This window comes from Neovison vison, chromosome 12 (genome assembly GCF_020171115.1).
Source record: "Neovison vison isolate M4711 chromosome 12, ASM_NN_V1, whole genome shotgun sequence".
Lineage (NCBI taxonomy): Eukaryota > Metazoa > Chordata > Mammalia > Carnivora > Mustelidae > Neogale > Neogale vison.
The window spans coordinates 135,431,882-135,503,970 of record NC_058102.1 but is presented as its reverse complement, the minus strand read 5'-3'; the positions used below and the strand labels follow the sequence as shown (position 1 = coordinate 135,503,970).

Below are 72,089 nucleotides of genomic sequence, written 5' to 3'. Positions count from 1 at the left end.
ATTTAAAGTGCTGTATTCTAAATTCCATAAAACCATGTATTCACCATTCTCTCTCTGATATTTCCAGTATTTGACTAGTATACCGTTTTTTCCCTTAAGCTACGCTGAGTTTGCATTTTCTCTACTTGCCAATCAAGGGGTCCTAACTGACCCATTCAAGAAACCTCTAAAAGTCCCCCAGATACAGCTCTTTTCTGAAGATGCCTAAAATCCCAACTATCAGCATCAATCTTGGTTAAGGCATTGCTTTTGGAAGGCTCTCTTAAACTAAAGGCTCTCATAAACTAAAGGTATTTTCCAAGAAGAACCAAAAATGAACTCATGACATTTTGCATAGAACATGGAACTGTTCCTACTTTGGTAGCTATTTCTTTTTTAAAGAAAAAGCTTTTTAAAAAGCTTTTTAAAAAGACAGCTATGTACTTCATGGGACTATGAAGGAGGACAGCAGGCCTGAAATGGGTCATAACTGGGGGAAATTCTGAATTCAGATTTAGCCTAAGAGTACCAGGCACCGGAGAGGGCTTAGCAGCTTTGTCTTACAGGGGAAAATGGGGAAGATCAATGTTGTCTGTGAAAGGCCACAAGGGTCTAATTAGCCAGACCTGGTTTCAATGCTTCATTCAGTCACTTACTGTGTGTTGATCAGAGGTAAGTCATTCAAGTTTTTAAGCCCTGATTTCTTCATTTGTAAAATGACATGAGTTATACCTGCCTTCAAGGGTTAATCATGTAACATGATGAATATACAGTGACCGGTGAACAGCAGATCCTCAATCATGACAACGACGACGATGATGATCATTAATCCAGCCGCTCTCATCAGTTAGGACCGCCATTAGAGTTGGCAGCTCCCCAGGGGTTTTACTGTGGAAGGATGAGTTGAAGACTATTTGCTTGGAGCCCAGTTTCGAAACTGGCGCTTTAAGTTTATTAAGGGGTACACTTTGTTTTCCAGCAAAGACATCTCTTAGAATTCTGGAATTTGGACCAAACTCTTCAGGGTAACCTCCATCCTCCTACCCTTCAAATATTAGGTTTGAAGGAACAAAAAGAGAAAGCTCGTTCTGCCCACAAGCCCCGTCCCCGTGCTTTAATAAAAGCACTTTTTCACAGCCCTCCTTCCCTACCCACCCCACAAAAAGAAGGAATATGAAGAACTACTGAAAAGGGGGAATAAATTTAAAAAAAATTTTTTTTAGGTCAGTATGAAGAGAAGGGAGCAAAAAGAAAAGGTGGAATTTCCAATTACTTGAAACTCCGGGATAAGGGTATAATAAGAGTCAGAGACGTTTGGGGCTAATTTCATATCTGAGTGTGCCCCTCCCCACAACAAGACTCGGTGACAAGTCACCTCTGGGATGTCTTCTCCAATAACTGAGCATCCTTTAATTATTGCAGCATTCAGGTGGTGGAGGCCAGGTGTGGTTCCAAGGAAGATCTTCTGGACATAATACTTCCTAAGGGAGGAGAAAAAGTCAGAAAAAGCAGGCACATGAGGACATGAAAGGACACAGGGACTGATTTATTTCCTGTAAGAGAAATCCTCTACAGCCCGGGCAACACCTACCCCTTTCCTCCCCACCAGACTTTCACCAAACTGAATTCCTGGAATACTTGCTCCTTCCCGCCAGCTTGGACCCCCTCACATCACCAGTGCGACTCACAAAAGCCATCAGAAGGTAGCTGGTGAGTGACTGGTGAGTAGTGACAGTAAAACTGCCCTCGGAGACTCAGGAGTCACTTATTCACGTGCTCTGTGAAGGGAGATCTTGTGTCCCCAACTGAAAGTGACAGACGAAGGCACCTCCCGCGCTGGGGTAGACTCCGCGTCCACTGGCAAGGGCTTCTAGAGGTCAAATCTTTATCACAGGGATCCCAGCGGATCTGGACAATGGAAGGAAACTGGGAGGTAGTGGAAGTGTTTTGCAAGTTTCCAATAACTTAAGTCCGTTGGTTGAAAAAAAAAGAAAAAAGAAAGAAAAAATGCCCTACCCTATGTTTGAAAGGGAATCAAGTCTGGGGTAAATCTTCAATCACTTTGAGAATGTAATTAGAGTTGGTGATAGACCTAAAAGTGAAATAGAGGCATGCTGCAAGGAGAAGTTGAAAAGTTCAGCCCTTCAGAAACATCTGGAAGATGAGAAGTGTTAGGGATGGACCTTACCCTTCAAGAGATTCTGATCTAATTGGTGCATGTGAGTTGGGGTGGGGGGTTGTAGTTTTAGCTGGTTGGTGGGAGCTTTTTGGTTAGTTTTGGGTTTGGTTTGAATTCTTCAATATCAATGTGCTGCCAGGGATGAGATCCACTGGGGGCAGCGAATTCTATGACTTCAGGTCTCCTATGTACTGACACATTACAGTAGCAAGTGGCAGTGTTGGTGATTCTAAGAGTAATATTTTCACCTGCAGTAGTGTGAACTCTGCTGGGAGAGCTGTAATCACTTATCAGAATAGGTAATATCTGTAGAACCCAAAGAAGATTGGGTTTTCTTGGGTGTCTAGGAGAGAACTCCATCTAGGAAAGGAAAGGCCCTGAAAAAGCCCAGGAATGGGATATGAGGGGTTTCTCCCCCTTCTTGAACCCCTGAACCACGATATTAACACCATCACTACATTCTCAATGACTTGTGTACCAATAACACAGGCAATCGTGGCTCATGTGGTGACTTCTGATTGTATGCCAACACAGTAATAAAACTCAGTTACTTACTGCAATGCTCTTGGTTACAGAGCACATGCTACCAGGCACAGACTTTGTTATTAGAAAATCCTACACTGGTTCGTAGAGGGAACAAAGAGGCTTCTGGAATGCTTGTTATGTTCTGCGTCTTGTGCTAGACGCTGGTTACACAGGTGTGGTCAGATTATAAAAATTAATAGAGATGTACACTTAGGAATTGTGTACTTTTCAATAGAAAGCATTTTAAAAGATAAACAGACTACTGCTTCCTTCCAAGATATGAATGGGGGTGGCTAGACAATTCTTTTTTTTTTTTTTTTTAAAGATTTTATTTATTTATTTGACAGAGAGAGATTACAAGTAGGCAGAGAGGCAGGCAGACAGAGAGAGGAGGAAGCAGGCTCCCTGCTGAGCAGAGAGCCTGATGTGGGACTTGATCCCAGGACCCTGAGATCATGACCTGAGCCGAAGGCAGCGGCTTAACCCACTGAGCCACCCAGGCGCCCTAGACAATTCTTATCAATGGGAAAATAAATGTTATATTGACCTCTTTTGTTCACAGAGCTAGGAGGAGGAGAATGGGGGTGGGGTGGAGACTAAGGAATGGCAGAAACTGTAAAGCCTGCCAGTCCTTAAGTGCTGCACAAGCATGAGCATTTGAGGAGATGGCCTTTTGTTCAGCAGAGGAATGAATGCATCTTCTCATAGGTGGGGGAGGACCCCAACCTGAGGAGGGGGTGGGGAGCTAATCGCTCTGCCCTATAAAGGAAGGGAATCTAATTTAGGGGAGAGCTAAAGGTGAAGGTATCTAGAAGGAAAAGACTGATGAAGCTGTGTGTGATGGCAGATTGGAGCCAGGGCAAAAGCTGGAAAGAATGGGGTGCATTCTGGAAATGTAGTGACTGATGGACTTTTAAGAAAAGGGGTATCTACTAGGAATAAACCTAACAAAGGAGGCAAAGAATCTGTACTCAGAAAACTACAAAGGACTCATGAACGAAATTGAGGAAGATACAAAGAAATGGAAAAATGTTCCATTGCTCATGGATTGGAACAAATATTGTGAAAATGTCTATGCTACCTACAGCAATCTACACATTTAATGCAATCCCTATCAAAATACCACCAATTTTTTTTTCAAAGAAATGGAACAAATAATCCTAAAACTTACATGGAACCAGAAAAGACCCTGAATAGCCAGAGGAATGCTGAAAAAGAAAGCCAAAGTTGGTGGCATCACTATTCCAGACTTCAAGCTCTATTACAAAGCTATCATCATCAAGACTATGGTACTGGCACAAATACAGACACACAGATCAATGGAACAGAACAGAGAACCCAGAAATGGACCCTCAACTTTATGGTCAACTAATCTGTGACAAAGCGGGAAAGAATGTCCAGTGGAAAAAAAAAACAGTCTCTTCAACAAATGATTTTGGGAAAACTGGACAGCCACATGCAGAAGAATGAAATTGGACCATTTTCTTATACCACACACAAAAATAGACTCAAAATGGATGAAAGACCTCAATGTGAGGCAAGAACCCATCAAAATCCTTGAGGAGAACAGAGGCAGCAACCTCTTCGACCTCAGCCACAGCAAGTTCTTCCTAGAAACATCCCCAAAGGCAAGGGGAGCAAGGGCAAAAATGAACTACTGGGACTTTATCAAGACCAAAAGCTTTTGCAGAGCAAAGGAAACAGTCAACAAAACCAAAAGACAACTGACAGAATGGGAAAAGATATTTGCAAATGACATATCAGATAAAGGGGTAGTATCCAAAATCTATAAAGAACTTATCAAGATCAACACCCAAAGAACAAATAATCCAATCAAGAAATGGGCAGAAGACATGAACAGATATTTCTGCAAAGAAGACCTTCAGATGTCCAACAGACACATGAAAAACTGCTCCACATCACTCGACATCAGGGAAATACAAATCAAAACCACAATGAGATACCATCTCATACCAGTCAGAATGGCTAAAATTAACCAATCAGAAAACAACAGATGTTGCTGAGGATGCGAAGAAAAGGGAACCCTTCTACACTGTTGGTGGGAATGCAAGCTGGTCAGCCACTCTGGAAAACAGCATGGAGGTTCCTCAAAAAGCTGAAAATAGAGCTACCCTACGACCCAGCAACCACACTGCTGGGTATTTACCCTAAAGATACAAATGTAGTGATCCGAAGGGGCATATGCACCTGAGTGTTTATAGCAGCAATGTCCACAATAGCCAAACTATGGAAAGAACCTAGATGTCCACCAACAGATAAATGGATAAAGAAGATGTGATACACACACACACACAAACACACACACACACACACACACACACACACACTGGACTACTATGCAGCCATCAAAAGAAATGGAATCTTGCCATTTGCAATGATGTGGCTGGAACTAGAGGGTATTACACTGAGCTAAATAAGTCAATCAGAGAAATACCATTATGATATGATCTCTCTGATATGAGGAATTTGAGAGGCAGGGCAGAGGGTTGTGGAGGGTAGGGAAGGAAAAAAATGAAACAAGATGGGACAAACCATAAGAGACTCTTAATCTCAGGAAACAAACTGAGGGTTGCTGGGGAGTCAGGGGGTAGGGATAGGGTGGCTGGGTTATGGACATTGGGGGTGGGTATATGCTATGGTGAGTGCTGGGAAGTGTGTAAGCCTGATGATTCACAGACCTGTACCCTTGGGGCAAATAATATATTATATGTGAAAGAAAGAAAGAAAGAAAAGAGAGAGAGAGAAAGAAAGAAAGAAAGAAAGAATCTAATACTTAACTCCAAATTGTTTATCAGCTGCAGGGAAATCACCCTCCTTTGCCCCAATCCTCAGTAACGTCTGTTACCCTACTTATCCTGCTACCCACATGCCCTGTAATAAAACCAAACCAGCCAGATGGAGAGCTAGTGTAACTGACTGACCCAGAGAGAGCGTGAGTGATTTGGTTATTTTAAGTAGCCCAGTGCAAAACATGGAACTGAATTTTCTTTGAATGGTGATACTTGGCAGATTTGGGGCTAAACTCCAAACAGAAAAGTGTGACACTCCTATAAGGAAGGACTTGGGCCCCTTATGAGATAGCTAATTCTGACACATAGATCATAATTGCTATTTCACCTTGGGATGTAAAAGATCAGTGCCTCCTCAGCAGCTGTGATGTGGGCTAAAGAGTAGTAAAACTTGAAGTCAGAAGACTGACTACATTTCTTGGGAAAGCCACTTACCACCTCTAAGCTTGTTGATCATCTATAATATGGAGGAAATGACTCTCATGTAGAAACACTCCATGATCTAAATGGAAGAACATATTTGAAGTAAGTCCTTCACTGGATCACATATGGTAAATAATAAATAATGATTCCTTCTTTTAATTCCATAACATTGTATATAGAAATATTTTGTAAATTATAAAGTCATAAAAATTATTTGTGAGAACTAAAATTTGTTGACTATCGAAAAGTATGTTCCTTCATAAGAGCAGATTTCCAGAAGCAAAATAATGTTTTTGTGCAATGAATTTAATTAGCGGTTTTAAGTGCGGTGATTTTCAGCTGGAGTGATTTTGCCCCCACTCTCATTTGGCAATGCCGGAGAGTGCTATCAATACCTAGTGAGCAGAGGCCAAGGATCCTGCAAAATATCCTTCAATGCCCAAGACAGCTTCCTGCAACAACTATCCAGCTCAAAATGTCAAAAGCACCATTGTTGAGAAACCCCATTTTGGTGGTAAGGCAAGTTATTCTGGTTAGTCCTGGTTTCAACTTTATTGATGCCTACGCACGTATTAACATTCTTTAACCTTAAAGTATTCCTTCCTTAGCTTGTGAACCCTCATAAAGAATGAGAAAATTTCCCTCTAAAGTGACCCCTATGATTATATGTTCAGGCATATAACCCATGCACTTGTAATATCAATGCAAAGCTTGTGATCTGCCCCCAGAAAAGCCTAGAAAAACACTGTCACGACACACTCTCCCCCACACCCGATTAAAACATCCATTACATTCTGTCAAGTGCTACCATTTTGAAATTGATATAGTCCTTCCTGTCTCAAGCACTGCTTAGTAAACCAAATTCCACAATATTCAACTCATTTCATGATTCCATAATGTGGATGGAGCTCTTTCTGGCACAGCTGGTGATTGCCCCAGGTAAGAGACCTTCCTCCATACCAACCCTAAATCTTAATTTTAGAGATCAGAGTGAAAGAACTTGGAGCTAGAAGAAACAATTGTTCAGACACATTTCTGACATTGCACAATCCTTTTCAGACAGTGTGCCCCCCCACCCCAGGTCTATAACAAAAAGCGTAGCTAATAACCTGGAGCAACTGAGTGGCTGGGACTACTCTGTTCAAGTTCCTCCTCTCCCTTTGTCTGCACCTCTCCTGCTGCCATCCTATCACTGGCTCCATGATAGGCTCTGCAGGTTCAACAGAAAGGTCAGAGCCAAGCCAAGGACAAAGGATGCTGGCACAGAGTGGGGCAATAAGCAGCACAGAATTGTTCTAGAGTGCAGTAAAGATGATTCTACAGGGATGCTTGGGTGGCTCAGTGGGTTAAAGCCTCTGCCTTCAGCTCAGGTCATGATCCCAGGGTCCAAGGATCAAGTCCCATGTCAGTCTCCCGGCTCGGTGGGGAGTCTGCTTCTCCCTCTGCCTGCCGCTTGTGTTCTCTCTCTCCCTAGCAAATAAAGAAATAAAATCTTAAAAAAAAAAATTATTCTAGACATCACTTGTAATTTTTCAAAACATTATTTATTTGATCCTTTTAACAACCCAGTGATGTAAGCAAGATAAGTAATTTCATCCTAGGCTATAGATGAAAAAAAAAAACAAAACAAATAACCAAAACAAAGCAAAGCAAAGCAAAACAAAACAAAACAAAAACCCAAGAAACAAACAAACAAATAAAAAAAATCCCCAGACCAATAAAGTTTGAGTGCCTTGCTCTAAATTATTCAACTATTAAATGTCTGTGATCCAGATCATCTAGCTCTTAATCCAGAGTTCTGTACCCTGTAAGGACACAAAAATATCAACCCTACCTTAAGGTCCTTTACTTCCAGTTACCTGTATTTGTCTTAGTTGTAGGAGCGCAAAGGAAAACTGGGGGATACAACCTGGTTGTAGCCAGGCCTGCAGTCTGCAGAAAAGGGGCCGAAATCTTTCTGCAGAACAACATTTGAACTGGCTGGTATTCTCCATACTAAAAAGGACCAGCCCTACACAAATATTTGGGGAAAGCATTTGTTTCCTAAAAAGTCATTTCCATACCATAATCAATCATCCTGGGAGGATTTTTCAAAATTAGTCTTTAAATAAAATAATAAACAATTTTTTTCTTGCCTAATTTTACCCCGGCACTCTAATTTAAACCATATTACTGCGATGTAATGTGCTTTTCTTCCAGATGATTATTTTAAAAACATATGAAAACAGCTTGTTCTAAAGGAGCAATGTCATGACCCGAATACATATACTAATTCCCTGCATTGATTCTCCGAACTATTCATTCTCTCCTGAAAGGATCTTTGAGTTCCCTTAACTTCCTGTTACTTGAATACTCACGTAATTGTTTGCATACAGAATGTACAGATCTTTTTTTTTTCTTTCTGAGAATGTGGAGCCCTATTTGTTCCACTTAGAGGAAGTCATTTCGATGAATGTTTTGTGTGTTTTTGTGTACAGAGGTCATTCTGGTTTCATTTTGTTTGTTTTCAGGGAAGCTATAAGTTTTGCAACTAACTCTTGGTACTATTTAAAGGTAGAATTTTTTTTTATATATTTATAGCTACACAATTATAGATTGTCTTTCTAACTGTGAAGGACAAAACCAAGAATGCAGTGTTCCCCTAGCAGTATATAGGCTCTGAATTAAGAAGATACACATTTTAACTTCTACAAGCACAATTCAGTTATACTGCTACTGCTTTTTACGACTATGAAAAGTCGTAACTTCAAAGACAGAGTAAAACTCTGAATGAGTGGATGTGATCCATTCAATTCCTCCAACCCAGAGGGGCTGCAGCTGGATAGAAGTATCCATTTACTTCTGGTATCATTTCCTTCTAGGAGAAAATGGGGAGACATTTCAGGAGTCCCTATGAACTCACAAAACTTGAGCACAGATCAAGAGAGGCAAGAATGTCATTGGATGAAACCAATTTGTTTTAGCTCACCAACTCTGTAACATTTCAGTCCTATCTTTGAACTAAACAATAATGACTTCTCATAACTACATGGTTATTTTTACATCCTCAATCCATTTCTTTTAAGAGAGCAAAAATTTTATCGTGGTTAGCAAATGCCTGCTTCAGCGAACAGGCAGTTTATTGGGACCACATTAAATCAAACCAAGAATCCATCAACCCTCCCTCCCTCCATCTCCCCTCTCTCTCCCTCTCCCTCACTCTTTCCCTCCCTCCCTCTCTCTTGCACACACACTTTATTGTGAAATATTACCACATGTAAAAGGTATGTGCATAGTTGAACAAATAGCTAAAAAACCGTATGCCAGCACAGCCATCCTACAGGTCACAAAATAGAAATTTCCGAACTCAGCAGCCACCCACCCAGCAGTCCTTCCTACTCCCTAAACCCTGCTTCCCCCAGAGAGAGCTCTGGGCATCTCCACTGTTATGCGAATCACCTCCCACTTGACTTTTATGCGAACCATTTCCTATTCTCCTTTATATTTTTACCCTGTAAGCCTCCATCCATAAATAAGTGTTTAGTGTTGCCTGTTTTTAAATTTCTTAGGTGGAAAGATCTGTTTAGTCCTGTTTTTTTTCTTAATTTGTTTGTAACCTGCATCTATATTGTACGTAGCTATAATTCATCCAATTTCATTGCTAGCTAAGATTCTACTTTGTAAAAATACCACACTTTATGAATCCTTTCTGCCAATGATGACTCTTCGGGCTGTTTCCAGTTTGGGGCAATTTTTTAAAAAAATGTTATTTATTTATTTGACACAGAGAGAGAGAGAAAGCCAGCGCGGGAGCACAAGCAGGGGGTGGGGGGTGGAGAGTGGGGGAGCAGCAGGCAGAGGGAAAAGCAGGCTCCCCATTGAGCAAGGAGCCAGATGATGGACTAGATCCCAGGACACTGGGATCAGGACCTGACCTGAAGGCAGCAGCTTAACTGAGTGAGCCACCCACAAGCTCCCAGTTTGGGGTAATTTTATGAACACTGCTGTGAACATTCTTGTACTTATATCTCGGGTATAACTAGGAGTGGAATCTCTGAGTCATAGGGTGGACATATTGTGAACATTATCCTACAGTGTCAAACCATCTGCCAATGCAGTTCTACCAATTTAGACACTCATTTATGCTACATATGAGTTCTCGTAGTTCCACATCTTTGCCAACTCTTGGTTGTGAGACCATAACATTTTTTCAATCATGTAGCAACATACTTGTTGCAACTAAATAGTTCAAGGGAAAAAAATGTTTTGGGGATACCATTCTTCCAAGTTTTCTGGCAATTCAGAATTGTTTATCCAAAAGTCCTCATCTAGACATCTGGGTGGCCCAGTCGGTTAAGGGTCCAACTGTTGGTTTGGCTCAGGTCCTGATCTCAGGGTGGTAGGATTCGAGCCCCAAGTGGCTCTGTGCTCAGCAGGAGTCTGCTTGAGATTCTCATTCTCTCTCTCTCTCCCTCTGCCCCTCCCTCCCCAAAATAAATAAATCTTTTTTAAAAAGTCCTCATCACTTCATCCCAGCTAACATTTCCAACAAGTGGAGTTCCACATCCTCGTCTAGATGTTTAAAAGGTACAAGTCAAGCTAATAAACAATGAAACAGAAAAGCACCAGTTCAATAACACTGAAGTAGTATTTCATGACATTAATTTACACACCCCCCCATCACTAATGAGATTGAGCACCTATTCACATCTATGGGCATTTGGATCTCCCCTTTGGTGAAGTGCCTATTTGAGGTCTTTTGCCTATTTTTAGGGTTCTTGATCGTTTTCACATTGTGTAAGTTCTCAAAATGCTCTGAATACTAGTCCTCTGTCAGTGACCATTGAAATACATGATGGCTTGTGCTTTCACTTATTTTATGTTTTTAAATGAAATTCTTCATTTCGAGTAATGCAATTTGTGTTTTCTTTTATGGGTTTTGGGGGGGGTCATGTTTAAGAAATTCTTCCCTTTCCTGCGGCAGTGAAGAGATCCTCCCATATTGTCTTCTAAAACTTATAATTCTGCCATTCTATTTTGGTCTTAATCTGATTGGTTTTGACTTTTGTATCTGATACGAGGTTAGAGGTTCAGTTTCATTCTGTTCCATATGGACACCCCATTACCTGAACACTTTTATTGTAAGAACTTTCCTACTAGTCTGTCTACCACTTTTTCTGTATAGCAAGGTCCATGTACATGGACACACGTACACGTAAATATATTTCATATATTTAAATCTGTGAATATCTCTTAAGTTTGCTATTTTTGCTATACATATACCCTTTCTATAGCTTTAGTCAGATCTATTCCTAGAAAATTGACTTTGTCTGATGTTATTGGAAATCGTATATTTTTAAGAATTTCCTGGTTTGGGGTACCTGGGTGGCTCCATTGGTTAAGCATCCTCCTTTGGCTCAGGTCATGATCCCAGAGTCCTGGGATTGAGTCCTATATTGGGCTCCCAGTTCCTTGTCCCCTCTCATGCTCTCTCTTACTCACTCTCTTTCTAAAATAAATAAATACAAATCTTTTTAAAAAAAGGACACTAGGAGCAACAAAAAAGAATTTCCTGGTTTATGGAAACACAACTGAAACTTGTGTACTGATTTTATATAGCTCTATCTCATTCAACTTCCTTGTTAACTTTAATATTTCGTCTGTATATTATATTGTTTTATGAAAAACACAACTCTAATATTTCATCTGTATATTATATTGTTTTACCAAAAATTCATATGTGTCACATATGAATTATACCAGTTTCATTTCTTCCTTTCCAATCATCAAAACTTGATGTCTCTCAGTTGGTTTATTGCTCTGCCTAAGAGCACTATTAAAATGTTAAATTGAAGATGTGGCATGAACATTCTTGTCTCTTCTTTAACTCCAAGGGAAACTTCAATGACTCACCATTATATACAAAGTTTATGGAAGGATTTCTGGTAATCTACAAATAATTTTGCTTTTATTCCACAATAGCTGGAGGGTTCAATCATAAATGATCATGAATTTTATCAAGTACTTTCTCTGAATCTATTGAGATTATTATAGGACGTATTACCTTTGTCAATCAATTTTCCCGTTTTTTTTTTAAATTGAGGTACAAATAACATGTAACATAATATACAGTTTCAGGTGCAAAAAATAATGATCCAATATTTGCATACCTTGTGAAATGATCACCACAATAAGTCCAATTAACATCTGTCACCCTATATAGTTACAAAATTATTGGTTTTCTAATATTAACTTCACATCTTTCATATAAACCCTACTTGGTAATTATGGTTATCTTTTTTACAGATTACTCAATTTAGTTTGTCTGTCATTGTCCTTTCCTGTTTTATCCTTGTTGGGCTTTAATGTCAAAGTTATGCTAGTCTCACAAAATAAGTCTTCCCCCTCCTTATTGCTATTATCTGAAAGATTTATGCAAGAAAGTGTTATTCCTTCCTTTAATGCTTGATAGACCTTATCAATCTATGGGCCTGAAGTTTTGGTTTTTATAGCTATTTGATTACTGATAAAATTTCTTTAATTTTGTTTGTTTATTGTTTATGTCTTTAATAAGTATTAAAGCCTTCTTTTTTTTTTAGTTCATTTTAAGGTTTTGCTTGTTTTTCTTAAGAATTCATCCCCATTATGCTTGTCTTTTTTTTTTTTTTTTTTGGTGTAAAGTATTTTGTTTTGTTTTGATTATAAACTATTTTATTTCTGTAACATCTGAGGTGTATCTCATTTCCATTCTTGATTATTGAGGCTTTCCTTTTTTTCTTCACTTGGTGTTCCCAGAAATTTATTAAGTTTATACTTCTTTCTAAAGACTCATTTTGGTCTTTTTCAATCCTCTCTACAATCTGTTCCTTATACATTTCATTAATTTCTTTATTTTCTTATTTCTCCTTGTTTAGGTTCATTTTTATGTTCTTCTATCTTTTTTAAATGGAGGCTTATCATTATTATCAGCATTTCTTCTCCATTATATTCATTAAGGTTCTGTATTTCCTGATAAGACAACTTTGACTGCGTCTCATAATCTTTTTTTAAAGATTTTATTAATTTATTTGAGATAGAGGGTGACAGAGAGAGAGCATGAGCTGGAGGACAGAGGGAGAGGGAAAAGCAGGCTCCCCACTGAGCAGGGAGCCTGATGTGGGACTCCATCCCACTACCCTGGGATCATGACCTGAGCTGAAGGCAGACGCTTAACTGACTGAGCCACCCAGGTTCCTCAGTGTCCATCAGTTATGCACCCTCCTGTCAACTCTATGCCATGGGCTTTCACTGAATACATAGAGGCATCCATGCCAAAGCCTGGGAGTGGGTAAGGAGGACTGCGAGAAACTTCTCTGAACGTTTCACTCAGTATGAGGCATTGGCTGGCAGCTTCCTAAAGCTGGGGGAGAGCAGAGTCCTGAGACAAAGACCCCAGGCTCTACGGGCCTTCAATGAGCCTGCTGCATGGGCCATCAGGATAAAGCATAGAGAGATCTCCTGAGGCCCTCTGAGCAGGGATCATAATTGAAAAGCAAAGAGAATTTCCCATTGACCCCAAAACTTGGTAGCTAGCCTGTAAAGCAGAAAGGATCTTCCATGGTTTACAAAGTTGCTGACGTGGTTATAATGCATAAAGACATGAACCCTCATGTTTATAGCAGCAACGTCCACAATAGCCAAAACATGGAAAGAGCCTAGATGTACAATGACAGACGAATGGATAAAGGAGATGTGGTAAATACATATAATGGAATATTACTCAACCATCAGAAAGAATAAGGTCTTGCTATTTGCAAGACATGGATGGAACTAGAGATAGGTGTGATGCTAAGCAAAATAAGTCAAAGAAAGACAAATACCATGATTTCACTCACATGTGGAATTTAGGAAACAAAACAGATAAACGTAGGGGAAGAGAAAGAAAAATGAAATGAGATTAAAAAAACAAAGAGAGAGGCAACCCATAAGAGATTCTTAGCTCTAGGAAACAGAGGGTTACCAAAGGGGAGGTGGGTGGGGGGAGATGGGGTAAAAGGGTGGTGGGCATTAAGGAGGGCACAGGATATGATGAGCACTGGGTGTTATATGCAACTGATGAAACACTAAAGTCTAACCTTGAAACTAAAAAAACAAAAAACAAAAAGCACCCCCAAAAAACCCACAAAACAACCCAATAACAACAACAACAAAACATTTATAGGGACCTATGCCCTGCTAAAGGGAAAGTGCTGGTCCTGCCCTCAAGATACCTGCAGCCAGGGGCACCTGCGTGACACAGTTGGTTTAGCATCTGACTCTTGGTTTGGGCTCAGGTCATGATCTTGGGGTTGGGGGATCGAGCCCCACATCAGGCTCTCACTCAGTGAGGAGGCTGCCTGAGATTCTCTCTCCTCTCCCCTCCCCACTTTCTCTCTTTCTCTCTAAACAAGTCTTTAAAAAATTAAAAAACTGAAGCTGGTGTTGACACGAGTCTACCAAAACAGCAACAAAGTCCCTACTCAGTTCAATTAAAGATTAGATTAACTCAGGCCCCTACATTTACTTTCTGGGAGTAAATACTATTTTCTTATCCCTTGTTTTTTCACACATAATTGCCTGATCTAATATTTAAAATTATGGCACATTCAAAGAAGGAAGAAAATGTGGGCTGTGTTTGAGAAAGGAAACAATGAATAAAAGTGAACCCAGAGATGGCCCAGACAGTGGCCTTATCAGAATGGAACATTAAAATAACTATAATAAATATGTAAAAGAACCTAGTAGGTAAAAAATGGACAATGCATAAATAGATGGGCAATATCCAGAGAGAGCAAGAAATTATAAAAAAGGAACAAGTAGAAATGTTAGAAATAAAAACACAACAGGGGTGCCTGGGTTGCTCAGTCGGTTAAGCAACTGCCTTCAGCTCAGGTAACGATTCTGGGGTTCTGGGATTGAGGCCAGCGTCCCCCTCCATCAGGCTCAGTGGGAGTCTGCTTCTCCCTCTCCCTCTGCCCCCTCGCACCACTCATGCTCTCTCTCTCTCAAATAAATAGATAAAATCACTAATAAAATAAAATGAAAAATAAATATAATTAAAAATTAAAAACAAATAAAAACATAATAGATATGAGAATCATTAATTGACTCAGCAGACTAGACACAGCAGAGGAAAAGAAATCAGAGAGCTTGTAGACAAGTCAACTGAAATTATTCAACTTAAATTAAACAAAGGTGGAGCGGGGCGGAATGAGGTTAAAAAAAGAGAATCTGAGTTCTGTGGGACAGTAATAATAATGACCTAACATCGTGCATGAAATGGAGTTCCCAAGGGAAAGGGAGAGTGGAACACGGGGAAAATCAGAAGAAAGAATGGTTGCGAAATTTCTTGGATTAATGACATTAACTCAGATTCAAGAATCTCAGGGGCCTCCCAGCAGGATAAACACGAAGAAAACAGCTCCTGGACACAAGAGAGCCAAACTGTTAAGAACCAAAGAGGGGCAGCAAATCTTACAGGCATTCACAGAGGGGGGAAAAAATTGCTTTAAGAGAAATAATAATGCGAGGGGCGCCCCGGGGGGCTCAGTAGGTTGAGGCTCTGCCTTCCACTGGGGTCCTAGGTTCGAGTCCCGCATCAGGCTCTCAGCTAGGGGGAGCGGGGAGCCTGCTTCCCCCTCTCTCTCTGTCTACCTCTCTGCCTACTTGTGATCTCTCTCTCTGTCAAATGAATAAATAAAAACTTAAAAAAAGAGAGAGAGAGAGAGAGAGAGAGAGAGAAATAATGATGCAAATGATGGCTGAATTCTCCCAGAAACAACAAAAACCAGGAAACACCAGGCCGGCATCTCTAAAGTCCTGCAAAGGGAGGGGTGGGGGAGGGGAACTGACAAACTAAAATTCTATATCCAGCAAAATCTTTCCTCCAGAACTGAAGGCAAGGTAAAGACATTTTCTGTCGCTGCGAGAAACGCCCGCAGGAAGTTTTCAGGCTTAAGGGACATGCCACCCACCAGAAGCAAGACTGCAGACACATGGAGAACACTGGGAGCAAGAAACACGTGGGCTTAGACCGACTCAGCCTGAAAGCGTGGCTTTCATCCCCAAGCCGTGGTCACCAACACTTTGCCCTAATGGATGTGTTACGGGAGGTGGGGACCTGTCCCCTGTAGAGTCAAGGGTCGCCGCCGTCCCTAGCTCTGCTGTGACATTGGTGAGCCCTTCCCCTACAGGGTTCTTCCTTTCTTTCCCCATGACGAAGGTTCTTCCGTACAGACCGTTTTATTTATTTATTTATTTTCAAAAATTTTATTTATTTATTTGACGGAGAGATCACAAGTAGGCCGACAGGCGGGCAGAGAGAGAGGGGTTAGCAGGCTCCCTGTTGAGCAGAGAGCCCGATGCGGGGCTCGATCCCCGGACCCTGAGATCATGACCTGAGCCAAAGGCAGAGGCTTAACCCACTGAGCCACCCTGGCGCCCCTGGTACAGACTGCTTTAGACGGAAACCTGGGACGCTGCCGGCCTGCGATGTGGCAGGACCTGACGAATCTGAGCGACCCCAGCAGGGCAGGAGCCTTGGGGTGGGGCCGGCGGCGGGAGTGGCCGGAACTCAGACCCGCTCCGGCGCCGCTCGCAGGGAGCTGGGGTGCAGCCGCGGGCCTGCCCAGTGCCTCTGCGGATCCCGTCCGCAGAGCTCCTTGTTCTGGGCAGGCCGTCGAGGCAAATCAAAACCTTCTTCTCAACTCTATGGCCAATTAATCTTCGACAAAACAGGAAAAAATATACAGTGGAAAAAAGACAGTCTCTTGAATAAATGGTGCTGGGAAAACTGGACAGCTATATGTAGAAGAACGAAACTCGACCATTCTCTTGCACCGTACACAAAGATCAACTCAAAATGGATAAAAGACCTCAACGTGAGACAGGAATCTATCAGAATCTTAGAGGAGAACATAGGCAGTAATCTCTTTGATATCAGCCACAGCAACTTCTTTCAGGGGCGCCTGGGTGGCTCAGTGGGTTAAGCCGCTGCCTTAGGCTCAGGTCATGATCTCAGGTCATGATCTCAGGGTCCTCGGATCGAGTCCCACGTCGGGCTCTCTGCTCAGCAGGGGGCCTGCTTCCCTTCCTCTCTATCTGCCTGCTTCTCTGCCTACTTGTGATCTCTGTCTGTCAAATAAATAAATAAAATCTTTAAAAAAAAAAAAAGATATGTCTCCAAAGGCAAAGGAAACAAAAGCGAAAATAAACTTTTGGGACTTCATCAAAATCAAAAGCTTCTTCACAGCAAAGGAAACAGTCAAAAAAACAAAGAGGCAACCCACAGAATGGGAGAAGATATTTGCAAATGACAGTACAGACAAAAGGTTGATATCCAGGATCTATAATGAACTCCTCAAACTTAACCCACACGAAACAGACAAACACATCAAAAAATGGGCAGAAGGGGGCGCCTGGGTGGCTCAGTGGGTTAAGCCGCTGCCTTCGGCTCAGGTCATGATCTCAGGGTCCTGGGATCGAGTCCCGCATCGGGCTCTCTGCTCAGCAGGGAGCCTGCTTCCCTCTCTCTCTCTGCCTGCCTCTCTGCCTGCTTGTGATTTCTCTCTGTCAAATAAATAAATAAAATCTTTAAAAAAAAATGGGCAGAAGATATGAACAGACACTTCTCCAATCAAGACATACAAATGGCTATCAGACACATGAAAAAATGCTCATCATCATTAGCCCTCAGGGAGATTCAAATTAAAACCACATTGAGATTTCACCTTACACCAGTTAGAATGGCCAAAATTAACAAAACAGGAAACAACATGTGTTGGAGAGGATGTGGAGAAAGGGGAACCCTCTTCCACTGTTGGTGGGAATGCAAGTTGGTGCAGCCTCTTTGGAGAACAGTGTGGAGATTCCTCAAGAAATTAAAAATAGAGCTTCCCTATGACCCTGCAATTGCACTCCTGGGTATTTACCCCAAAGACACAGATGTCGTGAAAAGAAGGGCCATCTGTACCCCAATGTTTATAGCAGCAATGGCCACGGTTGCCAAACTATGGAAAGAACCAAGGTGCCCTTCAACGGATGAATGGATAAGGAAGATGTGGTCCATATACACTATGGAGTATTATGCCTCCATCAGAAAGGATGAATACCCAACTTTTGTAGCAACATGGACGGGACTGGAAGAGATTATGCTGAGTGAAATCAGTCAAGCAGAGAGAGTCAATTATCATATGGTTTCACTTATTTGTGGAAGACAAGGGGCATTAGAGAGGAGAAGGGAATTTGGGTAAATTGGAAGGGGAGGTGAACCATGAGAGACTATGGACTCTGAAAAACAGTCTGAGGGGTTTGAAGTGGCGGGGGGTAGGAGGGTAGGAGGTTGGGGTACCAGGTGGTGGGTATTATAGAGGGCACGGCTTGCATGGAGCACTGGGTGTGGTGAAAAAATAATGAATAATGTTTTTCTGAAAATAAATAAATTGGAAAAAAAAAAAAACCTTCTTCTTATGGACTCTGAAAAACAATCTGAGGGGTTTGAAGTGGGGGGGGTGGGAGGTTGGGGTACCAGGTGGGGGGTATTATAGAGGGCATGGCTTGCATGGAGCACTGGGTGTGGTGAAAAAATAATGAATACTGTTTTTCTGAAAATAAATAAATTGGAAAAAAAAAGTAAAAACAAAACAAAACAAAACAAAACAAAAAAAACCCTTCTTCTTTCTTTATTGCTGGGATCCCTGCTGCTTTAGTTTAGAATTCACAGCACACAGAGCCCAGAATGTGTCCCTTACTCAGTGCACCCTCAGAGATAGAATAGGGCAATTGTCTTTCAACTTTGCAGTTTTTTTTTGTTTTTGGGTATTTTTGTTTGTTTGTTTGTTTTTTTACCACCACCTTCCCATACTTTCCCATTCTGTTTCCAGTTTTCATCCCTTTGCGTATCTTCTTGGGTATTTTAATAGGAAAGTTACAGAGGTCCCAGCAGGTAAGTACAATTTTTTTTTCACTTGTATTATGTAAACTTTCATAGATACAGGAAAGCAGAAATAATTTTACAGGGGATAGTCGACCTAAAGTATTGCTTAGGATTGATAAATTTTAATTTTTAGACACATATGACAATAGATTTTAGTTTAAGCCGGTTGTTGTTATGCACGTTTTCAGGACCTAACGAGCGTTAGCGATGCTTTAAGATATTAATAATAAAAAATAATTCACCACGGAAATACAAACTGGAGTATAAATAATTGGGCTATAACTGATATGTCTGTGTAACATTGATACATGGGGAACCAAAGCGATCGCCTCAACTACGCACGTTTTAAAACTTTTTTGTGAGAGTTACTTGCACAATTTTTCACAACTATCCACGGCCTTCCAGATAAAAATCAGCCAAATGAGGGCAAAAGAGAAATCAGTGACCTCGATGTCAATCTGGACCTATGTTGTGCCAAGTGCAAGTTTACCTAAAATGTAAATCAATCTTAGAATTCAAAAGATCTCCTTTTATAGATGCTTTTTATTTTTTTTTATTTTTTAAAGATTTTATTTATTTATCTGACAGAGATTGCAAGTAGGCAGAGAGGCAGGCAGAGAGAGGAGGAAGCAGGCTCCCCCCTGAGAAGAGAGCCCCAGGCAGGGGCCGATCCCAGGACTCGGAGACCACGACCTGAGCCGAAGGCAGAGGCTTCAACCCACTGAGCCACGCAGGCGCCCCTGTAGATGCTTTTTAAAGGATATTGTCTAGTTATATAGTCTCATGCCCTGTGAGGGCAAGAATGAGAGGCTTCTTTTGGTTTTTGTGACCCATCACCTTCTCATACTTTCAAGATTTGCGAGAAAACCCCAGCAGCAGTAAATGGGGTGACTTCTTGAAAAGTCACAGGATGGCCTCAACGTCCTTTAAGAGGGGCACTTACACTCCAAGTTTTTTAAAAAAGGTATCTTTTATACCAAAGCCTTGGTTGCAATATTCTTCCATGTTATGTTTTTTTTCCCCCCTGTAATACAGCATTTTAAAACATCCCAGCCAAGGGACCATAAAGCACTCTTAACTCTTATATAATAATTCCCTGCATATTATTATTATTATTATTATTATTATTATTTAAAATTACATTCCCCTGGCACACGTTACAAAGAAGTTTTCCTACAGATCAAAACCAAGAGCTTAGACGGAGCCAACGTTCATTTCAGCTTGAATCACCACCCACCTGGGCCTGACTCAGGCTGGCAGTCCAAAGGGAAAATCCTGCCTAAGGGCATTACGGTCTCTGGATCGGTCCCCTGCTCAGGTGCACAGAACCAGATTAATCGGGAGAGGCGACAAGGCAAATTTGCCTGGAGATGAATTCTGGGAGGCAGCAGGGCTGAGGATAACCCAGCTGCTTGGCAAGGACTGAAGCAGAAATGACTTTTGAGTGGAACAGTTTGGGAAAGAACAAGGTTGCTCGTGATTCCACACCGTTGCCAAGAACTGGCTGAAGCTTTCAGCTAGAAATGCTTTCAAGACAAGGCTTTTCCTTCTGGAGAAGCTTAAGACCTGAACACTGGCCATCTTTTATTATTATGAAACTTCACAAGACATAAAACTTTAAAACAAAGATTTGTGTTCAAGGATTGAATTCAAATACAAAGAAGCTAGAATTGATCTGTTCTGTTCGTTGCCTTTAGGGATCCCTTTCAACTCGAGTTTTTTACATACCCAAAGTAGGATCCCTTTTCAAATTAACTTTCAGGAAAAGGAAGGGGAGTTTTATTGGATAATTATTGCTCTTTCCTTTTTCCCGTGGGCCAGATTTTGCCAGGTGGGTAAAGAGTGTCCATTGGCTGAATCTACCTTTCAATATCTTTAGTTCTCTTAAGTCTCCAGGATATTGCTTATTTAGGACAGGCATTAATCACCCTCTACCAAAGGGCCTAGCGATGTGGTGGGTCTCCTGAAAAGCTGGTGGGGAGGAGATGCTGAATGCCTTAGGTTGGGTTAGTCAAAAGCCCAAAAGCCTGGGAGACCATGTTGGTTGCTCTTGGAAGTTTAATCCCTGTAACTGTTTGGAGAACCCTGATAGCATTTCCAGCTGCTCCATCCATGGTGGCTGCATAGATGGAGACAAGGTCCTTAATCTCTAAGGCCCATTTCCTCATCTGTAAAATGAGACCAATAGGAATGCCTACATCATAGCGCTGTTTTCAGGATTTGTGATGCATGGAGAGCACAAAGTAAATGTTAAGAATATATCAGCATTGCTGTCACGTCTGTGTGTGTGTGTGTGTGACTCACCGAAGTGCTACAAAGTCTGATTTTTAATTTGTGCCAGGAGGATTTCATTGTCAGCTTTTGTCAGATAGGTCATGTTATTAAAAATTTTTTCATGACCATGAAAAGATCACCAAAAAAAACCCCACTGACAATGAGGGGCGCCTGGATGGCTTAGTCTCTGCCTTCGGCTCAGGTCATGGTCTCAGGGTCATGGGATCAAACCCCGCATCGGGCTCTCTGCTCAGGAGGGAGCTTCTTCCCCCTCTCTCTCTGCCTGTTGCTCTGCCTACTTGTGAACTCTCTTTCTTTGTCAAATAAATAAATAAAATCTTTTTAAAAAAAAAAAAAGACTGAGAGCTGAGGCAGAGGGAGACTAGGGATCCCCCAGAATGGCTGCTCCCAGGGCCCCTTCAGTTCCAGCACCATTGAAAGCTACCTTTTGGGAGTAAGAGAGAGCACTCTTGGGAGCCTCTGTGAAGCAGGCTTCGTGTATCTGTATGATTATTCCTCAACAAATATATGAAGCTTTGCTTTGGGGACACATGTCTTAGATCCACAAAAAGAAATCCGCAGAAACATTATGGACCTACAAAACTCTGTAGGGACCTCAGTAATGCTCAGTTACTTTTGCTGCTTGTATTTATGAAGAAACCCTTCAAATTACCGAAAAAGGTGACCCATCAGGGACAACATAAACATGCTTTTAATGTCACTAGTGTCCAGATGGCTACAGTTTAGTTGCAAATAAATTCACAACAAATGAACTTACAAAATGCAGCTTCTGTCCCCATGGGATGATTTTATGGCTTTTGTGTCCGTTTTGCCAGGTACATTCTCAACGTGGAGGCCAACCTAGTGATCGAAGTCACTGATACTAGGGAATGAGCTACACTGAAAGACATTCAGGTTCTTGGGAATTTTGTTTTTTTCTTTCCTATTTTACTTTTTCCAAAAGAAAAATGTAATTCGTTTTTTGCTTGTTTTGACAGAGAAACATGGAAGGACTCTTCATTTTATTTGCATTTGAAAAGAGGTAATAATATCACACTTTGGATTCTGACTCCTATTCAGACATTCTGAGCCACAGGGGAACACGGCTCACAAACACTCAAATTCACAATGTGGCTGCTGACATCATAGGGAATTATTTTATTGTTCCATTGGCCAAATACTAGGGGGAAAGTGAGACATTGAATACAACTCAACTAAATATTAACATCTCTTAGGATTTATAACACATTGTACTCTGGTATCATCCGTGGTGCTGGAAGAAAAGATATTTTTTTCTAGGTTACATAAATTCTTGATTTTCATCTTCTGAGATGAAATGGCTACAGAGGGCTCATAAAATCATATGTGTCTTGATTTTACACACAGAGAGTGGCGTGAAACTGAAAGGCTTTCATTCACCCACTCTTGTGAATATATTCCTATAGAAATCCCCCAGACTAACATCAGACTGATGCTTTAATTTTGCCAGAAATGTATAAAATTCAGGAAAATGATAAAACCGGGGACATTTGATTTTGACAGTCTAATTGGTCCTAGGTTGTTTTCTTAAAACTGCAAATCCTCCGATTTCTTTTATACATATTTTCCAGGAGGTATTTATAAACACTAACACAATTCCTGGTGGTGTGAAGACACTGCCTTAACATATTTACGGAACAGTGTAACTTCTGAAATTAAGGGACCAGTGTTACCAACTGTTTGTCCACTGAGGATATTAACAACAAGCAAAACCGACCATTTATTATCCCAGCATCCTTTCAGCTCAAATGTAGTATGTCCAAAACCAAAACTGCTCATCCTTTCCTGTCAACACAAACCAGTTTCTCTGGAGTGATCCAGCTTAGCCAGTGGCACCCCCAATCCAGCCAAAAATGTCTGCTTGAGCCAAAGGCTTAGCAGTTATTCCTGACTTCTTAATTTCTGTCACACCTGGCATCCAATGTAGTAGCAAATTCCTTTGGCTCCATCCTTCCCAATTATCCCTAATCCAATCATTTCCCAGCTCCCTGACCTCCCAGCACTCTGGTCTAAACCATCATTCTTTCTGGGCTGATCTACAGCAGGAGGTTCTTTTTTTTTTTTAAGATTTTATTTATTTATTTGACAGAGAGAAATCACAAGTAGATGGAGAGGCAGGCAGAGAGAGAGAGGGAAGCAGGCTCCCTGCTGAGCAGAGAGCCCGATGCGGGACTCGATCCCAGGACCCTGAGATCATGACCTGAGCCGAAGGCAGCGGCTTAACCCACTGAGCCATCCAGGCGCCCCTACAGCAGGACGTTCTTAACTGGTCCCTTACGTCCCCTCTTGCACTTGGTCCTTAGCCCGTTCTCCCCAGAGCTACGAGGGTAATCCTTTTAGAAGACGGATTAAATTATTTCACTCCGCTGTGGCTTCTCCAGCCCATTAGAATAAAGCCAACTTCCTTCCATGGCCGACAGGGCTCTAAATGACCTGCCCCTTGCTTACTCCAGAACATAACTCTGTCTCACTCTCCCGCTGGCTCACTCGGTTGCACCCAAGCATGCAACCTTCCCAACCCGAGAGCGCGCAGAGCGTGTACCCACCCCAGGACTTGGCCCGTGCCGTCCGTCTCCTTGGACTGCACTTCAGATAGGCTCTTGGCTCATAGTCTGTCCTCTTTTGGGTCTCTTTCCGTGTGACGGAGTCAGAGAGGCAGTCTCGGACCACCCAGCTAGAGGAGCATTTATGTCCCTCTCTAACCCAGTGGTTCTCAGTTCTGGTTGTACATTAGACCTTCCAAAGGAGCTAAAAAAATCCAGTTGCCCAAGCTGTACTCCAGAGCAACTAAAATAGAATCTATCCAGGTGGGATGAAGGCTTCAGCATTTCTTAAAGCTCCCAGGTGCTGGGAGGCCTGGGTGGCTCAGTCTGTTAAGCATCTGCTTTTGGCTCAGGTCATGATCTCAGGGTCCTGGGACGGAGTCCCACATGGGGCTCCTCACTCAGCATGGAGCCTGCTTCCCCCTCGGCCTGCTTCTCCCCCTGCTTGTGCATGCTCTCCCTTTCTGTCTTCACAAATTAATAAAATCTTTGAAAGAGAAAAGATTCCAGGTGTTTCCAGTGTTGAGCCAAGCTGGATCCCCACTGCTTAGACTCCTGACCTTGCTTCATTTTTCATCACAGCACTTATTGCATAATTACTTAATACATAGCATTATGCATTAGTTTGTTTTCTGGAATTTGCTCTGGTGTTAAAAGGTTTCCTGTGTTTTATTCACTGCTAACACGTGAGGATCTAGGACAATTTCTTGCAAATTACAGGAATTCTTAATTAATTTCATAAAAGGGCATTGCCCCCACCGCCAAAACAGAAAGAAGATAGCATCAGAAATAAGAACATAGTCTTTTCCAAGAGACAAAGTTTGACTTTATGCTAATTTTTTTAACTTTGAGTACAAAAATATTGCGATGTGATGTTGTGTGTCACTTGATTATTTTCCTTTAGATATGTTTCTAACATGGGAGTCCATATTTAACACTGCAAGAGAAGTAAAACTAAAAAGCCAGCTTGTTCAGTTCCTTCATTTTTAATGCCATTTCAAAAATGGCAGCAACATTCACTACTATTTTTTTGCTAAACCTGAGACAGTCTCCCAAGATACCAAGCGGAGCTCAGAAGACCAGACCCCACTCCTCACATATCCAAAGCAGAGGGCTTGGAGCCAGGTACGAGTGACGGCTGGGCGATGGAGGGCTCTGCCACATCTTTCCAGGCTTGAGTAGCCAAACATCTGGCAGTATTCTTTCTCTTGGTCCTGGGGAAGTGGGGGTAGGACTTTTGGGAAGGGGGAGGAGGCAAGAGAAATGGATATAATCCTTCTGAGTACACAGTTATCTAGCACATTCCTCACCATCTTGAAGGGGAAGAGGCAGGTATCACAGGTGAATGAAGCCTAGTCCTGGTTTCCCTTAATCTGTTAAATAAAAAAGAAACTTCCTCTCCCACTCCCACCAGCAGAGAGTTGAATGGATAAAGCTGTCTGCATGGAGTTTCATCCTCTAGCATGCATTATCTCTCATGTCAAGAGAAAGCCCAGTCAGAAGACATGAACAGACATTTCTCCAAAGAAAACGTACAGAAGGCCAACAGACCCATCAAAAGATGCTTAGCATCACTCGCCATCAGGGAAATGTAAATCAAGACCACAAGAAAATGTCACTTCACACCTCTGAGAATGACTAAAACAAACAAACAAAAAAACAAACACAAGAAACAAGTGTTGGTGAGGATGTGGAGGAAAAGGAGTCCTCGTGCACTGTTGGTGGGAATGGAAGCTGGTGCAGCCACTGTGGAAAACAGAGGGAGGGTCTTCAAAAAATTAAAGATAGACCTACCTACCACATGATTATATATGTAAAGAGTACAAAAACACTAGTTCAAAGAGACACATACACCCCTATATATATTGCAGCATTATTTACAAGAGCCAAAATATGGAAGCCAAAACTCAGTAACAATCTTCCCACTCCATTATGACGCCAGAACACACGCAGCCTCTTTGTCTCAGACTCTCTGCACCTGAGGGAGCTCTGGCCTCATTGTTGCAAACCACAGGGACCAGGAAAACAGCCACATAAGCTGTAGAAGGTCCACTGCCTTCTATTAGAGAAATTCCTACAGCCACCGCTATGTGACCATCATTGCTTCGTCACAGCCAACTCTTTGAGTCTCCTGATTTGTTTAATTGTCCTTTGTTAACGAATATTCATATTATATTGTTTCCAGCCTCCAGCTTTTTACCATGACAAAAAAATGCTACATTTCTCCTGTAATTGTCAAATTCTGCAAGATGGGAATATTTTCTTTTTAAATCTTATTTTACAGATGAAGAAAAGAGAGAGACACGGGGAAATGAAAGAACGTGCTAAGCTCACGCATGTAGTAAGTGGAAAAGGCAGAATTCTAATCCAGAGCCTGTATTCTTTTCTACCTTCTTTTCTTTTCTTTTCTACCTTCTGTTGTCTTCCTGCCAAAAAAGGGGAAATACACTAACCTTTATTTAATAGATTGAGTAAAATGTTGGAGGAGTGCTGCAGTGTGCCCACCAGCGGCTTCACTACCATTTGTAAACTTTATTTTCTAAGCTCAGCTCATGTTTATTTTTGTGCTTCTTAATTTACATGGCTGTTACATATGATCTTTCCTATGTATTATCTACAGCACAATTAAAACGATAAAAAATCTTGGTACCAGTATAAAGATGTGTGGGTAAGATCTAAAGAAATGTTCTTAAATGTTTAAAAATTTTATAAACTTTTTAAAGTTTTATAATCTTATAAAATTTTATAAATTATAAATTAAATTATAAATTTAAAAATTATAATTTTTTTGAGAGGGAGAGAAAGAGAAAGAGAGGTTGGGGGAGGGCACAGGGAAAGGGAAAGAGTTTTTTGTTTTTTTTTTTAAGATTTTATTTAGTTATTTGACAGAGTGAGAGAGCGAGCAAGAGAAGGAACACAGCAGGGGGAGTGGGATAAGGAGAAACAGCTTCCTGCTGAGCAGGGAGTCCCATGCAGGGCTCAATCCCAGGACCCTGGGATCATGACCTGAGCCAAAGGCAGATGCTTAACCAACTGAGCCACCCAGGTGCCCCAAAAAGGGAGAGAATCTTAAGGAGGCTCCACACCCAGTGCAGAGCAAGACTTAATCTCAAAAACCTAAGATCATAAATGGAGGCAAAATCAAGAGTTGGATGTTTAGGGACGCCTGGGTGGCTCTGTCATTAACGTTTGCCTTCAGCTGGGGTCAGGATATCAGGGTCCTGGGATCGGGCTCCTGCTCAGCGGGAAGCCTGCTTCTCCCTCTCTCAATCCCCCTGCTTGTGTTTTCTCTCTCACTTTGTCTCTCTCTGTCAAATAAATAAATGAAATCTTAAAAAAAAAAAAAAAGAGTTGGATGTTTAACCCACTGAGCCACCACCCAGGAACCCCTGTCCTCATTAGTTCTAAAATTCTTTAGCTCTCATGTTAAAGATGTCAGTAGTAATTCATAAATTTTTGAAAGTCCTAAAAATAGGATTTTCCTATTGAACATAACTGTCAAAAATGGAGGTCTTAGCTGACCTCCATTAGTGAATAGTTCCAATAGTGAAATCAGACCAACTGCTTCAGAATATTCCTTATGGGTTAGTTAACAAATTTGTGTTAATGACAAATTGTTATTACCTCTCAGATGTGATTTGTGAAATCTACGTTATAGTCTATACTTTTTAGATGCTAAAAATACATAGAAATGTTGCATGCAGATCCAAGAAGGCAAAATCCAATCTCTATCATTTTATTTCTGTATGGCTTTTAATTTAAAATTGCTGCTCAGCTCAAGATCCAATTCATATTTATTTTCATTTTAAAGTCTGGCTTATTTTTCTTTTCACACCAGTGGTTCACTTTATTATGAATATTTTTTTCACTGTGAGTTAGTACTATATATCATATATATATATATACATATATATATGTATATATATATATAATTAGAGTAATGATTACCAAACATTTTGACAAGTATGGAAAATAGTAGTTAATGTTTTCCATCTGCTACATGGTATGTCCCCCAAAGAACCACTGATCCTACAGAATAAGGAAACACCTACACAAGTACATGACAGAAATATAAATGTCTAATGAATTTATTTTGATCATTTACTTACACATTTTTATAAATGTTACCATATGTTGTTGAAATTACCCATTATCACAATTAGTGCCTGAATGCTGTCACTTCCAGAGCTTCACTCTGGAAAGCATTTTAAAATTGTAATTATTTTATTCCTGTAAAATAGATCATCCTTTATTTCTGAATATCTAATTGCTAAAATTCAACATAAGAGCTCTGAAATCTATTCCTCACAACAGCTTTCGCAGTGTTTTTGAAAAATCTTTTGTTTGTTTGGCAGACTTGAGTTCTTTCAAGAGTCAAAACCTGTATCTAATGACTTCAAAATCGGACTGCAAATGGCAGAAAGGAAAGGCAGAATGCTTTGTACCTTCCGTCTGCAGGCCTGGAAAGAAAGCGCTGCAGATTACCCCTGTTCCAGGAGCTCGCCACAGAGTGAGAGGACCCATCTGTCCCCACACTACCCAGCCTTCCCAGGGACTGTGCTCAGTCACGGCAACACAGGAAAGCCTAAGAAACTCTTTCTAGATTGAGTCCATATCACCGAATGGCACAAGAAGAGAGCTCAGAAAGGCATATCCAAACAATCGCTTCAGGTATTATAAATACCTGACACAGTTCTTTTGTTGTGCATTGGGCATTTATTGAGTTTGTACAAAGTGTTGGCACTATCTTACACTCCTTAGAAGCAGGTGCTCTAGTTGGCCCCCATTTACTTTGCCCCCAGGTTACGCACCCAGGAAGTTGCCCAGCGGGGAGGTGAACACAGATGTCTCACTGTCGAGCTCATACCACTGACTGGTGCACGATTCGACCTCTGAATAAATGAATGTGAGGGCTAGATTTTTTGGTAAAAATGACACAAACATGACTTCCTGTCTTCTTGCTCTAGGTTATATTATGAGGAGTTTAACTAAGCAGCTTTCTAGCCTGACCTTTTTTAGTCTTTTTTTCCCTCTTTTTCTTCTTCTTAAGTTTATTTGAGAAAGAGAGAGAGAGCATGAGCTGGGGGAAGGGCAGAGGGAGAAACAGGCTCCCCACCGAGCAGGGAGCCCGATGTGGGACTCAATCCCAGGACCCTGGGATCATGACCTGAGCTGAAGGCAGATGCTCAACCGACTGAGCCACTCAGGCGCCCCTATTTTTTTCATCTTATATTAATGTTTACAGACTCTGGTGTATCACAATTAGTACTGCATGTGCAAAGTCCAGACAATAAAATTTTTTTAAAAATAGGAATTGAATCAAATAGCTCTCCCATTTGCGGTACTGGCAAAATGAGTGTCAAAGAATGGGTTCTGGAAAAAAAAAAAAAAAAAGAATCTGCTCTGCTCTCAAACTACTAAGTCAGAAATGAACCCCACAAGGGGCGCCTGGGTGGCTCAGTGGGTTAAGCCTCTGCATTCGGCTCAGGTCATGATCTCGGGGTCCTGGGATCGGGCCCCATGTTGGGCTCTCTGCTCGGCAGGGAGCCTGCTTCTCTCTCTCTCCCTGCCTACTTGTGATCTCTCTCTCTGTCAAATAAATAAAATCTTAAAAGAAAGGAAAGAAAGAAAGGAAGGAAGGAAGGAAGGAAGGAACCCCATGGAGTCAGGAGCTCCCAAAGACAGACAAAACTGTGAACATAGGTGCATGTACACATTTTCCCTGAGAAGAGGTCACATGGCATTTATCAGATATCCTAAAATATGAAGACCTAGTGCACTAAAATCTCTTAAAATGTGAAACTGACTTCCCACATTACTTTCTCACCTAGGAAATATGTTAATCCATAAAAGAAAACCTTGCCTGTGATGTATTTTTCATGGTAATGTAATAACTTGGTACTGTGATCTACTCAAAAGCAAAATCAGAGAAAAACTGAAAATGTTTGCCATCAGGTTTACGATGAACTACTATGTTAAAAGAGGAAGCAACATTGAGTTGATACAGTACTGACTGTTTCATCAATACGTGGGCCGGGTCTCTGAGTAATCTTTCCTTCACTTACTCCCAAAGGGACAAGAACACATGGTTCTGTTCTGTTGACAATATCTCCTTACAAGGGTCACAGCACTGAATTCCCACCTCAGAGATTTACCTTCTTTAGCTTCTACATTTGAGTTCAAGTGCATAGTTACAACAGGAATTAAAAACTTCAACTGTGGGACGCCTGGGTGGCTCAGTTGGTTGGACGACTGCCTCTGGCTCAGGGCGTGATCCTGGAGTCCCGGGATCGAGTCCCGCATCAGGCTCCCAGCTCCATGGGGAGTCTGCTTCGCTCTCGGACCTTCTCCTCGTTCATTCTCTCTCTCACTGTCTCTCTCTCTCAAATAAATAAATAAAATCTTTAAAAAAAAAAAGATTAAAAAAAAAAAACAAAAAAAAAACTTCAACTGTATGCTGATGATATAATGCAATCCCTTGACATCTTTGATTAAAAAGCACCTAGGGTGTATTTATTGCTGAAAAATAGCATGTTTTTAGAAATTCCTGAATCCTCCATCCCATTTTGTAGAATGGAGCAGGGAATGTGAGAAGGAAGGGAGCTGATGTAGAACGTAACCAATTAGAGAAAACTAAAGCTTACCCACAGCACATATTCCCCTTACTATACAAACACGCTACAGCAAAGAGATAAAATGATCTTACCCAATCCTGGTATCTCTTCTCTTTATGCAGCAAGTATCAACAAGAGGAGTGCACGTCATCTACAGTGTAATAAGGAAACCGCTTTTGAATCGTACAACATGTGATTTTACTGATTTTTACATTGTAGAGAGTTGGGAATTTAATATTTTTTCTCTCTTTTTCTTTTCTTTTCTTTCTTTCTTTCTTTTTTTTTTTGTGAGAGAGATAGAGTCTGCACATGCAGGCATGGGTGTACAAGCAAGGGGAAGGATCAGGGCTGGGTTAGAGGGAGAGAATTTCAAGCAGACTCAGCACTGAGCTCTGAGCCCTAGGTAGGATTCAATCTCATGACCCTGAACCATGACCTAAGCCAAAATCTAGAGTCCGACTCCTAACTGACGGAGATATCTGAGCACCCCAAGGAATTTAATCTGTTTTAGGAGTTAACAAATATAAGGGTTCCATCCTTTGAGTTGCAGGAAACAAAACCAGAATTCATAGTCTTGTTATATTATGACTATACGATTGAAGTGTTTGAGTCTGGACCTGTCCATGCACTCCAGTAAGATCAATGACATTCATGTGGTATCCAGTAAATGTTGTGCTTGCTCTTGTTTTGTTTTGCTTTAGATTTACTTATTTATCTGGGAAAGAGAGAGAGAGAATGCTCACATGAGTCAGGGGCGGGAGCTGAGGGAGAAGGAGACAGAATCTCAAGCGGATGCCAGTTGAGCACAAAACCCGACTAGGGGCTCCATCTCATGACCCTGAGATCATGACCTGAGCCAAAATCAAGAGTCAACAATCAATCAGCTGAGCCACAGAGATGCCCCAAGTGTGCTTTAATCTTGATAATGGACGGAAGGAGTTTCCTCCTTCTTTTGCAAAAGAAAGGAACTCTATGGCAGTCTATGAACGTTTTTTCCAAACTGGACTACAATATTTGGTCCCAAATATACATTTAATATTTTTTGATCATCAGCATAAAAAGAGATAGAATTATATATAGAAATATTTACAATCTATCCCTGAAAATTGTTGATGATATTGCTTTGGACACTTATTCCAGATGTCCAGAAACATTCCTAGGGCATTAAAATGCCATTAATGAACAATCCAAGACTTATGTTTCTTTCCTATACTGTTAACCCAACACCAAGCTCAAGCTTCAGGTCCAGCGAAGTCAAAGGCCTAGCAAATCAAGTCAGTCACTAGCACAGTGATCGTGTACAGTAGAAATGTCAGTCTTAATCCAAAAGCAAAGACAATGGAGGGTCGGGAGGGGAGTCTAATCCACAAACAAAAGTGGCTGATAGGAAAAACAGGCAGAGCATCAACAGGAACCCAGAGCCAATTAAATCTTGGGCCAAGAGTCCATTGAGGCTCATGATAAAATAGACAAAGAATTACCTCTATCCTTATTGTAGAAACAGACATTTGAATTAGGGCTCTCCTGACCAAGAAAATACAATCATGCAACTTCTTTTAAGAATTTAAGCCCAGTGCGCATCCACAATCTTTGAATACGGCCCCTATTATCAATGGAAATCACAGCAGAAATCTACCAGCTATTTTCATAATTCCCAGATTTCACTAAATTTCACACTGATAAATGTTTTGAAATTTTATACTCCATCTTCTCTCATGGTCATTTTGCATTCTTAATCACCTCTCCAGAAACTGTGTTTCTTTAAACTAGGCATCCTAATAAAAGTGTATAAAAACATATACATGAACACACATCTTGTTCTTCCTTGGCTTTTCTCTCAGCCTCTGAACCTGCAATTTTTTAATTTCTTCTTATCACATTGTCCATAACAGCAAGACACCTGATATTCTTTCGTTTGTAACTTTCCACAAATTCAATGGCATGATGTGTGAGCTTGATTCACGGAAAGGGAATAGGATATATTTTTAAAGACTTTATTTATTTATTTGTCAGAGAGAGAGAGAGAGCACAAGCAGGGGGAGAAGCAGGCTTTCTGCTCAACAGGATGCTCAACTCCAGGCTCAAAACCAGGACCCTGGGATCATGAATTGAGCCAAAGTCAGACACTTAACTGACTGAGCCACCCAGACATTCCAGGGGAATAGGGTATTATAAAGTTTATTTTATTTTTTTTTAATTTCTAGATTAGTAATCAAGTCATTTATTTTAATTCTCAAGTTATCATTACTATTATTATTTCAGGCAAAGGTATGGGTTTTTTCCAAAGTTGTTGGCAAATTAACTTGAATCCTCCCAAATATTTCATGGCAATATGGGGCAGAGATAAAAGCTCTTTATCTCTGCACCAGAAGAGATAAACACTCTTCCACCTTCCCTCTGACCCCAAATCCCTATAAATGAAAGGGGGGAAATAATTAAAATCTAGAACAGTGCCAGAAAGCAAGAAAGTAGAAAAAGTTCCGAGGCATTTCTGAGAGACAGATAGGTAGGGCTGGCTGAGGGGGAAACCATGGCAAAAACACACCGGAAAGAACTGCTGTGAAATGGAATGCTCTGCAATTTCCAAACTCAGAGAAGATGCTTGCGATGTGGATGCTGGATGCACAGACCCTCCCTCCTGCTGCAGAGACCCTCTTCCCCATTGTCAAGGAGCAAGTTGTGGAGGCATCTGCTCCAGCCTGGAGAAATGAGCGCAGATAGCTAAGTTGCTCCTTGCAACTGATGTAACTCAGGCCGAGCAAAGTGGTCTCCTCCAAGAGTATGCATGCCTAGCATGTTTCATCCAGCAGCCCATCCTGTTCCTTCTCCCCACCATGGGAGAAAGACCTCGACAAGTACAGTACCCAAACCCAAAACTGCCAAACACAAGAGGGAAATCAGTATTATATCAGTATCATGTACCAAACCTCATTATCACAGTGAATACTGGAGGGAAAAATGCTTAACAGAGCAAACAAAATGAGGCTTTAATAGAAGTGAAACTATGATCCACAGGAGAACATCATCACTCTGAAAAAAGAATGGGTATTATAAAAATGTAACTTTAGATCTTAAAAATTTAAAAAATGTTTTATTATTACAGTAAAACTCAGTATTTCTGCTGAATGATAGAATGGACACAAGGGAAGAGCAAGTTAATAAGCTGATCCCCCAGCCCTAAAGGCAGCGCAACACAATGAATGGGTGGGAAATACGACATAAAAGTTGAGGTCTGAGAGGGGCACCTGGGTGGCTCTGCCAGGTAAGCATCTTGGTTTCCTCTCAGGTCGTGATCTCACAGTCATGAGATCGAGCCCTGCCTCGGCTCCAGACTCAACAAAGTCTGCCTGAGGTTCTCTCTCTTCCCTTCCCTCTGCCTCTCCCCACTGCTCCCTCTCTCTTCCATCTCTATCAAATAAATAAATCTTTAAAAAAAAAAAAAGAATCCCAGGTGCCCCCAAGATTTTATTTTTAAGCAATCTCTATATGGGGCTTGAATTCACAATCCCAAGATCAAGAGTCCCATGCTTCACCAACTGAGCCAACCAGGCACCCCGTGTCCTTTTTTTAAATGACAGATGATCTACAAGAACAACAACAACAGCAACAACAAAATATCAGGTTGTAGCAAAGCTCTCATTGGCAAAAATAAATGTCAAAAGATAGCAGAAAACTATCTTTCACATACCTAAAGTAAAGAACTCATAACCTAGAATTCTATACATAATCAATGACTGAAGAAGGAAGATATTTCAATATATATTCAAGTACGAAAAAATGAGAGTTTACTCCTTATTGACATTTGTAAAGGAACCACTGAAGACTATGCATCAGCCATAAAACTGATTCAAAGAATGAAGGAGTTCATTATAGATCCTGGATATCAACCTTTTGTCTGTACTGTCATTTGCAAATATCTTCTCCCATTCCGTGGGTTGCCTCTTTGTTTTTTTGACTGTTTCCTTTGCTGTGCAGAAGCTTTTGATTTTGATGAAGTCCCAGAAGTTTATTTTCGATTTTGTTTCCTTTGTCTTTGGAGACGTATCTTGAAAGAAGTTGCTGTGGCTGATATCGAAGAGATTACTGCCTATGTTCTCCTCTAAGATTCTGATAGATTCCTGTCTCACATTGAGGTCTTTTATCCATTTTGAGTTGATCTTTGTGTACGGTGTAAGAGAATGGTCGAGTTTCATTCTTCTACATATAGCTGTCCAGTTTTCCCAGCACCATTTATTGAAGAGACTGTCTTTTTTCCACTGTATATTTTTTCCTGTTTTGTCGAAGATTAATTGACCATAGAGTTGAGGGTCCATATCAGGGCTCTCTACTCTGTTCCATTGGTCTATGTGTCTGTTTTTATGCCAGTACCATGCTGTCTTGGTGATCACAGCTTTGTAATAAAGCTTGAAATCAGGTAAGGTGATGCCGCCAGCTTTATTTTTGTTTTTCAACATTTCCTTAGCGATTCGGGGTCTCTTCTGATTCCATACAAATTTTAGGATTATTTGCTCCAGCTCTTTGAAGAATGCCGGTGGAATTTTGATCGGAATGGCATTAAAAGTATAGATTGCTCTAGGCAGTATAGACATTTTAACAATGTTTATTCTTCCGATCCAAGAGCATGGAATGGTCTTCCATCTTTTTGTGTCTTCTTCAATTTCTTTCATGAGTGTTCTATAGTTCCTCAAGTATAGATCCTTTACCTCTTTAGTTAGGTTTATTCCCAGGTATCTTATGGTTCTTGGTGCTATAGTAAATGGAATCGATTCTCTAATTTCCCTTTCTGTATTTTCATTGTTAGTGTATAAGAAAGCCACTGATTTCTGCACATTGACTTTGTATCCTGCCACGCTGCTGAATTGCAGGATCTATAATGAACTCCTCAAACTCAACCCACACGAAACAGACAAACACATCAAAAAATGGGCAGAAGATATGAACAGACACTTCTCCAATCAAGAAATACAAATGGCTATCAGACACATGAAAAAATGCTCATCATCATTAGCCCTCAGGGAGATTCAAATTAAAACCACATTGAGATATCACCTTACACCAGTTAGAATGGCCAAAATTAACAAAACAGGAAACAACATGTGTTGGAGAGGATGTGGAGAAAGGGGAACCCTCTTCCACTGTTGGTGGGAATGCAAGTTGGTGCAGCCTCTTTGGAGAACAGTGTGGAGATTCCTCAAGAAATTAAAAATAGAGCTTCCCTACGACCCTGCAATTGCACTCCTGGGTATTTACCCCAAAGATACAGATGTCGTGAAAAGAAGGGCCATCTGTACCCCAATGTTTATAGCAGCAATGGCCACAGTCGCCAAACTATGGAAAGAACCAAGATGCCCTTCAACGGATGAGTGGATAAGGAAGATGTGGTCCATATACACTATAGAGTATTATGCCTCCATCAGAAAGGACGAATATCCAACTTTTGTAGCAACATGGACGGGACTGGAAGAGATTATGCTGAGTGAAATCAGTCAAGCAGAGAGAGTCAATTATCATATGGTTTCACTCATTTGTGGAGCATAACCAATAGCATGGAGGACAAGGGGCGTTAGAGAGTAGTAGGGAATTTGGGTAAATTGGAAGGGGAGGTGAACCATGAGAGACTATGGACTCTGAAAAACAATCTGAGGGGTTTGAAGTGGCGGGGGGGTGGGAGGTTGGGGTACCAGGTGGTGGGTATTATAGAGGGCACAGCTTGCATGGAGCACTGGGTGTGGTGAAAAAATAATGAATACTGTTTTTCTGAAAATAAATAAATTGGGGAAAAAAAAAAAGAATGAAGGAGGAAATTCAATGGTGAGTAAGTTCATTTGGCTAAGCTAAATGAAGTACTGAGTGTGAAAACAAACAAACAAACACCACAGTATGGGATGCTTGGGTGACTCAGTTTGTTAAGTGTCTAACTCTTGATTTTAGCTCAGGTCATGATCTCATGGTCCTGGGATCAGGTGCCACACTCAGCAGTAGGGAGCCTGCTTGATGATTACCTCTCTCCCTCTGCCTCTTCCCCCCACCTGATTTTCTCTCTCTCTCTCTAAAATAAAAATAAATAAATCTTAAAAGGAAAAAAAAATAACAATAGTAATTTTCATGGATGTGTTTAAAAACCGGAAAATTCTAGATAACAATACTAGGAAAGCTAATAGCAGGGTGTTTCAATTTGAAATAAAAAATTACAAATATTTTCACTGCTTTTGGAAGAGAACAGTTAGTAATTAACCTTGGAATTTCTTGGAGAGTGGCACTTGGGTGGCTTAGTTGGTTAAGAGCCCAACTCTTGGTTTTAGCTCAGGTCACGAACTCAGGATCGTCAGCCGGAGCCCTAGAGTCAGACTCCCTACTCAGTGAGGAGTCTGCTTCTCTCCTTCTGCCCTTCCCCCTGTATGCATGCTCTCCCCCCCACCAAATAAACAAAATTTTAAAATAAAAAGAACTTACTGGAGAAATATAAAACTAAGATACGTGTTGAAAATTTAAGAGTAACTTTTAAAACAAACCATGAGAGTTAAGAAAAATGTACTACTCCAACAAAAGGAGCAAGAATAAAAGTAGAAAAAGCAAGTAGGGATAAAAGCTTGGTAAAAAGATGACATAAGGTAGGACAAATTCTAAGGAAATTAATAAATTTTTGAAAATTTATCTTTAGAACACTACCCATCAAAACCTATAGGGTCATTAATCTGGTATGTAAGTGAAAAGTCATAGTTTTATATGTACTTATTATAATACAAGAAGCAGTCAACTGAAATCTGAAAAAGAATTTAAAAACTTGGAAGGAGGAAATAAAAGCAAGGGTAGAAATTAAAGAAATGATGATCAAAGAATTTTAAAATAAGAGTTAAACTGCAAAATCAAAACCTGCTTTTCTTAAAAGAGTAGTAAATTTAAAAAGCTTTAAAAGCCTTCCTAAGGAAAAAAGAGAGTAGACACAGACTAATATTAAGAATGGAAAAAGGTTTAGAAGTACAGATAAAGAATAGATTTTTTTTAATTTTTAAAAATGTTTGAAAATGTTATGGCAATTTAAAAATTAATGACAAACACATTTTTAGAAACACTATCAAGTTGGCTGAAGAAGAAATTTAACACTTGATTCACCCAATACTATCAAAGAAATTGAATTGATTGGTAAAAATTTCCATCTCTTAAATGCACTAGACCCAGATAAGTCAGAGGAAGGATATAACAATCTTCTAAGAAACAGGTTATTTCTGGTCTGTGGGGAAGAAGGCAGAGTAGAAGGGTCCTAAGCTTTTCTCCTCCCACGGATGTCAGTAGGTAACACTCACAGCAGTGCAAATTACCCAGAAAACGACCTAAGACTTACAGAAGAAAGAGAAGATGTCACATTGAAGAAAGTTAGGAAAGGTGAAGTCACAGCAGACAAAGTTTAGGAGCTAAATGGACTGTAGACATGCTTGTTGGAGAGGGAGCTGGCAGTGCAGAGAAGCATAAAAAACAGACTTTCACATTGGGGAGCCACAAATGGGAATGACAAATCCCCAAAACATTTGCTATTGAAAGAGAGAGAGGACGAATTTCATGAGTTCTTATAACTAGAGGGACTTAAAGCCTGGAATCTTAAAAACTGGCAGGCTCAGCTCTAAGAGAGCCCAAAGGGTCCAGGAAAGCAGAGTCCCCACCTTTAAAAGACCCCATGAGGCTATCAGCAGAAACTTTGCAGGCCAGAGGGAGTGACATGATATACTCAAAGTGCTGAGAGGGAAAAAGAATACAGTTAAGAATATTCTGTCCAGCAAGACTATCATTCAGAACAGAAGGACAGACAAAGAGCTTTCCAGACAGAGGGGCCTGGGTGGCTTGGTCTGCTAAGCTTCCAATTCTTGATCTCAGCTCAGGTCTTGATCTCACGGTTATGAGTTCAAGCCCCTCAATGGACTCCATGCTGGATGTGGAGCCTACTTTAAAAAAAAAAAAAAAAAAAAGAATTTCCCAGACAAACAAAAACTAAAGGAGTTCATGACCAGTAAACCATCCCTGCAAGAAATACTATCTGGGACTTTTTGAATGAGAAGGAAAGACCATAAGAGAGAAAATGAAAAGTAAAAACACAAAAGCAGTAAAAATAAGTATATTTGTAAAAATCAGTCAAGAGATTCATAAAATAAAAGGACATACCTAAAATGTGGAGTAGAGAAGAAAAGAATGGATTTTAACTTAAGCAACTATCAAATCTGTTAGATGTAGAAGATGTTATATATAAACGTAATGGTAATCACAAATCAAAAACCACTAATCGATATGCAAAAAATAAAGCAAAAGAAATCCAAGAATATCACTAAAGAAAGCCAACAAATCATGAAAGACAGCAAGAGAGGAAAAGATCAAAGAAAATCTACAGAAGCAACCATAAAACAAGCAACAAAATAGCAATCAATATGTATCTATCAATACTTCCTTTGAATAAAAACAAACTAAAGGCTCCAACCAAATGACATATGGTGACAGAGACCCAGCTGTATGCTGCCTACAAAAGACTCAATTCAGACCAAAAAATACCTGCAGATTTAAAGTGAGGAGATGGAGAAACATTTATCATACAAATGGATGTCAAAAGAAAGCCAGAGTAGTAATAGTTATATCAGACAAAACAGACTTTATTTTTTTATTTTGTTTTTTCAGGACAAAACAGACTTTAAAACAGAGATTGTAACAGACAAAGAAAGACACTATATAATAAAGGGGACAATCCAACAAGAGGATATAACAATTATAAATATTTATGCACTCAAATATACATAAATCCATTAATAAAAACATAAATGAAATAATTGATAGTAACACAATAATAGTAGGGGACTTTAACACCCTACATGCATCGATGGGTGGATAACCCAAGCAGAAAATCAACAAGGAAAACAGTGGCTTTGAACGACACACTGGAGCAGATGGATTTAACAGACATTCAGAACATTCCATCCTAAAACAGCAGAATACCACATTCTTTTCAAGTGTACATAGAACATTCTCCAGAATAGATCACACATTAGGCCAAAAATAAGTCTCAACAAATTCAAAAATATGTCATACCATGTCATTTCTGACCACAATGCTATGAAACTAGAAATCAACCACAAGAAAAAATTTGGAAAGAGCACAAATACATGGAGGTCAAATTACATGCTACTAAACAATGAATGGGTCAATGAAGAAATAAAAGAAGAAATAAAAAATTACATAGAAAAAATTAAAATCAAAACACAATGATCCAAAATCTTTGGGGTACAGTAAAAGTGGTTCTAAGAAGGAAGCAATAGCAATAGCAATAGCAATAGAGGCCTGACTCAATGAGTAGGAAAAAAATCCCAAATAAACAATCTAACTTGTACCTAAAGGATCTAGAAAAAAGACAAAACAACATTCAAACCCATCAAAAGGAAGGAAATAATAAAAATCAGAACAGAAATAAATATATAGAAACTAAAAGGAACAAAAGAACAGATCAATGAAACCAGCAGCTGATTCTTTGAAAAGGTCAACAAAATTAATAAACTTCTAGCCAGACTCATCAAAAAAAAAGAAAGAGAGAGAGAGAGAGAGAGAAAGAAAGAAACCAAATAAACAAAATCACTAATGAAAGAAATAACAATGAACACCACAGAAATACAAAGAATTTTAACATAGTATTATGAAAACCTATATGCCAACAAATTCAACTATCTAGAAGAAATGGATAAATTCCTAGAAGCATATAAATAATCAAAACTGAAACAAGAAGAAATAGGTAATTTGATCAGACCAATTACCAGGAGTGAAATTGAATCAATAATCAAAAAAATTCCAAAAAACAAAAGGACCAGACAGCTTCACAGGGAAATTCTACCAGACATTTAAAGCAGAGTTAATACCTATTCTTCTCAAACTATTTCAAAAAATAGAAGGGAAGGAAAACTAAATTCATTCTAGCAAAACCAGATAAAGACACTACAAAAAAGAGAAACACAGGCCAGGATCTCTCATGAATATAGATGCGAAAGTCCTTAACAAAATATTAACAAACTGAATCCAACAGTACATTAATTAAAAAAAAATCACATGCACAATCGAGTGGGATTTATTCCCAGGTTGCAAGGTGGTTCAATAGTCCCAAAACAATCAACATATGTCACATCGTTGAGAGAAAGGATGAAAACCATATGATCATTTCAATAGATGCAGAAAAACCACACAACAGAGTACAACATACATGCATGATAAAAACTCCCTATAGAGTTGGTCTACAGGAACATAAACTCACGATAAGAAAGGGCTTATGTGATATGTAGAAAATCCTAAAGACTCCACCAAAAAACTACCAGAACTGATACATGAATTCAGTAAAGTTGCAGGATATAAAATCAATGTGCAGAAATCTGCTGCATTTCTGGAAGTCAAGAGTGAAGTAGCTCAAAAAGAACTTAATAAAACAATCCCATTCACATTCTAAGAATAAACTTAACCAAAGAGGTGAAAGACCTCTGAAAATTATAAAAAAAAAAACAACAAAAAACAAAAAACCACCAAACAACTGATGAAAGAAATGTAAGATGATGCAAAGAAATAGAAAGGCATTCCATGCTCATGGATTGGAAGAAAAATATTATTATAATATTATAATTATTATAAAAATATATATTATAATATTATTAAAATATAATTATTATAAAAATATTATTGTAATATAAAATATTATAAAATATCTATACTACCCAAAGCAATCTACAGATTTAATGCAATCTCTACCAAAATATCAACAGCATTTTTCACAAAACTAGAACAAACTGTCCTCAAATCTATATGGAACCACAAAAGACCTTGAATAATCAAAGCATCTTGAAAAAGGAAAACAAAACTTGAGGCACGACAATTTCAGATTCCAAGTTACATTATAAAGTGGTAGTAATTAAAACAGTATGGTACTGGCATAAAAATAGACACATAGGTCAATGGAATAGAGTAGGAAACTCAGAAATAAATCCGTAATCATATGATGAATTAATCTTCAATAATGGAGGAACGAATATACAGTGGAGGAAATAGAGTATCTTCAATAAATGGTGCTGGGAAAACTAGACAGTCACGTACAAAAAAATGAAACTGGATTACTTCTTTTCACCATCCATAAAAATAAACTCAAAATGGATTAAAGACCTAAATGTGAGACCTGAGACCATAAAAATTCTTGAAGAGAGCACAGGTAGTAACTTCTCTGACATTGGCTGTAGCAATACTTTTCTAGGTATGTCTCCTGATGCAAGGGAAATAAGAGTAAACTATTGGGACAACATCAAAATAAAAAGCTTCTGTACAGTAAAGGAAATAATCAACAAAACTAAAAGACAACCTACTGAATGGGAGAAGATATTGCAAATGACCTATCTGATAAAGGGTTAGTATCTGAAATATATAAAGATACATAAATATCTTTATATATATATATATAGATATAAATATCAAAGATATATAAAGATATATAAATATAAAGATAAACATATAAAAATACAAAAGATATATAAATATAAAAATATAAATATATATAAATATAAAAATATATAAAGTTACAAGTCCATACCCAAAAAACAAATAATCTGATTAAAAAATGGGCAGAGGACATTAGCAGACATTTCTCCAAAGAAGGCATCCAGATGGCAGACAGACACATGAAAAGATGCTCATTATCATGTATCATCAGGGAAATGCAAATCAAACCACAATGAGATGTCACCTCATATCTGTCAGAATGGCTAAAATCAAAAACACAAGAAACAAGTGTTAAGAAGGATGTGGGGGAAAAGGAACCTCTTGCACTGTTGGTGGGAATGCAAACTGGTGCAGCCACTATGCAAAAGAGTATGGAGGTGCCTCAAAAAAATTAGCAATAGAACTACCCTATGATCCAGTAACTGTACTACTGGGTATTTCTCCCCAAATGCAAAAACACTGATTCAGAAGGATACGTGCATCCCTCCTGCTTGTTGCAGCACTGTTTACAATAGCTAAGTGAGGAACCCCCCCTAGTGTCTATTGACAGATGAATAGGTAAAGAAGTGATACACAGACACACACACACACACACACACACACACACACATAATGGAATATTATTCAGTTATAAGAAGGAATGAAATCTTACCATTTGCAACAGCAAGGATGGAGCTAGAGAGTCTAACGGTAAGCAAAGCCAAAGAAGGCCATCAGAGAAAGACAAATACCATGCGATCTCACTCATATGTGGAATTTAAGAAACAAAAACCAACGAAGGGAAAAAAAGAGCAAGAGAAAAAGAAACCAGGAAACAGTGTTTTTCTTTCTTTTTTGTTTTTTAAAGATTTTATTTATTTGACAGACAGACAGAGTGAGAAAGGGAACACAAGCAAGGGGAGCAGGAGAGGGAAAAGCAGACTTCCATCCTGATGCGGGGCTCAATCCCAGGACTCTGGGATCATGACCTGAGCTGAAGGCAGACACTTAAAGACTAAGCCACCCAGGCGCCTCTAGAAACAGAGTCTTAACTCTAAGAACAAACTAATGATAACCAGAGGTGGGGGGGATGGGTGATACTGGTGATGGGTATTAAAGAGTACACTTACCATGATGGAAAAATAAAATAAAGAAAAAGGTGTGTGTGGGGGGAGAAACAGGTTACTTCTATCTCATATAAACTTTTGCAAAGAACAGAAAGAAATCTATTCTTACAAGGCTCGTATAACACTGTTACCCAAATTGGACAATAAAAGAAAATCAGAGGCCAATCTCACCTCAACATGAATGTAGTAATGCTATATAAACCTTAATAAAACAAAACTGCATTATATTCTGACATTAAGGGTTTTCAAGCATTTTTTCAAGATTAAAAAACAATAATAATACCATTTGCCACATGCATAGAAGGAGAGACTCCTTATGTTTTTCCCAGTAGATTCACACACATGATTTGATGAAAAATTTAACTCATTCATGAAAAAAATACTTTGTAGCAAACTCTCCTTACCTCTACAAAGGTATAAAACTAAAATAAATAAGAAGTCCCACTCAATGATGAAAATATTTCTAACAATTAGCCCTTATTGAATTTCAGAATTAGACAGATCATCGAAGCAGAAAATCAATAAAGAAACAAGAGCATTGAATGACACATTGGACCAGATGGACCTCATAGATATATACAGAACATTCCACCCTAAAACAGCAGAATACTCATTCTTCTCAAGTGCACACGGAACCTTCTCCAGAATAGACCACATACTGGGTCACAAATCAGGACTCAACCGATACCAAAAGACTGAGATTATTCCCTGCATATTCTCAGATCACAATGCTTTGAAACTGGAGCTCAATCACAAGGAAAAGGTCCGAAGGAACTCAAACACCTGGAAGCTAAAGACCACCTTGCTTAAGAATGCTTGGATCAACCAGGAGATCAAAGAAGAACTGAAACAATTCATGGAAACCAATGAGAATGAAGACACTTCGGTCCAAAACCTATGGGATACAGCAAAGGCGGTCCTAAGGGGAAAATATATAGCCATCCAAGCCTTGCTCAAAAAAATTGAAAAATCCAGAACACACCAGCTGTCTCTACACCTTAAAGAACTGGAGAATCAACAACAAATCAAACCAACTCCACACATAAGAAGGGAAATCATCAAGATTAGAGCTGAGATCAATGAGGGAGAAACCGGAGATACAGTAGAACGTATCAATGAAACTAGAAGCTGGTTTTTTGAAAGAATCAATAAGATACATAAGCCACTGGCTACACTAATCCAAAAGAAAAGAGAGAAAGCCCAAATTCATAAAATTATGAATGAAAAGGGAGAGATCACAACTAACACCAAGGAAGTAGAAACAATCATTAGAAGTTATTACGAACAGTTATATGCCAATAAGCTTAGCAACCTAGATGAAATGGATGCATTCCTGGAAAAATATAAACTACCAACATTGAACCAGGAAGAAATTGACAACCTGAATAGACTGATATCTAATAACGAGATTGAATCAGTGATCAAAAACCTCCCAAAAAACAAGAGCCCAGGACCTGACGGATTCCCTGGGGAATTCTACCAAACCTTCAAAGAAGAAATAACACCTATTCTCCTGAAGCTTCAAGTTTGAATTTTTTGAAGTTTCAAAAAATTGAAGCAGAAGGAAAATTTCCAGACTCTTTCTATGAAGCCAGCATTACCCTGATCCCCAAACCAGGCAAGGACCATACCAAAAAGGAGAATTTCAGACCAATATCACTGATGAATATGGATGCTAAGATTCTCAACAAGATCCTAGCCAACAGGATCCAACAGCACATTAAAAAGATTATCCACCATGATCAGGTGGGATTCATCCCTGGGCTACAAGGATGGTTCAACATTCGCAAATCAATCAATGTGATACAACAAATTAATATGAGAAGAGAGAAGAACCACATGGTCCTCTCAATTGATGCAGAAAAAGCATTTGAATTTCATGTGTTTTAAATAATTTCACATGTCTTAAATAATTTAATCCTAAGAACCCCGATAGCGAGGTATTACCTTCTCCATTTGACAAATGGAAAATATGAAAGAGAGAGGTTAAGTAACTTGCCCCAAATCACACAGGTAGTAAGGTTGAGCTGGGTGGTGAACCCAAGCATATCGGCCTCAAAGTCCATACTTTTAACTAGGATGCCAGAATTCCTTGAAAAGTATCCAAAACAGCTTCATTTCCACTGCCCGTGTAGACCACATACTCTTGGATTGAGTGTGTATTCTGTCTAGTCCTGTTTGAGCAGAATTTATGTGGGCCCTAGAACTTGTGTCTTAGGTCACTTTCCCCTGGGGTCCCCACATCCATTTCAGCTGTAGAGTCATTCTCAGCAGATTCCTGAACAGAAAGAATCTGTTCTTCATGCTCCTGAAGTCTATGCCCTGTGGGACCTATAATGAGGTTCAATACTTCTGCCATGTTCTCTCCCCCAAAAAACTAACCTTAATCAGCTTTTGGATTTTCTATAGTCTTAAGAAGTTACTTGACTTTGGGGCGCCTGGGTGGCTTAGTGGGTTAAGCCTCTGCCTTTGGCTCAGGTCATAATCCCAGGGTCCCGGGATCGAGCCCCGCATCGGGCTCTGCTCAGTGGGGAGCCTGTTTCCCTCTCTCTCTCTCTGCCTGCCTGCCTACTTGTGATCTCTGTCAAATAAATAAATAAAATATTTTTAAAAAAAGAAGTTACTTGACTTCAATGGGATGCAGAAGATCTTCCCTTTCTCCCATTGTTCACTGTGGTAGAGATCTATGACCATGCTCTTCCAGGCTACATTTCCCCTACTCTTTTAAGAAGGTTCCCTTAATTTTACAAATCTTATCCTGCCCCTCACAGTGATCCCTTTCCTTATCAGCAGCCCTGTTTGGTGGGACTGAGTGTTCTCCCTTTATTATTTCCCCTTGGATTAAGGCTCAGACATTGCTTTGTTAACATAGTCTTCTATTTTTGTTTTAGGAAGGTTTCCACAGGACAGAAATATAAAGCCAAGGAGTTACTGAATGATCAAAACCACCCACTGTTTACCGAATCTTGCCCACCTTTGCCTCCATTGGAAAAATTCATACTCTCCCAGTAGCCATCGGGCCCAAGTCAATCAATTTGGTCCCTCCTAGTTCCTTATAGTACTTCTCCTCTTTCCTGTGTTTCTCTTTGGAGAAGATTTAACTCAAGAAATTCTTGGTCCCCTAGGACCCAGGAGATACAAAAATCTTTACCTAAATAACTTTATCACTTCGAGACCGACTTAAAAATATGTGAAAGAGTCTAATTTAATTGTCCTTGTTCTAGACTTAAAAGTCTGTTCAGACTTTTTGTAACCACTCCGACTAGCTCCCCTGCTCTTCCAGGGAAAATCTCCAAGGGCACTTGCAATTACTCAGTTATCTCCTGGATTTGTGCTCCCTCTGGGGGAATTAGTCTGGTTTTCTCTGTTACATTTTTTAAGACTCTAGTCACTCTCTCTAACCTATTAATTTTTAATTATTCCCTGCCCCTTTAAAGTCCCCTGTCAAGTCTGGTTATTGTTGCTGTGTTTTCCTTTCTGTATGTTGAATGTGGCCTTCAAGATCTCTACTTCTGTGTTCTGTCTAATTTGTTCTCCCAAATTCTAGCAATTCCTTTATGGAAATATCTATTTTTCTTTCTCTCAAGCATTCTCCAGCTTGTCTTCTGCTATTTCCTGAGCCATGTTTTTGGGCATCACTATACTGAAGAAAATAAGAGATTCACCTTATTATATAAAAAGGAATTTAATGAAGGTCAATGATAAAGTAACTACTTCAAAAAGTTTTACCATCAGCATTGTGAACCCCAAGTCCATAAAGACCTGAGTTCTCTTGCTTCCAAGAAGGCAAATCCCAAATGCATAAGTACTTATCAACCTTCTCTTTGTGTCACAGTTGCTGATGTCCCATGGGACCAAGTCAGTCACACGGCCAATGTGGGAGGGAACCACAAAAAGTCATAAATACTGGGAAAAGCCTACCACTCTACTATTGTGTACATGCATTTTAACCATGTGTTTCTTGGGGCACCTGGGTAACGCAGCCAGTTAAGTGTCTTCTCTTGATTTTGGCTCAGGTCATGATCTCAGGGTTGTGAGATGGAGCCCCACGTCAGGCTCCACACTAAACACAGAGCGTACCTGGGATTCTCTCTCCCTCTTCTTCTGTTCCTTCTCTCTCTCTTTCACACACACACACACACACACACACACACATTTTTTTCTTCCCCAACAATACATTCATGATCAGTTCTTGCTGCTGTCCTTTTTCAGTTTCTTTCTTAACTATTCATCTCTCAGTTTTACAGCCTCTTCTCAATGGCCAATCAATTTATTAAACCTTTATATTTCAATCTAGAAAAAGGAAAACTGAGTGACTTCATAACATTCTGTGATAGATTATTATACGAGTTAGGAGGAAAGCTATACTGTTTTAATTTCAACAAGGAGCAAAGGAAAAGGTAAAAGGCTTAAGATAGGGTAGGTGAAAAGTCACAAAATGATAGCTGGTGTTTCAGAACACAGGCATCTGAGCAGATCTACAGGATCTACAGAATATATTTCAGCCATTATTATTTCTGCCATATTTGAATTTTATAACTTCTAGAGCTGTGGAAAGACAAGCAGTAGCACCTACGTTATGACTAACATCAGAGTGTCCTCTGATCAACAAAAACGAGATGTCCTCCTTGTCTCTCAGGAGCTCATACTCAAGTGTAGGAAACAGATTAACCAGTAACTAAAATACACAGTTAAAAGAGAAGCATCTTATGCATAGTAATGGGCAAAAAAAATTTTTTAAATAAAAAATAAAAAATAATGGGCAACTGCCCTTTATTTATACCAAACTCAGTTTGGCTAACCTGAGAGAATGAGACTTACAAAAGGAGAAATGAGGGGAAGAGACAAAAATGGGACACGGGGGCTGCTTGAAAGGACTGGGGAAGAGAAGGAAATGGAATCCACCTAGCAATAAGAGATAAAGAAAAGGTAATGCTTCGTCTGTTTAATTTTACCCAGACTGAAGATGGATAAGAAGTAGACTAGATAAAATTTTAAGTCCTAAACTGTATTCTTGAGTTCTCAATACCCACCCCCTTCTCATCCAGAAGGCATTTCACAAATTATGGAGAATCCATTTCTGACAAAGTAGACACCATTCTCAGATTAAAGGTCAGAGAGTTGTGTGAATCGAAAGGAAGCAACTTAAGAGACTTGTCACTTCAGACATGTGACTTCTAGGCCATGTTCTGGCTGTACTGGATATAGTCTAGAGCGCCAAAACCAATATGAAAAGCTTTCACAACTCAAATATAGCAGATGAGCTCATTTTAAAAATGTCAAATTCCTTTTATGGAATGATACAGAAAAACTGGTGGGGAATAACTATTAGTGATTTTTTTTGACCTTCTAAACCCACACAAACATTAGTAATCTACATAACTAGATTAGTAAAATTAAATAATCTAGAATTAATAAACTAGAATGAAGAAACTCAATAAAATCAAATCTCGAAGTACATATTTTTCTATAGAATTTAGTGCCTCACGGTGGCTTATTTATGAGCAATTGTAGAAGTTTAGGGGTTATGTTTTGAGAATGAAAAAAAAAAAAACCCACGCCGATGTTGTGCTAAAGAAATACCATAAAGTTGGGCAGTAAAAGGCCCTAGTTTTGCACATTACAGAGCACTTGTGAACACCCTCCCTCTAACATTTCATCCTAAATGTTTAGGATAAGAGCTGAGCCATTCTCTCCATAATATAGATATGGTTTAACAAATGGAATTCCAACAAATGGAATTCCCAAATCAGTTCACCCCCCTTTTTAAATTTTTATTTTATTTATTTATTTTACAGACAAGATCACAAGTAGGCAGAGAGGCTGGCAGAGAGAAAGGGAGGGAGCAGGCTCCCTGCCGAGCAGAGAGCCGGATGCAGGACTGGATCCCAGGCATGACCTGTGCCAAAGGCAGTGGCTTAACTCACTGAGCCACCCAGGCGCCCCCACCCCCCATTTTTTTAATGTGATACATTAGATTTAGACCGCACCAATGACAAACTCAAGATATAGCTATAACTAGGACTTGAAACAAGCCAACGAAGAAGAGGATCCACCTCCCATTTAATGTAACTTTTAGAACAGAAAACGGGTGCCACCTTGTGGTTATTAAGGTCACTCTTAAACCATGACTTTCTGGAAAGCCAACTTACTATCTCCTATTTCTTTCTCCCTTAAAATATTGCTAAAGATATCTTCCTCAAAGTCTTGGACTTGATATTCTTAGAATCTGGAGATTTCGTTAAAACGCGGTATCTCCGCACATAAAAACACAACCACAATCAATGCTAAGTGACCGCCAACCACGGAAAACACGGCGAGCAATTTTCCTGATTCTAGGACCCGCTCGCCACCAGCCTGCCTTCTAGTCACCTGCACGTCAAAAGGTAGGTGAGGACTTTCATGAAAATGGTGACATGAACACAGGGGTCCCTCCATCCTGGGAACTGTGGAAAAGACCAAAGATGAACACTCACTTTCCCTTCTACATGTTGCCTTCTAACTTTTTACGAGGAGAATGTTTATGTTCGGTTTGATAAAAACAATACACTCAGTGCAGCAGGCTCCCCTTACCCAAGAACTGTGTTACTGGACGATCCCAGAAAGGCTAGAACGTGTGTGTGTGTGTGTGTGTGTGTGTGTAAGCCACCCCCCCCCATGTAAGTCTTGCACAACAGGCAGCATCTTACCTTTAAGAAGTGCTTCTGTATTAACCCGACTCCGGAGGGCACGGCTCGCCACACGCAGATTTGGGTCCGGTCGGGCCATGGGTCCGGACACGTGCTCCGCCCGGAAGCCTGCAGGGTCGGGCCGCGAGCAGCCGGAGCTCAAACAGACGCCCTTGGAACTTCCCCCGGAAACCGTTGGGTGCGGGGAGATGAGCGCTCCGTCCGGTGGCTGCCGTCTCACCTGCCGCCCCGAGTGAGAACGTCGCCTCGCCTTCCCGGAAAATGAGCCTCAGTCCCTCCAAAGTTGCGCCGGAGGCCGGGCCTCAGTCCGCAGCCCAGAAGCCGAAGCCGGAGCCGGAGCCGGAGCCGGAGCCGGAGCCGCCACGGGGGCCGCAGCCGGAGACGAGGCCGAAAGCCGAGGCCCAGCCCGGGCCGGACTCCAGGAGGCCGTCGGAGCAGGGGGCGCGCCCGCGGGCACAGCCGCTCCCCGCCTCCAAGCCCGAGTCAGAGCGGCCGTTGCAGTCAAGTCATGGACTGGAACCCAAGCTTACCCCGGCTTTGGGGCAGCGCACACAGTCCCTTGGGGCGTCCCATTCCCAGTCGAGGTCAGTGAGGGAGCCTTCAGGCCCGCCGGTGTCATGGTCACGCTCAAGGTCACGGTCGGAAAATCAGCCATCGGAGAGACCCCACTGCCACACCGACTGCCTGGAGGCGCCCCTCTCCCGCGCCTTCGGAAAGCTGGGGTGGGTGGTGGGCTCGCACCCCTGGATCTTCCTGCTGGTGCCCATTGCGCTGACGGCCATTCTGGGCACTGGCTTCATTTACTTGCCCAAGGATAAAGAGGAAAACCTGGAAGAGCAGTACAGCCCCATAGGGAGCCCGGCCAAGGCTGAGCGGCGCTTTGTGCAGGGACATTTCACCGCCAACGACTCTTACCACTTCTCCATCTCCAGGAAGAGCACTGAAGTCAATTTCGCTTGCATTCTGGCGGTCTCCAACACCACCTCCGTGCTGGAACAAGAAATCCTGGAAGAAATTAGTAAACTGGATGCTGCGATACAGGATCTGTATGTGACGGAGGAAAACAGAACCCAGACCCGCTACGATCAGGTGTGTGCTAAGTACGAGGATTTCTGCGTTCCCTCCAACCCGCTCTTGGCTGTCTGGCAGAGGAACAAAAACCTCGACTTGAGAAATGTCACCTTCCCAATCTTCAACCCAACAGGCCAGCCCATCTACCTGGCGGGGACCATTGGAGGAACGTTTTTAGGCATGAGGATGGGAAAGAACCAGTTACTCGTGAGGGCCAAGGCCATGCGGCTACTGTACTTCCTGAAGACTCAGGATGGCGAGGTCAACGAGCATAGCAAGATGTGGCTGATCCATTTCCTGAACCAATTTAGCAACATCGAAAAGAGTCTGGCCTTGAAGAAGATCCAGGTACCTGGTGGCTGGGCTTTAGAGGGAGGCCAGGAGAAGGTGGGAGGAATAAGGACACTTTTTCCAAGGATCGTTTAACAGTAGTACTCCCCAATTATCTGATGGAGTCCTTGCCTTGAAGCTGGGAGTGCTCTACTCTATTCAGTACTTAAACCAATGTCCTTAATCTCACACATCAAGGATGCCACAAACCTTCAATCCTTAGTAATGTTGGTGAAAAACACAAATTTTACATCATCGACAGATGTAGGTCTGTTCCATACAGACATTGATCATCAGGTTTCCTAGTCAAATGACTTTGAAATTCCTGCTTTTAGTTAAAGTCTTTGCTGGTTGGGGGAGCTCCCTAAAACTTGTTTGGAGTTCACTGAAATTAAAAACAAAACAAAACACCCCAAAACCCCAACAACAACAACAACAAAAAAAAAACCCTTCAAGAAGAAGTTCATGGTGTTTATGAAAAAAGAACTAGCTTAGCATTTTCTGAGTAAATTCTAGCACAGTGCCAGGCACATGCTAACCATTCTGTAATGTTGGGCCAGCAAGCCCTTTAATACTTGTGAATAAGCCCGGTAAAGTGAGACAGCTACTGGAAAAAGCCTTTGAATACCAGGTCTTTCTGAAATATCAATGCACTTAAAATTGTAAAAGTCAAAAACTTAATGAAATTTAGAAGAAGCGACACTTTTCTGTGGCTATTAATGACTTCATGGTCTTACATAGAACTCAGATTTTGTATATTCAGAAGTTTTAAACTTTGCGTTTTTGCAAGAGACTTTGGAAACCATGCCATAGATTTGTGGGAAGAAGCAAATCTATGTTGTCTTCTTTATTCTAAAGTCATAGTCCACAAATTTTAACATGTCGTTTCAATGAATAAGCTGTAGTGTTTAAGTAGTTTTTGTCGCTTACACACAAATATTGGAATGAAAAGTTATTTACTTGGGTATATTTTCTGTGGCAGGTGGTCTACTTTACATCACTTTCCAGACAACTGGAATTTCAAGCCACTTCTATGACAGTGATCCCTTTGTTTCACCTGGCATACCTTCTAATCATATTATTCGCAATCATATCATGCTACAGGTAAAGCAGTTTTATTAGTTGTTTAACTCTTTTAAAAAACATTTGTGTGTGGTGAAATACATATAAAAGATATAAAATATGTCATTTCAATCATTTTTTAGTGTACAATTTAGTGGTATTAATTAGATTCACACTGTTGTACAACCATCACAACTGTCTGTTTCTAAACATTATTCATCACCCCAAACAATATGTATAAGTCTCAGCCAGTAACCCACCATGGCCTCCCCACACCCAAATCCCTATTAACTTTTTTTTTTTTTAAAGATTTTATTTATTTATTTGACAGAGACAGCAAGAGAGGGAACACAAGCAGGGGGAGTAAGAGAGGGAGAAGCAGGCTTCCCCCCCCCCAAACAAGGAGCCCCACGCAGGGCGATCCCAGGACCCTGGGATCATGACCTGAGCCAAAGGCAAATGCTTAACCGACTGAGCCACCCATGTACAACCTTCCCCCCCGCCCAGTTAATCTTTATCTACTTTCTATTTCTATGAACTTGCCTATTCTACAGATTTCATCTAAGTGAAATCATACAATATTTGTTCTTTTGTGACTGGCTTATTTCACTTACCATAACGTTTTCAAGGTTCAACTATGATCTAGCATGTATCAAAACTCCATTCCTTTTCCTGACTAATGTTTCATCATATATAAACAGTACTGTTTATTCACTTGTCTGTTGTTGGGCACTTGGAATGTTTCCACCTTTTGGCTTTTGTGAATAATGTTGTAGTGAACACGGGTATACAAATATTTGTCTGAGCTGCTGTTTTCAATTGTTTTCAGTATATTCCTAGGAGTTTAATTGGCCAGTTATGTAATTCTGTGTTTAGCTCTTCTAAGAAGTGCCAAACCACTTGCCACAGAGGCTACCCCATTTTACATCCTACCAGCAGTGTGTAAGGGTTCTAATTTCCACACATCCTCACCAACATTATTAACAGCTATCTTAGTAGTAGCAAATAGTGTTTAAATGTACATTTCCCTAATTATGAATGGTGTTAAGTATCTTCATGTGATTATTGGCCATTTGCCTGGCTTCTTTGGAGAGATATCTATGCAAGTCCTTTGCCCACTTTTTTTCATTGGGTTGTTTGTCTTTTTGTTGTTGAGTCCTGCTGTTAATGAGTACTTTGTGTATTTTGGATATTAAACCTTTATCAGATTTGTAGAGACATCTGGGTGGCTCAGTTGGTTGAACATCCAGCTCTTGGTTTCAGCTCAGATCATGATCTCAGGGTTGTGAGATCAAGCCCTGAGTTGGGTTCGGTGCTGGGCTGGAGCCCACTTAAGATTTTCAATCTCTCTCTCTCTGTCTCTCTGCCCCTCTCCCCTGCTCATGTTCTTCCTTGCTCGTTCTCTCTTTCTTTCTCAAGAAAAGATATATGATTTATGAATATTTCCTCCCATTCTTTCATACAGTCTCTTCACTTTCTTGATAATGTCTTTAATGCACAAAAGCTTTTAATTTTGAAGAAATCCAATTTATCTTTTACCATTTTTCTTTTGCTATTTATGCTTTTGGTGTTACATCTAGGAATCTGTTGACAAGTCCAAGGTCATGTATCTTTGCCCTGTTTCCTTCTAAGAATTGAAAACCTTTGATGGTTTTATCTCTTATATTTAGGTTGTTGATTGATTTTAGTTCATTTTTGTATATGGTGTGAGTAGAGGTCTAACTTCATTCTTGCACATATGGAAACCTAGTTGTCCAAGTACCATGTGATGAAGAGATTGTTCTTTCCCAGTTGACTGGATTTGGCATCCTTGTCAAAAATCAATTGGCTGTAGATATATGGGTTTATTTCTGTGGACTCTCAATTCTATTCCATTAGCCTACATGTCTGTTGATATGTCAGAACCACATTGTTTTAGTTGCTGTAGCTTTGTTGTGAGTTTTGAAATCTGGAAATCTCAGTCCTCCCATTCTTTTCTTCTTTTTCATGATTATTTTGGATATCCATGGATTCTTGCAATTCCATATGAATTTGAGGGTTGACTTTTCCATCTCTTAAGAAAAGAAAAAGGCCATTGGCGTTTTGTAATAAAGATTATGTTGAATCTATAGGTTGCTTTAGGTGAGATTGACATCGAACAATCTCAGTTTGGAAGAGAGGACACTCTCTTCCTCCCCATGAACTAAGGATGTCTTGCCATTAACTTAGGTCTTTATTTTCTTTTGCCAATTTTTTAAATTTTTAGTCTTTTATTTCCTTGGTTAAATTTATTTCTAAGTATTTTATTCTTTTAGACACTATATAAATGCAATTGCTTTCTTCATGTCATTTTTTGGATTGTTCATTGCACATAAATGGAAACACAACTGATTTTTCTGTGTTGATCTTGTATCTTGCAGCTTTGCTCAATTTGTTTATTAACTCTACTAGTTTTATTGTGGATTATTTGAAATTTTCATGTATAGAATCATATAATCTGTAAAAAGGAATAGTTACATTCTTCACTTCCAATTTGAGTTCCTTTTATTGCTCTTTCTTATCTAATTTCTCTGGCTAGCACTTCTATTTCAATGTTGAGTGTCACTGGTGAAAATGGGCATCTTTATCATGTTCCAGAATTTAGAGGGAAATCTTTCAGTCTTTCACTATTGAGTATAATGTTAGCTATGCAGTTTTCATAAATGCACCTATCATTTTGAGGAAGTTCATTTCCATTCCTTGTTTTTTGAGTATTTTTATTGTGTCACAGCCAGCGCAACAAATCGACCAGGAACATGAGGGTAAGAGGATGAAGAAAAGAACTCGAGAAGCAGAGAGATGGGGGCAGGAGGAGCACTGAGGAGGATGTCCAACAGTGCTAAGTTTATTCAAAGCATTAAGGCCATATATATAGTGATATTACAATAGGAGAAGCAATACATCTGTTTCTAGTTAAACAACCAAGAGTTCCCACAATAGGAGGAGCAATACATCTGTGTCTAGTTAAACAACCATGAGTTCCCACTATAAGCAGACCTCGTGGCGCCAAATGGCTGATGCCAGTACACTTGTTCTGAATTGATACAGCAAACCTGAAAGTAATTTATGGGCTGTACTAGGGCATCAAGGACCAGCCATGAACTTATGACCCCAACCGAATTGTTCTCATTTGTTTAGCAAGCGTGTGGGAAGTCATGTAGGCGAGCACACAACACATAGCACAGACCCTTTCTCAGTGCTACTCAACTTTTCCCGTCTTAAACCTTTTGTTAGGTTATTCAGACTTTAAAGGAGGCACAAGTCAGGGTCTGGTTTGGTCCTCGTCTCAAGCCTTATTGCGGCCTCCCACATTATTGTAAATGGGTATTAGGTCTTGTCAAATGCCTTTTCTGCATCTGTTGAGATGATCACATAGTTTTCATCCTTTGTCCTATTAGTGTGGTATATTACATTGATTGATTTTCCCATGTTGAACCTCTCTTGCATTCCTGGGATAAATCCCACTTGGTCATGATGTATAATCCTTTTAATGTGCTATTGAACTGGGTTTACTAGAATTTTATTAAGGACATCTGCAACCATATTCATAAGAGATATTGATCTGTAGTTTTCTTCTTGTAGTCTTTATCTTGCATTAGTATTAGTGTTCCTTTTTCAATCTTTTGGAATGATTTGAGAATGATTGTGTTAATTCTTCCTTACACCTTTAGTAAAATTCACCAGTACAATGATCTGGTCTTGGACTTTTCTTTTTTGGAAGGTTTTTGATTATTAATTCAATCTTTTTACTTGTTCATGTCTGTTGAGATTTTCTATTTCATTGTGAGTCAGTTTATGTCATTTGTTCGTGGTTCTTGGAATTTGTGCATTTCTTCTAGGTTATCTAATTTGTTGGTATAAGATGTTTATAGTATTTTTTAAAATAATCCTTTCTATTTCTCTATAAGCAGTAGTAATATCTTCACTTTCATATCTGATTTAGTTATTTAGATCTTCTTTTTTGTCACTCTAGATAAAGGTTTGTCAATTTGCTGATTTATTTTAAATAGCCAAATTTTACTTCCATTGGTTCTCCTTTTTTTTTCTATACTTAGTTTTATTTTTTCCTATTTTAATCTTTCATTTCCTTCCTTCCTTCTGTTAGCTTTGGGTTTTGTTTTGTTTCTATTTCTATTAGATGTCTAATACCATAAAGTGATTTAAGATCTTTTTCTTTTTTTAATGTAGTATAAATTTATCTGTGAGCACTACATCCAGTAAGTTCTGGTATGCTGTGTATTTGTTTTCATTTATTGATAAGTATTTTCTAATTTCCCATGTGATCTGTTCTTTGGCCCATTAGTTATTAAATAGAGAGTTAATTTCCATATATTTTGAATTATCCAGCTTTCCCTCTACTTTTGATTTGGAGCATCACTCCATTGTTAGTTGAAAAGATGCTTTGTATGATTTCAGTATTTTTACGTTTTCAGACTTGTTTTGTAACCAAACATATGATCTATTCCAGAGAATGTTTCACGTGTGCTTGAGAATAATGTATATTCTGCTATCATTGGGTTGAGTGTTCTATGTATCTCTGTAAGTCGAACTGATTTATAGTGTTGTCCATTTCTTATGTTTCATTATAGAGTATCTGCCTGGATGTTTTAGCCATTACTGAAAGTGGTATATTGAATTCTCCCGCTCTTATTGTAGAGCTACCTATTTCTCTCTGCAAGTCTGTCAATATTTGCTTCACGTATTTTCGGTCTCTACTGGTGGTGCATGTCTGTTTGTAGTTTTTAAATCCTCTTGATGAATTGGCCTTTTTATCAATATATAATGTCCTTTGTCTCTTTTAACTGTTTTTAAAATAAAGTTTGTTTTGTCTTATATCAGTATATCCACCCCTGCTGTCCTTTGGTTACTACTCATATGGAATATCTTTATTCATCCTTTAACTTTCAATTTGTTTATGTCTTCGAATCTAGAGTCTCTTGTAGACACCATATAGTTGAATCATGCTATTTTATCCATTCTGTCAATCTCTACATTTTGACTGGGGAGTTTAATCCATTTACATTTAAAATAACTGCTGAGGGGTGCCTGGGTGGCTCAGTGAGTTAAAGCCTCTGCCTTTGGCTCAGGTCATGATCCCAGGGTCCTGGGATGGAGCCCCGTATTAGGCTCTGGGCTCAGCGGGAGCCTGCTTCCCCTCCTCTCTCTGCCTGCCTCTCTGCCTGCTTGTGATCTCTCTCTGTCAAATAAATAAATAAAATCTTAAAAAATAAAATAATATAAAATAACTGCTGAGAATGAGGGACTTCTGCTATTTTTCTATTTGTATTCTGTATATCTTACAGCTTTTTTATTCCTCATTTCATCCATTTATGCCTCTTGAATGTTTAGTTTTTATTTTTCTAGTGAGCTGTTTGATTCTCTTGTCATTCCCTTTGGCAGTGATTTTGTGAGATTTTCTTTAGGGTTACCATGGAGATTTATAATTCTCAATTTAAAACAATCTACATTAAACTTCAAATCAGATTACATTAACTTCAAATCAGATTTCGAACTTTCAAATCAGATACATTAACTTCAAATCAGATTTCCTAGAGTTCTCTGTTGTTTTTTAATGTGTTTATTTAAGATTGTAGTAGTCCATTTTCTTAGTGATTTTCCCAAGCCATTATTGTAAAGACTATAATTACTGTTTTTGTACTCACTGAAGTTTCTGTACCTTAGCTTTCATTTAGTTAGTGTCTTGACATAGATTTCCCTGGATGCCAGGAGCTCTCCCAATTTTTGCAACATGGTTCTACCCTAGACCCTCCTTCAACACTTAGCAAGGCTTACACTGTGCCTGGGGATCAGTCCTAGGTGAAAGCTTAGAATTGGTTCCATACTGGTAACACAGCTGTTACTGCTTTAAGACTGCTTCTGCCTTAATGCTATTGCCACCTTGAGGCTGTGGCCACTTTAATGCATCTGTCACTTTATGGTCACTGCCACTTTAAGACTTCTACTGCACTGGAGAGGGAGAGAGACATGGCATGTAAAATCACTATAAAACTTTTCAACAATTTTGAAGTGCTTCCCCACCTTTTATTCAACATTTGTTTACATGTTGTAAGCATTTGACTATTTTCCAGAGTTTATAGAATTCTGAAAATATATGCTGGTTTTTCTATATTTCTGGGGGTTGGGTGGAGTCATGAGACTTGCGAAATACCTACTCCAGGTTTTTGTTGACATCTAACACTAAACTCTTACTTTTTAAACTTTTTCCCCATTAGCAATAGTGTGCAATCACATAGAATAGTAAAAAGAAATACAGAAATTGTGGTTAGGAACACTTGGGTGGCTCAGTCAGTTAAATATCTGCTTTTGGCTCAGGTCATGATCCCAGCATCCTAGGATTGAGTCCCACATGGGCTCCCTGCCTAGGAGGGAGCCTACTTCTCCCTCGCCCTCTGCCTGCCACTCCCCCTGCTTGTGCTCCCTCTCTCTCTCTCTAACAAATACATAAGTAAAGTGTTTTAAAAAAAGAAAAAAAGAAAAAGAAATTGTGGCCAATTTTGTTTTATTTGGTGTATTTTTCTACCTTACATATTTGCCAATTATGACCATTTGGAGGCAGATATGCTGATAGAACTAAACAACACGTCCTGATTTCTAAGTTTGAACTAGTACTTTTAACTATATAAAAATAATCTTTAATTTAATTGACTTAGATATCTTCATTGTTCTGATGTGGGCTTTATATTGTTAAGCACTTAAAAATTGTTATCTAGGCCTTAGGGTTAATTTAGTCTCTTGTGATCAGAAAGCTAAAATGTGAAAAATGTCAACAAATAAAAGAATTTAGGTGTATAAAGAACACTACAGATTATATCATTCCAGTGATTCTCACAGCAGAGACACAGAGACAACTCTTAAGTCCATGCATTCTGAGGCCTTTCCCTATTGAATCAAGTCTCTGGGGGTTCCGTTTGAAAATCTATATTTCAAAAGCTTGTCTACTTGATTCGCATTTGTAGGTTGATTTGGGAACAAATGATATAATTCAACCTCTAGATTTTTAATGTAGAGAAAAATGAGGCCCCAGTAGACAAAGGGAGTCAAATAACTACAATGGGTACCTCTTTGAGTCAATAAACTAACTCACAGCTTTGTTATTCTGGAAAGAAAGACCACAATGCCCTAGAAAACGAACAAACCAAAATACTAAAGAGGAAGCGTAGGAGGGAGGGAGGGAGCAAGTGGGGGAGGAGGCAGAATGTGGGGAGGGGAAAAGACAAAATTCTGTCTTTTTCAAGTCAGTAGAGTTAAAAAAAAATGTTAAACTCGTGTCGAATCTCCAAGGCACCAACAACTGGTTTGAAAAAGCTTGTCTACTAGATAGTTGGTTCTGAAGATAGAAGTTTATATTCATTCTTGCTTATCTGACTTAAATGACTATGGACAGTAATAGAGTAATACACAAAATACATCCTGTACCAAAGGCAATTAGAAAATGATTTATATTTATGTGTCTTTGAAGAATTTATGTGTTTGTAACCAACACACTGAACACCGAGGGCCCATGCAGTATACACATACAGCGACTTTGTTTGTGTCTTCCTTTGTTCCCTTTAAGTTTGGTAGGTAGAGCAGTTCTTCCTCTGCCCCATGAAAACTCAGGCAGGCCCTGTGACTTTTGTGGTCATTCTTAGGTAAGACAAAATCCTCCCGTCTGAATTAAAATGTTCATATCCATGTAATAAACGAAACAAAATCATGTAATAAAAAAAAGCAAAAAATAACTAGATTTGAAGCTAAGGTTCTCCCCCACCCCCACGCTGCCAGCACCCTTAGCCAGAGTGTGCTGCCTGGGACAGTCCTTAATGGGGAAAAAATGGACTCACCAGTCCTCTTGTAGCACTTTTCTTCCTACTTCTCATCTTGCTATGTTGGCTCTGGTTGGAGCATGCCCAAGGAGAAGAGGAAAAGGAGCAGGAAAATACTTAAGGTAAAGATGTTGCCATGATGGCTCAATTCATGCCTTTTCTGGTATCAAAAATAAAACCCATTCTCCTGTGAGAGTGTTTCCAAGTTTCTTAGACACCTCTCACTCCTCTCTCTGTTATCACAGAGAATATCTTCTCTGTGTTCTGGGTGGGGCCTCCTAGACAGTCCCTAAAACATTGCCCGTCCTGCTTGTCTCAGATTCTTACACAGGAAGGCTACTCCTTGCATACCTGCATCTGCCTCACACAGAAGCCTTGTTCAAACACATTTTAGGGTTCAATATTCATTGTCTCATAGTGAAGTCATAAGAACAATAGTAAGACTTTTCCAACTTTATGCTCTAACCTGAACCTCATTCTACAGCACAGTAATGGTATGTTGAGCTTCTAGACTATTTAAAACTTGTCTAACACTTTGGAAAGGTCGAAACTTATCCCAAATATTCAATCAGTTTCTGAAACAATCTGGGGAAAATCCTTCCCTTCTCAAATGCACTGGAAATTATTGTTTACTCATGGGAGACATGATTACCTTTCAAGGAAGATAAGAATCTCTCACCAAACATACAGATTGTTTTCTAAGGACAATAATTTCTAGTTTAGCCCTTGTCTGCTAAGTGAATTAAAAATTCAGAGAATGGGCCATCTTGCTGTCAGTGATGCCCAGATAGGCCTGAGCACTGGAATCATATGGGGAAAGATTTAGACATTCAGACTCTGCAGCTTCCCTACAAACTTATCGTATCAGAACCCGCAGAGCTAGGTTCCAGGAAATCCAAAGTTTTAAGACCCTCCTAGGTCATTCTGATAAACTGCTTAAAACCAAATCCATCTAGGACACTGGAATATCTGCAAATGTATTCACCAAATTCCTACAGTGTTCACCTTCAAATTTTTTCTTCCATGGTCTATTGAACATTAAGATAAAGATCATTGAGGGGTGCCTGGGTGGCTCAGTGGGTTAAAGCCTCTGCCTTCGGCTAGGGCCATGATCTCAGGGTCCTGGGATCAAGCCCCACATCGGGCTCTCTGCTCAGTGGGGAGCCTGCTTCCTCCTTTCTCTCTGCTTTCCTCTCTGCCTGCTTGTGATCTCTATATGTCAAATAAATGAATAAAATGTTTTAAAAAATAATAAAAATAAATTAAAATAAAGGTCATTGAGAGAAAGTCAACTCAGCAATTAAAATAATACCTCCCACCCTCTGGAAAATTTATACCAAAAAATCCAGAAACTTGAAAGAGGGAATGGAAATAAATGTGTCATATGTAACTTTTATCCTCCTTAATTTTTCTGATTTCAGAGTTCATCTTTGTTACCTTCTTCTTTTAAACTGCCATAAGAAGCCAATATTTTTTTAAATTATTTTTAATTTTTTTAAATTAACATATAATGTATTATTTGCTCCAGGGGTACAGGTCTGTGAATCAACAGGTTTACACACTTAACTGCACTCACCATAGCACACACTCTCCCTAGTGTCCATAACCCAACCACCCTTTCCCTACCCCCCTCCTCCCGGCAACCCTCAGTTTGTTTTGTGAGATTAAGAGTCTCTTATGGTTTGTCTCCTTCCCAGTACCATCTTGTTTCATTTATTCCTTTCCTACCCTCCAAGTCCCCCACATTGCCTCTCAACTTTCTTATATCAGGGAGATCATATGATCATTGTCTTTCTCTGACTGACTTATTTTGCTCAGCGTAATACCCTCTAGTTCCATTCATGTCATCGCAAATGGTAAGATTTCATTTCTTTTGATGGCTGCATAGTATTCCATTGTATATTTATATACCCCATCTTCTTTATCCATTTATCTGTGGATGAACATCTAGGTTCTTTCCATTGTTTGGCTATTGTGGACATTGCTGCTATAAACATTTAGGTGCCCATGCCCCTTCAGATCACTACATTTGTACCTTTAGGGTAAATATCCAGTAGTGCAATTACTGGATTGTAAGGTAGCTCTATTTTCAAGTTTTTGAAGAACCTCCACACTGTTTTCCAGAGTGGTTGCACCAGCTTGCATTCCCATGAACAGTGTAGGAGGGTTCCCCTTTCTCCGCATCCTCGCCAGCATCTGTCATTTCCTGACTTGCTAATTTTAACCATTCTGACTGGTGTGAGGTGGTATCTAACTGTGGTTTTGTTTGTATTTCCCTGATGCCGAGTGATGTGGATCACTTTTTCATGTGTCTGTTGGCCATTTGGATGTCTTCTTTGCAGAAATGTTTGTTCATGTCCTCTGTCCATTTCTTGATTGGATTATTTGTTCTTTGGGTGTTGAGTTTGCTAAGCTCTTTATAGATCTTGGATACTAACCCTTTATCTGATATGTCCTTTGCAAATATCTTCTCCCATTCTGTCAGTTGTATTTTGGTTTTGTTGACTGTTTCCTGTGCTTTGCAAAAGTTTTGATCTTGATGATGTCCCAATAATTCATTTGGAGTGGAGTCTTTTGGGTTTTCCACATATATCATATCATCTGCAAAGAGTGATAGTTTGACTTCTTCTTTGCTGATTTGGATGCCTTTAATTTCTCCTTGTTGTCTGATTGCTGAGGCTGGACTTCCAGTACTATGTTGAATAGCAGTGGTGATAGTGGACAGCCCTGCCATGTTCCTGACCTTAGCAGAAAAGCTCTCAGTTTTTTCCACTGAGAATGATATTCGCTGTGGGTTTTTCATAGATAAGCCAGTATTGTTTTGAGAAAGTATTCATCATAGTAAAAATTTAGTCTAACAAAGCAACTTATTTTTGCTCTGGAATTTTGTCTGTGAGGTTGATTTAGGGCCCAGAATTTAACTCCTAGAACTGGTGGACTGACAGAACGTGAGCTACAACCATGGTGCAGAATATTTTTTTATAATAAGAAAGTTTATTTATTTTACTGTTACAACAGTAAAAGGTCTTTAGTCATGTTGATAGTGTATTAGAATCAGTGCTTCTGTTTCCATAGTTGACTCTTAGGTTTCAATCCAAACTTAGTTTGTCTTTCCTACTAAAAATGTCTAGAGATGAGTATCAGTCATTTGTTTTGAAGCACTTAACAAACAAGTGAAATATAAATTTTAAAATTTTAAAATGTAATGTGGTGGGCACCTGGAAGGCTCAGTCAGTTAAGCATCTGCCTTCAGCTCAGGTCATGATAAGAGGGTCCTAGGGTCAAGTCCCACATCAGGTTCCCTGCTCAGCAGGGAGCCTGCTTCTCCTCTGCCTGCCACTCCACTCTCTCTCTTTCTCTGACAAATAAATAAATAATCTTTTAAAAAAGTATAATGCTGTGGCTGTTGGGTAGATAAAGTACTGAACTTATACTTTAAAATGCTGTCTATATACTCCCATTTCTGGGAAATAGGCCCAGGCTGTGTTATTCTAAATGGACTACATTTCCAATTCTTTTGCAATTAGTAGCAACTTTTCTAGAGCCCACTTCAGCAGTAAATGAAAATCCTGAAAACGTCTTAGGAGGAGTCTTTCTACATTTTGCTAAACAAAATACATATTGAACTGGCTCTGAAGTACATGAGCTATTTAGGCATGCATCTACGGTGAGCTGGAGTCGAGGGTTGGGTGAAAAAAGCACTGAATATGGATACTTACTTTGCTAAGACTTGCCCTCCATTTGCTGTTGTAGTCCATTTATACCCTTTGAAGAACAAAGTGGAATTAACCATCAGGAGTGTTTTAGTATAACTCTGTGGTTCTCAACTACCAATCAGTAGAGTGATTGCTTGCTTTGCTGCAGAAGAATCACCTAGAAAGTTTTGTAAAAGCTCAGATAGCTTTTCTGTTCCCTCTCTCCTTTTTCCCACTTGGTCTGGGATAGTGCCTGGGAATTAAAGGTCTCCACTAGACTAGCATGGGAATTATTGCCCAAGAGCCTTCTGAACAGGTGTCCAAGTCAAAAATGTTACAAACTGGTGGAATTTCAGTATAGAACCTACCACCACAAATCCCATGATTTTTCCTTCAAAACTTACAGGTGTGACTGCGTACGTAACAAAATGTGGACTGCAGCCTTTGGGGTGATTTCTGCTGCCTTGGCAGTGGTGAGCGGCTTTGGCCTGATGTTGTACATGGGGGTGCCATTTGTGATTATAGTTGCAAATTCACCATTTCTTATTCTGGGTGAGTAAAACAAAACATGAGGCTACATGTTGTATATGTGGGGGTGTGGGGTAGATAAGGGAGGGAGTTTAGGTTAGATTAAGCAAAATAATTATATTTGGGTGGTTCTATAGATCCAAAATGAGGTGATAGAAAAAAATAAAATAAAATTGAATTGTGTGTCTTTAGAGGGAGAAAATCTAGCACCCCAAATGGAAAAACACAGACAAGGGACATGAACAGATGGATCACACCCAAAACCAAAATATGAGTTACTGGAAATAATAAGAAAAAAATTGACCTCTCAATTAACCAAGGGATACAAATGAAAACAAAAATGAGACACCTTGTTTTCATACCAGATTAATGAATATCGGCAAGATTGAAGGAAGGTTGTTTAAAAATGAACACTCATCCTGCTACGGGTAAACTGTAACCTGGTAAACCCTTTTTTTAGTCCAGTTTTGCAAATCAAAAGACTTAAAAATTAAACAGGGAATGTGTTTGACTTACTGATTCCACTTCCTAGGAATTTGTCCTAATAGTTGGACAAGTGCTCAAAAAGTGAAAGCATGTTCACTTTGGCATTATTTAGAACAGGAAGGTTTTAAAAACCACTTAATTCCCTATCACATGGGATTGGGCAACAACAAATGTAGCATATTAAAATTGTGAATCATATTCAGTCCTTAGAAAGAGGTAGATTTATAAGATATATAAGGTAGACAAAAGATATATAACCACTACCAGAAAAATGCTTGTTATGAAACAAGGTGTTCAAAATAGAAAGATATAGTTGTATTGGTGTATTTGTATAGAGCAAATTCTGGATGGATATAAGTAAAAATGAAGGGTGGAATTACAGCTGTTTAAATTTTTTCTCCATATTTTCCTAAACATGAGAAAACAAAGGTGTTTCTATTTGAGAAAGTGAGGAGCTTGGAAGAGGTAGTATTTGGTTTCCTAGAGGATAGAGTGGATGAGCTGTATGCTGGATGTCAGGGCATCTCTTCCTGGTACACAGCCATACTTAGTCACTCACCAGACCTCCACAGCCATTAATAACAAGGTTAAGGTGTATGTAATTGATTTCATGTAAACCAGGATTGTAAAGTTTGTGTATTCACAGGAGTGTGAATGGCTCTGTGTGTGTGTGATTTAAGCAACTCAAGAAGTGTGTGAGGACAATTTCTGAATAAGGTTCTATAAATAATAAAACTAGTTTTTAGGGCGCCTGGGTGGCTCAGTGGGTTAAGCCTCTACCTTTTAACTCGAGTCATGATCTCAGGGTTCTGGGATCGAGTCCTGCATCAGTCTCTCTGCTCAGCAGAGAGCCTGCTTCCTCCTCTCTCTCTGCCTACTTGTGATCTCTCTCTGTCAAATAAATAAATAAAATCTTTTTAAAAAATAAAAATAAAGATAAATAAAACTAGTTTTTAAATACCTTGTAAATATCAATGAGTTAATTCTTTGTCCTTAGTACTTCTGATTCTCCCCTTTTGTCCAGCTGAGTACAACTGAAATCCTCAAGGCCGCTAGCCATAGAATGTCAGGATGCATTTGTGACATTCTGTGTAGCCTTATGTTGATTTAGATCCTTCTGCCTGCTTGATCATACCCAGAGAACATCTGATTAGAGGCAAAGTTGCAATTCCTAGTGCCCTCCTGTAGAGAAGATACCCCCAAATTGAAGTAGAGATCAGCATTTTATTCCACCTTGTGTATTCCTTGTTTATTTTATTGAGTTTGTATCAATATACATGGGTGAAAGTAGTGTCAACTCTAGCAAAAAGCTTGAGGCAGGTGAAACTTATCTGCAAATGCTCTTGCTGTCCTCACTATACCCTTTCTTCTTTCTAGTCCTCCTTTGCAAGTTTTCAGTGGTGATTTCAAAGTCCTCAAATGTTCTGTCCTCTCTACTCCAAACCCATCATGAAACATCCTTATGGAAAAGGATTACCTAGTAGATATTAATATGCAAGGGATTCTTTTTTTTAAGATTTTATTTATTTATTTGACAGAGATCACAAGTAGGCAGAGAGGCAGGCAGAGAGAGAGAGGAGGAAGCAGGCTCCCCGCTGAGCAGAGAGCCCAATGCTGGTCTCGATCTCAGGACCCTAGGATCATGACCTGAGCCGAAGGCAGAGGCTTTAACCCACTGAGCCATCCAGGAACTCCTATGCAAAGGATTCTTGAAATTTACTTTGGTGCGTGTGTCTGATATCAAGAGTACTTGCATTTTAATAATAATGCCTTAACCTGGGAAAGTTTAAGTGATAATATTCTGGGTATCAAAAACAGGCTTGGAGGAAAACAATCTGTGTGTGTGTGTGTGTGTGTGTGTGTGTGTATACTATGTGGTGCCTCTCAAATCCTACCACATCGATACTTAGATGCTAACTGTAGAAGAGGTAAGTCCAGCTTATATTTTAAGCAACAGAATGTTGGCTCAATGTGTCTGTACATTTGTATACAATGGTTTATGAGGGAAAATGGTCTCTCAGATAATCCAGTGGAATCAAAGATAGCATTGCTAATCCTGCTTCAGCTAACATCCACAACAGGTTTCCTGACTCATCGTTAAAGCGCCCTGCACGAAGACTAGGAGCAGAGTATCCTGTCTATCCCATGCTATGTACAAATAACAGGAGGTCATACAAAGCCCAGTGTTGTTACAGAGGAAGGGCTGAATTCTGGTGTGGCTTCAGAGGCAACCAAAGGAGGCAACAGAGAACAGAGAATCAAAGCACAGATTGGGCGAGATAAATCAGACCTTAAGAGATGGACAAAGAAGATGGTTTGAGTTTACGCATTTAATTTTTAATGGATATTAATATGTATGAAGATGGCTTTTTTTTTTTTTAACAGGCGTCGGGGTTGATGATATGTTCATAATGATTTCTGCCTGGCAGAAGACCAGCCTCATGGATAACATAAAACAGCGTCTGTCCAGTGTCTATTCCAAAGTGGCAGTGTCGATTACAATTACCACCATCACCAACGTCCTGGCCTTCTATACAGGGATTATGACCTCTTTCAGGTCCGTACAGTACTTTTGCATCTATACAGGAACAACCCTGCTCTTTTGTTATTTCTATAACATCACCTGTTTTGGGGCCTTTCTGGCCCTAGATGGTAAAAGAGAAAGAGTCTGTCTACGCTGGTTGAAAAAGCCAGAAACTCCTGACCAAAAATGTTCCTCATTAAAAAGATCCTGCTGTCTTCCATGTGATTCTCTCCCGGATGAAGAAGAAACTGATGTCCATCCAATGAATGTGTTCTTTCGAGACTATTTTGGCCCTTTTCTCACAAGAACTGAGTCCAAATTTTTTGTAGTGCTTTTATACATTTTGTACATCATAAGTAGCATCTATGGGTGTTTCCAAGTGCAGGAAGGTTTAGACCTTCGAAATTTGGCAAGTGACGATTCCTACATCACACCATATTTTAATGTAGAAGAAGAATATTTTTCAGATTATGGTCCCAGAGTTATGGTTATTGTTACAGAAACTCTTAACTACTGGGAGGATGGTGTTTGGCCAAAACTGGAAATATGTCTGTCAGATTTGGAAAACAGTGACTATGTAGATAAAAGTCTTACAGAGTTTTGGTTTCGAGAGTATGTGCAATATATGGAAAAGAGCCAGCAAGATGTAAGTGATAAGGATACTTTTATGAATAATTTGCCCAATTTTTTAACACATTTTCCACTTTTTATGTATGATATTAACATTTCATCATCACGTGAAATCATTTCTTCCCGGGGCTTCATTCAGACCGTGGGTGTTTCTTCTTCAATCAATAAGAAGACGATGTTATCCCAGTTACGAAGCAAAGCTGAAAAGTGCGAAATTCCCCTAATGGTGTATAACCAGGCATTCATATATTTTGATCAGTATACTGCAATAGTAGAAAATACTGTTCGAAATGTCATTGTTGCATCAACCGCTATGTTCATTGTTTCCTTATTGTTAATTCCTCACCCACTGTGTTCCTTGTGGGTAACTTTTGCTATTGCTTCTGTGATTGTGGGAGTAACGGGTTTCATGGCATTCTGGAATGTCAATCTTGATTCCATATCCATGATTAATCTTGTCATTTGTATAGGGTTTTCTTTCGATTTTTCTGCACACATTTCTTATGCATTTGTTTCCAGTTCTAAGCCCTCAGTAAACCAAAAAACGATTGAGGCATTGTATCTGCTAGGCTATCCAGTGTTACAAAGTGCACTTTCAACAGTTATAGGGGTGTGTGTTTTATCTGCAGCTAAAGCATACATCTTCAGGACATTTTTTAAGATTATGTTTCTTGTTATGGTATTAGGGGCTGCTCACGGCCTAATTTTTATTCCAGTATTCTTAACCTTTTTTTGAAGGTTTGTTTGAATATCTGCTAACAAATCAAAGACCAATTTTAGAATTCCTGATTGCCAGAATCCAATCTGATAAAAACGACTATCAGAAATAGTCAATAAACTTAAAACAAAGGCATGTTTCCTTGGCTTGGAAATCCTGTTTAAATATGTTATTCAAAATATCCTGAGAAAAATTAGTCTTACATTAAAATATCTTTACTAAATTAGGAAGTGTTGTCATCTTTATTATAGTCTATACAATAAGCATAAGGTATGACTTTCCAATTATTTTTTCCTTTTGTTTCATTGTTAGAAGTTTATGCCTGGAATTCAAATATTTGTACATTATAATATAAATGGAGTATTATTTTCATTGTACTTCCTATATCATTATTATGTAAAAGTACAACTTATTATTTATTATCCCAGTCTGGGGCTTTGTATGCATTTTCTTAATAGTATATTTTGATAAACTAAAACTTTTAAAGTTTTGAAATCCAATTTATCAATTTTTTTAGTGACCAATATTTTCTGTGTCCTAAGAAGTCTTTGTCTATTCCAAGATGACAAAAAAATCCACCTACGATATCTTCTCAAAGCTTCTCAAAGCTTATAGTTTTAATTTTACATTGAAGTCTGTGATCCATAAATCTTTTGTTGAGAAGTGTGGATAGAAGTTCATTATCTTCTTTGATCATGGACCAAATGATCATGCCTTTGCTTTCTCTTCATTTTTTTTTAAAGAATACTTTAACTGGATTTAGAACTCTGGGTTGAGAGGGTTTTTTCAGCACTTTAAAAATGTCATTGCATTGCCTACTTGACTAGAATCCAGTTTCCATTGTTATACCATTCAGTTTCCATTGTTATACCATTCTTCTCTATGGAATATGTCTTTTTTTCACTATCTGCTTTTAATATTTTCCTTTGTTACTTGTTTTCAGCAATTTGACTATGATGTGGTTGTGTGTGGTGTTTTTTTCTATTCAACCTTCTTTGGGTATCTTGAGCTTTTAGGAACTGTAGCTTGATATTTTCTATCATATTTGGAAATATTTTAGTCTTTATTTCTTGAAATATTTTTCTGCCACATTGTCTCTATCCTCTCTTTCTGGGACTCTAATTACAAATATGTTCCTGTTATTTTTAGTTGGTGCATAATATTGTAATATTCTTCAAGTTTGCATTTTGTCATTAATAAATTTGAATTTGTTGATTCCTTCAATAGACTCTACTCTTTAGCCCATATTTTATTGAAAAAAAAAAACAGTCTTTCTACATATGGTGAGATTCCTGGTAAGCTCAGGAATAGTCTACTCTGTGAAGGTTATTAATAATGATTTTGTGTATGAAAATATTTAAATAATTCAGTCAATATATGTTCATCTACTGACTCTTTATTTCATTGAGATTGTCATTCTTAGACAAATATTTTATAACACAAAATTCATCAAATAAATTCTATCTCTGATTATCTTCAATATTTGGCCAACAATTGGAGATGTTGCAAAATAATAGGTCTTTTCAATTTCATTCCATTCATTACAGAATGTAAATTTATCGCCCAAATGGAAGCTCATCAAAAAATTCTTCTCCCAAGTTAAGAAATTAGAAAACACAATTATAAAATTGTAAAATTAAATCAGATACATTGTTTGAGCTCTCCTTGTTTGATTTGTTCATTTCCTTCCTGGCTTTTGTAGTGATGAATTCAATGGCTTCCTACTCACACACTTTGTTTTCAATAATTCCAATTTTCTAAAGGCTTCAAAGCTTTACGTTTCTTTGGTCTTGCCTTCATTGAACACTTGATTAAAGATCACAACTGATTTTGAACAAATTGCAACAAGAACAAATAGAGGACTCATTCACAAACCAGTCCAATACCATTGTAGGGCACTAGATTGATTTTCAAAGTAGTTTTTCAAAGAGTCAAGCATTTGTAAAATCTGGCTGATGTTGGACAGTTAAGAGGAAAAAAGTACATACTGTCATGCTTGAATATTTTTAAATTCAATGTCCGCTTTATCAGCAAATATTTGTTGTTCACTGACTTCAGGTATTTTATTAGCTCATCTTGTTCCTTCTGCATGTATTCCTCAGATGTAATCTTTGATTACCCTTTCATATTTGCAAACGAAGCCTATTTTGCTTAGTATAGGTTATTATTAAGTTTTCTATGTGATTGTTAATTCTATCTCCAGCAGCCAAAACTGCTTTTCCACTACTGTCCTGGTATACCACCCAATTTAAATTAAATTTGATTTTAAATGAAGTATTATTGTTATTAATAGTTGAATTAAAATCAGCCTGGATTGGTTTGATTTACTTCTGCTTTTTACTTTCAGATTCTTTCTGGTCTAGTGATGTGGATGACACAGGTGCACTGAATAGAATTCTCACTTTAACATGTGGTTAACTCTGAAAGTCACCCATGATAAATCACCTCTCTTCCAGATCCTTTACAAATGCTATGCAACTAACACTTCCCCCCCACTGACAGTTGGCAGAGTGCTCATTGAATAAAATGAAGTGTGCTCAGACACGAGTGGTTAGGGACAGCTATCTCTTCACGGGATACTTTATTGGTAAAGCCATACTAGCCGCTTTAATAATATGGCCCAACATTTTAGTGGCTTATCCCAAAGGAATGTTTCTCACTCATGTAATAATCACAGTAGATTTTCCTAGTCAGTGAGTAGCTATCTTGACCATGGTAGTTCAGGGACCCAAATTCCTGCCAACTTACAGTGCCACAATTTAAATGGGTTCCTCTGTTGCCTCAGTCTAGATGGCAGAACAGAGAACTTCTTAAAGGTCTTGGCCTATAGGTGATACACATCACTTCTGCTTATATTCTGTACTTGATTACAGGCCACATGGCTACACATGTAGGCCAAAGGGACTAGAATATGTAGTCCTAGAGTGGGCACCCATGTTTCAATTGCCATTCCATATTATGGAAAGACAGCACAATTTTTGCTTAACAGCAAGCACTCAATGTTATTGATTCTTAACCTCTTACACTACACTAAAATAAATTCCAGATGGTTATTTAAATTTTTTATGTAGTAGCTAATTACAATCACAAAGTCTGTCTATTATGACACAAAATCTAGAACTCATAAAGCAAAGTGTTAGTTAATTCACCTACAAACATGTGCCATGGTCACCAACAAAGGTGGCAGGGGTGGGTGGGTGGAGGGAAGAACTTTTGACTCAAAATACAGATAAAAGTGATCCTTTCTTTAATATATGCATGGTTCTCATAAATCAAGAAGAAAATCCCAACAGTCCAAAAGGTAAACCAGAAAAACAGTTGAGAGCTCACCTGAAGAGGAAATATGATGCTTCTAAGCAATAATATAAAAATAAAACCAAAATAAGATACCAATGACACAAATCAAATGATTTACTGACATTCTGGTATAGGCTATGTCAAAACAAAACCTCATACACTGCCTTTGAGGGTGTAAATTGATAAACTCTAAGCATATTGGTTTATCAATAGCTCTAGAAATTTGAAAGGGGATATCCTCTGGCCCAGTAAATCTACTTCCAGAAAATTATCTCACAGATATGGGTCTTGTGTTC

General features: G+C 39.4%; 1 protein-coding gene across 1 annotated transcript; it reads left to right on the top strand.

The window, feature by feature from the left end:
* Positions 1-49,869: 49,869 nt before the first annotated feature.
* PTCHD3 (patched domain containing 3) lies at positions 49,870-68,514 on the top strand. The gene is made up of 4 exons (XM_044226427.1): positions 49,870-51,027; positions 51,992-52,113; positions 64,017-64,162; positions 67,010-68,514. The coding sequence occupies exons 1-4, from the start codon at positions 49,870-49,872 to the stop codon at positions 68,512-68,514; spliced, it is 2,931 nt and encodes a 976-aa protein (XP_044082362.1).
* Positions 68,515-72,089: the final 3,575 nt, after the last annotated feature.

Coding starts and splice junctions, on each gene's coding strand:
- PTCHD3 (XM_044226427.1), top strand. CDS start 49,870: ATGAGCCTCAGTCCCTCCAAAGTTGCGCCGGAGGCCGGGCCTCAGTCC. Junction 51,028..51,991: donor TGGCCTTGAAGAAGATCCAG/GTACCTGGTGGC, acceptor TTTCTGTGGCAG/GTGGTCTACTTTACATCACT. Junction 64,163..67,009: donor TTCACCATTTCTTATTCTGG/GTGAGTAAAACA, acceptor TTTTTTTAACAG/GCGTCGGGGTTGATGATATG.